General features: G+C 39.6%; 2 protein-coding genes across 2 annotated transcripts; one reads left to right on the forward strand and one right to left on the reverse strand.

Moving 5' to 3' along the window:
• Window positions 1-6,139: 6,139 nt before the first annotated feature.
• On the forward strand, window positions 6,140-6,911 carry LOC118838623 (small ubiquitin-related modifier 2-like; the record flags this gene model as incomplete). The annotated part of the gene is made up of 1 exon (XM_036745969.1): window positions 6,140-6,911. A coding segment is annotated over one exon (462 nt), but the record flags the coding sequence as incomplete, so codon positions are not given.
• A 21,422-nt stretch (window positions 6,912-28,333) lies between these two features.
• Window positions 28,334-50,506, reverse strand: FUNDC1 (FUN14 domain containing 1). Its single transcript, XM_036747481.1, has 5 exons — window positions 50,287-50,506; window positions 48,772-48,928; window positions 40,113-40,188; window positions 29,878-30,006; window positions 28,334-28,968 (listed from the first exon to the last, which is right to left on the reverse strand). Exons 1-5 carry the CDS (start codon window positions 50,312-50,314, stop codon window positions 28,891-28,893), a joined length of 468 nt encoding a protein of 155 aa, XP_036603376.1. The 5' UTR covers window positions 50,315-50,506; the 3' UTR covers window positions 28,334-28,890.
• Window positions 50,507-72,089: the final 21,583 nt, after the last annotated feature.

Raw genomic sequence — 72,089 nt, forward strand, 5'->3', positions numbered from 1 at the left:
AAGCAAACAAAAAAAAACTCATTAAAGTAAGAAGCTTAATCCATAGAGTTCATTTGCAATGTTGGGCTTTCTTATTTTGAAATCTCTTTAAAATTGATCCTTCTCAGCCTCCTTTGCTGGATCTTCATCTTGGTTGCCCCTCTGCTAATTCTGGGTGTCCATAAGTTTCTGTTCTGAGCCTCTTCTTTTCCTCCTTTATATTATTTTGCTTGGTGATCTCATCAGCTACTGTGGATTCAACTGTCATCTCTATGCTAATGATTCACAGATCTACTTATCCATCCCTAACTTCTCTGTTGCCCTCCTATCTTGAATCTCCCACCTGCCTATTGGATAACTCAAACTGAATGTCCCTTGGACATCTTAAACTCAACATGTCCCAAACTGAACTCATTGTCTTTCCTCCAAAATCCTCCCCTTTTCCTAACTTTTGTATTATTGTTGATGTTACCACATTCTCCTATTCACTAAGGCTCAAAATCCAGGGATCATCCTCAGCCCTCATGCCCAATCTGTTGCTAAGACCTGTTGATCTCACCTCTGTAACACCTCTCACATATATACACCCTTCCCCACTTTTTTCCCCTGACACTATCACCTCATGCCTGGACTATGGCAATCTCCTGTTTGCTGGTCTCCCTTCCACAAATCTCTCATCACTCCAGTTCATCCTCCCACTCAGCTGTCATAGTGACTTTGCTAATAAGCGAGTCTCACCATGTCACTCCTTTCCAACCTCATTCAATAAACTCCAATGGTTCCGCATTTCCTTTAGGTTCAAATATAAAATCCTCTGTTTGACTTTAAAAGCCCTTCATGACCTGGTCCCTTTCTAGTCTTCTTACACTTTACTCTCCTCTACAGTGTTCTTTGATCCAATGGCACTGCCCTCCTTCCCACATGACACTCCGTCTCCAACTCTGGGTGTGTTTACCGGCTGTCACTCAAGCCTACCGTTCTCTCCATCTTCACTTCTGTCTCTGATCTTCCTTGGCTTCCTTCAAGACTCATTTAGTTCCACTTTCTGCAAGAAGTCTTTTCCAGTCCCTCTTTGCCTTAGTGGCTTCCCTCTGAGACTACCCCCAATTTATTCTGCTCATGTCTTGCTTATACAATTAAAACATTCTACGGTTTGGGGGAGAATCTATTAGTAAAATATATCTATTAGTAAAAGTTTTGGCTATTGCAACACTCATGGAACCATAAAAGGGGGCAGGACCCTGAGGTAGATAAGAACCAGGAACAAGATGAAGGGACTTTACAAAATGGAGTCATTTTGGTTGCTGCCCAGACCTGGAATGTAATGGGTGCTTAATGAATGGTAGTGAATTGATTGACTAATGTCTTGATAAAGTTTAAGCGGAAAAGATATCTAATGAATGAAGGAGGAGGGAGGAGACAGACATGAACTTTTTTTTTTTTTGAAGTATCACAGCTGAAGAATATTTAAACAAAGAAGAAGGGCCTGAATAGGGAGGATACAGTATAAGTAAGACAAGTATAAAAACAACATAGTAGAATAAAAAGAGAAGAATGCACATGAAACTGCAAATCTATTATGTACAACCTGCTATTCTTCTAAAGTATATAATAATCACGTAAATTTCTTTTTATTTTCCTTTTTTTTCTCCCCCTTGCCCCCACCAATTTTTACAGGTTCATACTGAAAAAGAATATTTGTAGTTACTGCACTTATTTGAACAGCCAAACTTTTCATGACAAATACTCCAAAAGAACTAATAAATAGAATGAAGAAAAGTTTTATATATGTGTATGTATATGTATGCATAGAGAGAGATTTATATCTATATCTATTATATGTGTATGTATGTATGAGATCTATATCTATCTATATGTATATGTGCATACACACACATGTAGAATGGAGTGATCTGGGTCTCAGGTAGGCAAAGGGAGAGAAAGGAATCGTTGGTAAGGACAGAAACCTTGACCAAATTGCTTTAAGAAAAATAAACTGTAGTTACTTATAAGTGATTTTTTTTTACAGGGTCAGATGGACAGGGAAATAAACCTGACAATATGATCTTGGAGAAAGTTGCAAAATGGATGAAAAAACAAAATCCACCTAATCTGTGTATTCAAGAAACATACTTATAACCCAAAGGCACACACAGAGTTAAAGTGAGGGCTGGGAATAAAATGTATTAAGCTTTAACTGGAAAAAAAGAGGAATTACAATCATAATTTCAAGTAAGGAAAGATTAAAAATTGATTATGTCAACAAAGATAAACTAGGAAAATACATTATCCTTAAAGGTATCATGGATAATTTTTTTTATTTAAATCAGTTTTGAGGTTATATGTGCTGAAGGGCAAGACCAGATAAATAATGTTTTAACAGTTCTAAAATGTCTGGGATGTAGCTGCCATATGCCTGAAATACTCATAAAGATATGTCCATTATTTAAAGTTTCATAACTTGGTGTCGTCTTTATTTTGCCAGTGTAAATAAGTTGCTATTGTATGCTAGAGAATGTATACTCATTTATACATGCTCTATTAATATACTGAGGTCATTTTATCCCTAGTACTAGAACCCTAATGAAATTTTTCTCTCCTAGAATCTAGGCTACCATTCATATGTAAAATTCTTAAGGGAAAAGTGTAATTATTGTTGTGTCGGACCCTTCATAATCCCATTTGGGATTTTCTTGGCAAAGATGTAGGAGTGATTTGCCATTCCCTTCTCTACCTCATTTTACAAATGAGGAATTGAGGCAAAGAGGGTTAAGTGACTTGCCTAAGGTCACACAGCTAGTACACAGCTACGGGCAGATTAGAGCTCAAGAAAATGTTTTCCTGACTCCAGGACCACCTACCTGCCTGAAAAATATAATATCTTAAAGGAGAAGCTTTATTCTATTATCAAATAACTTACATTAAAATCATTGCCCTGGGGGGCGGAGCCAAGATGGCAGCTGGTTAGCACGGACTAGAGTGAGCTCCGTACCCGAGTCCCTCCAAAAACCTATAAAAATGGCTCTGAACCAATTCTAGAACGGCAGAACCCACAGAACAGCAGAGGAAAGCAGGGCTCCAGCCCAGGACAGCCTGGATGGTCTCTGGGTGAGGTCTATTCCACACGGAGCTGGGAGCTGGGAATGGAGTGGAGCAGAGCCCAGCCTCAGCGGCGTGGACGATCCAGACCAGAAGCCGGGCGGAGGGGGCCCTAGTGCCCTGAATATGTGAGCTGCGGCAGTTACCAGACCCCTCGACCCACAAACACCAAAGACTGCGGAGAAGGTTAGTGGGAAAAGCTGCGGGAGTGGAAGGAGTTCGCGGTTCGGCTTCCAGCCCCGGGGGCAGCGGAGGTGGGGCAGCTACAGCTGTTGTTACTTCCAGCTCCAGGCCCACCTGGTGGGAGGAATTAAGTGGCAGATCAGAGCAGGAGTGCAACAGCCTGCTGAAGATCTAAGTCCAGTCTGGACTGGGGGTCCTTGGGGAAGGAGGAGTGCGGCTCTGACAGAGCTGGCACCTCCCCCCCAAACGTAGAACATAGAACTCGTTAGTCTACAAGCAGTCATACCCCACTGAAAAATTCAAGGATCAAGTTAGTTGGCTGGGAATATGGCCAGGCAGCAAAAACGCGCCCAGATTCAGTCTCAGACTTTGGATTCTTTCTTTGGTGACAAAGAAGACCAAAACATACAGCCTAAAGAAGACAACAAAGTCATAGAGCCTACAACCAAAGCCTCCAAGAAAAACATGAACTGGCCCCAGGCCATAGAAGAACTCAAAAAGGATTTGGAAAAGCAAGTTAGAGAAGTAGAGGAAAAATTGGGAAGAGAAATGAGAAGGATGCGAGAAAACCATGAAAAACAAGTCAATGACTTGCTAAAGGAGACCCAAAAAATACTGAAAAATACACTGAAGAAAACAATACCTTAAAAAACAGACTAACTCAAATGGCAAAAGAGCTCCAAAAAGCCAATGAGGAGAAGAATGCCTTGAAAGGCAGAATCAGCCAAATGGAAAAGGAGGTCCAAAAGACCACTGAAGAAAATACTACTTTAAAAATTAGATTGGAGCAAGTGGAAGCTAGTGACTTTATGAGAAATCAGGATATTATAAAACAGAACCAAAGGAAGGAAAAAATGGAAGACAATGTGAAATATCTCATTGGAAAAACCACTGACCTGGAAAATAGATCCAGGAGAGATCATTTAAAAATTATTGGACTACCTGAAAACCATGATCAAAAAAAGAGCCTAGATGCCATCTTTCAGGAAATTATCAAGGAGAACTGCCCTGATATTCTAGAGCCACAGGGCAAAATAGAAATTGAAAGAATCCATCGATCGCCTCCTCAAATAGATCCCAAAAAGAAATCTCCTAGGAATATTGTTGCCAAATTCCAGAGCTCCCAGATCAAGGAGAAAATACTGCAAGCAGCCAGAAAGAAACAATTTGAGTATTGTGGAAACCCAATCAGAATACCCAAGATCTGGCAGCTTCTACATTAAGAGATCGAAGGGCTTGGAATGCGATATTCCGGAGGTCAATGGAGCTAGGATTAAAACCTAGAATCACCTACCCAGCAAAACTGAGTATCATGTTCCAAGGCAAAATATGGAGTTTCAATAAAATAGAGGACTTTCAAGCTTTCTCAGTGAAAAGACCAGAACTGAATAGAAAATTTGACTTTCAAACACAAGAATCAAGAGAAGCATGAAAAGGTAATCAAGAAACGGAAATTGCAAGAGACTAACTAAAGTTGAACTGTTTTGTTTACATTCCTACATGGAAAGATGATGAGTATGATTCATGAGACCTCAGTATTAGGGTAGTTGAAGGGAATATGCATATATAAATATATATATATATATGTATATATATATATATATATGTTTATGTATATATATAAGTGAATGTGTATGTATGTATGTATCTATGTGTATATGTATGTGTATATATATATATGTGTTTATATATGTGTATATATATATATATATATATATGTAAAAGAGAGAGAGCAGACACAGGGTGAGTTGAAGATGAAGGGAAGATATCTAAAAGAAATAAAATGAAATTAAGGGATGAGAGAGTAACATACTGAGAGAGGGAGATAGGGAGACATAGAATGGGGTGGATTATCTCCCATAAAGGTGGCAAGAGGAAGCAGTTCTATGGGAGGAGGGGAGAGGGTAGGTGAGGGGGGAATGAGTGAACCTTGCTCTCATCAGATTTGGCCCGAGGGGGAATACCATACATACTCAGTTGGGTATCTTACCCCACAGGAAAGAAGAGGGAGGAAGATAAAAAAAAAATAAATAAATAAAAGGCGGGGGGATGATGGAGGGGAGGGCAGATGGGGGTGGAGGTAATCAAAACAAACACTTTGGAAAGGGGACAGGGTCAAGGGAGAAAATTCAATATAGCGGGATGGGTTGGGAAGGAGCAAAATGTAGTTAGCCTTTCACAACATGAGTATTGTGGAAGGATTATACAGAATAATACATGTGTGGCCTAGGTTGAATTGCTCAACTTCTTAGGGAGGGTGGGTGGGAAGGGAAGAGGGAAGAGAATTTGGAACTCAAAGTTTTAAAATCAGATGTTCAAAACCAAAAAAGTTTTTGTATGCAACTAAAAAATAAGATACACAGGCAATGGGGCGTAGAAATTTATCTTGCCCTACAAGAAAGGAAGGGAAAAGGGGATGAGAGGGGAGGGGGGTGATAGAGGGGAGGGCTGACTGGGGAACAGGGCAACCAGAATATAAGCCATCTTGGAGTGGGGGAGAGGGTAGAAATGGGGAGAAAATTTGTAATTCAAAATGTTGTGAAAATCAATGCTGAAAACCAAATATGTTAAATAAATAAATTGCTTTAAAAAAAAAAAATCATTGCCCTGGGCAGTGGCCAAAGCTATTTGAAATAAAGAAGGCTCATTGGAACATTCTAGAAGGAACCGATGCCTGTTTACCTTTACAGTTTGTTGCTTGTTGCTATTTTGCCTAATTATAATACTAATCTCAGCCTAAATGAAGTTTTTTTTTTGGTAGCACCCTAGGTTCCATTTAAAAACACATAGAGAGCTCCTCCTCTTCCTCCTCCTCCTCGTCCTCCTCCTCCTCCTCCTCCTCGTCCTCCTCCTCCTCCTTCTCCTCCTCCACCTCCTCCTCCTCCTTTTTCTTCTCCTCCTCTTCCTCACCATCATCACCATCATCTTCCTCCTCCTCCTCCTCCTCCTGCTCCTGCTCCTGCCGCTGCTGCTTCTCCCCCCGTTCCCTTGGAGCGGACCATCCTGGTGCCTCTTTTGTGAAGCGGAGGCTGAGGAGACCGCGGGACTCGCCATGGCCGACGAAAAGCCGAAGGAAGGAGTCAAGACTGAAAACAACGACCACATTAATTTGAAGGTGGCAGGGCAAGATGGTTCAGTGGTGCAATTTAAGATTAAGAGGCACACACCACTTAGTAAACTAATGAAAGCCTATTGTGAACGACAGGGTTTGTCAATGAGGCAGATCAGATTCCGATTTGATGGGCAACCAATCAATGAAACAGACACACCTGCACAGTTGGAAATGGAGGATAAAGATACAATTGATGTATTCCAGCAGCAGACAGGAGGCGCTTACTAAAAAGAATCTACAACTCTTCTCCAGAACTGTGCTCCCAAGAAAAACAATACATTCACAATTAGAAACCAAGATTTGGTTCATCCACATCCTGACTACTGCAGTATAGTTTTCTCTCTTCTTTGATTCCCTTCCCCCGTTCCTTTATTGTACATAAAGTAACTGATGTATGTGCACAGGCATAATGCGTATTTTTTTTTTAACTAAATGGCCGATGGTATGTTTTGATCAACATCAAATGGAGATGGGGAGGGGAAAAAACAAACTGGTTCTGTGAAAATACCCCTTTTCTCCATTAGTGGCATGCTCATTCAACTTTTATCTTTATATTCCAGTAAGTTATTTTGCTCTCACTGTTTAACAACAAAAAAAAAAACCCACAAAAAAATCCTTGCATACCTTGTTTGATTGGATAATTTCAATGTTTTTCTTTTATCATTGTAAAACCAAGGACGATTTTATAACTTTTTTGTACGTAGCTGTTACATGTAGGGCAATCTCTGTCTCTCAGTAGGGATAAATTACTATAAAGAAATTGATCCTAGATAGTTTTCCCTTCAAGTCAAACATCTTGTTGTTTAAATAAACTTCTTGTTTAAAATTAAAAAAAAAAAAACAACACATAGAGAGAGAGAGAGAGAAGGGAGAGGAGAGAAGGAAGACAGAGAGAGACAGAAGGGGGAGAGGGAGAGAGAGAGAGAGAGAGAGAGAGAGAGAGAGAGAGAGAGAGAGAGAGAGAGTTACATATGCATTATCCCTATAATCTTCCTACTAATTCACATCTAGCCAAGTCATACTTGTAGTGAAGGCAATTCACTAAAAAATCCTATTTCTCTGTGCTACAGTCTTCAAACCCTGCACCTCAAAGTCCCCTAAGTATTAGGAGCAAAACTCCATATTCTGCAGTATAAGCTCTATCCCAGATCTGATGGTCAATAGTTTTATTTAAAAGTACCTCTGCTTTGTAAGCAACAGGTCAGCTGGGATCAAAGAAATCCTACTCAGTCAGCAACAGAAACCAACTCTTCAGTTCACCAAGCCTTTAACATTGTCCATTATACTTGCAAGGCCCTAGGAATATACTAACACACACACAAAATCAGACCCTGCCCTCAGGGAGCTATCATTAGTCAAACAACAAATAAGAACCTACTATGTACTAGGCACTATGCTAGGTACTTTTACGTGCTATGAACCCATTTCACGACCCACTGAAGCTCCGTTTAATTATTGTTCTGCCTGGAACTGGACTTGAGGGCATATATTGTTATATCCCCACTTGAAACAAGATGTTTCAACATAACCACCTCATATCATCCTACGCAGAACTTAGAACTCATTCTTCCAAAAAAATTCAAATATTAAATATTATTTTAGGGCATTTGGGGTTTCCCAAATGTAACCTAAGGCTCAAAGTCCATTTGCATAAGACTGCTCAGGTTTAAAGATTAATTACTCATTTTCTTGCTTCTGTTTAAGGGGTAGAGCTAGGAAAGGCCTGGGAGAGGAGAGATCTCAGTATTCAAGATTCTAGTTTCAAGAGCAAATATTCAGGTTTCTAAATTCAAAGCCCCTAACAGCCCTCTCATAGATAAGAAGCATTGAATAATAAATCTTCACCAAAAAGGAGAATCTTGTGGAAATGAATTTTGAGCCAGGGTTCTGTTATGTCTATCAAGATCCTTTCTTAGGCAGCTGTGTGGTGCAGTGAGTAGAGCACTGGCCCTGGAGTCGGGAGGACCTGATTTCAAATCCGACCTCAGACACTTGACATGTGTACTAGCTGTGTGACCTTGGGCAAGTCACTTAACCCCAATTGCTCTGCTGGAAAAAAAAAAGAACCTTTCTGTTCCCTTCTCCCATCTGTGTAACACTGCAGCTAATTATCTCTTTTTTCTACCCCAATATCTCATTCTTCTTCTTTTTCTCCTTTTTCTTATGTGGCTGGAGTTTGTTTATGCAATAAAAACACATTCAAAAGGGAAAGGCCTGAAATTCCCCCATAAGCCTAAGACCTCAAAGATAGATCTGACTAAAGTTCTCAAGACTTGAATTTCTGTGAGACTGTGGGCATTCTGCACAGAGGAGGTATCATATATGTGGCCAGATTAAAATGTAATTAGAAAATATTTAACAAAATAAATAAAAATACAATAAAACTTTTTTTTTTAATTCGTGGTTTTCTAAGTCTGGAATTGAAGGCTGCAGGATCCTTATGTACTTTAATGGCTCCTTCTTGCCCCCTCCCCTCCCAGCCTCATATTTTACTGAAAATATTGAGGCCATTTGCCAAGAGCTCCCTCTTTTCCCTTCCCTCTCATCTCACGTCTCCTGACACCATTGCTTTACAGGATGATTGCATCATTTATGGCGAAGAACCTAGTGGGAAATGCATTCCTTCCCACCTAAAATATGCCTCACTCTAATTGATACACACACACACACACACACACACACACACACACACACACACGCATAAATGTTGAAGTCAGATTTTGGGAGAGCCGTTCGGGTGTGAAAGAATTCACTTAGATCTTTTCTGTAGCCAGTAGCACACGGGCCTCCTTAGCCAGAAAGCTAAGTGAGACCCCAATATTTGGGGGAGTTATGCTTATATAGAGGCTTCAGAATGCAATTCTTTATGGTCCAGGATGGTGGGTTAAAGATTTAAAGACAGGGGGAAGACAGGATAAGGGAGACAAAAGCAACTTTTGGTATGGATTAAAGAGAAGTTTTATGGCATTTCAAGATAAGGGGGAAAGGACTTTAGGATGCCCTCAAGTTATAGAATAAGCTACGGGCCTTCACAAGGTACTGGAAAAGCAATCATTAATATTCTGCTTAACTCTTAGGGCACTGTTTATATCCATATCATATCCGTATATACACACACATATATGTGCATATGCATAGATATATGTATATGTGTGTATATACACGTATGTATACACATGCAGTGCACATTACACACATTATCTCATTTGAGCCTTATAACAATCCTATGAGGTAAATAGTATATGTATTATTATCTCCACTTTATGGATGAGGAAACTGAGGCATGGAGAGTTTAAATACCTATGACCACTTTATTTGTGTGCATGTTCTAGCAAATAGAGATAAGTAATTCTTATTAGGGCAGCTAGGTGGCACAGTGGATAGAGTGCCAGGCCTGGTCTTAGGAAAACTCATGTTCCTGAGTTCAAATCTGGCCTCAGACACCAGCTATGTGATCCTGGACAAGTCACTAAACCCTGTTTGCCTCAGTTTCCTCATCTATAAAACAAGCTGGAGAAGGAAATGGCAAACCACTCCCGTGTCCCTGCCAAGAAAACTCCAAATGGCATCACAAAGAGTCAGACATGACTGAAACAACCGAACAAGAAGACTTATTAGCTAACCTACCAATGATATATCACTTGTGAATTCAGAGCCAACTCATTTCGATCATCTAGCCCAGAAATAAGAATCAAAAAACCAATGATGCATTTGAGGTTAAAACCTGAAAGCCCCAAACAAACAAAAACCCATACTAATTAATCACCATGTGTCTGCTTCCTTAAGACTAGCGGCTAGTTATTTGTTTAAATAGAATCATCTGAAACGTGATTGAGTATCTTTCTAGTTTCTTCTGTTGGATGAAAAGGACATAATAGAAGTGGCTTTCCATTCCAATAAGCTTGCAACCAATGTAGTATGGATTGTTTAAAGCCTGAGGGAGTTCTTTGCAAGTAGTAGTTGACAACCTAATAATGACAAATAAAAAAGTTCCGTTCTTTTGCACCTTCTATCTGCAGAACTCAAGAACTTAGGAAATGAACGCATAGCTTTTTGTGAGTCAGTATGCTGTGACAGGAAGAATGTTAGATCTGAAGACAAGGATCTAAATCCCTATTCAGTTACTATACTGACTGTGGATAAATCCTTTCAAGTCTCAAGTTTCCTCACCCACAGAAAAGGAAATAATAATAATTTCTTCACAGGGTCACTGTTGTGTTAGCAGCAAAGCACTAGATTGGAGGTTCTTAACCTTTTCTGTGTCTTAGACACCTTATTCTTCCTGGTGAAGCCTATAGATCAGAGGCTTTCTGGTCCCTTTAACAGAAGGGGCCCTCCTCAGAATAATGTTTTTAAATTCATAAAATAAAATACAAATGATTACAAAGGAAACTAATTATATTGAAATAGTTATCAAAAAAATTTTTTTACTAAGTTCGCAGATTAAGAATCTCCACACAAGATAAACGTAAGCTCTGATTTAACTGTAGCACACCTATTCCTCTATGTCTAAATGAACAATTGTTCATTTAGAGGCAGAAATTGTTTCATTTAGAGGTACAAAGGACTTCAATTACTAATTCAAGGGGCAGGAAGACCAAAAAAAAAGTCTTTCTTCTCACTGGGCCTTTGTTTCCATATAGTTTCATTCAATATTCCTACAACATGTCACAGGTACTTTTTATACTCAACCTTACCTATAAAGTCCTTCACAATCTGGCTTCCATCTTTATTTTTACTTTTATTTCACATTTCTTCCCTTCACATATTCTGTTCTAGCCAAACTGATCTGCTAGCCGTCTGCTTATATAACATTCCCTCTCCCATCTCCCACCACTCTGACATAAGTGTTTTCTCTATGTCTAGAAGGTTGTTTTTAGGCTGAAAGTGTTGTGGCCACTCATGGCCTAATGCTGATCAGCACAGAAGCTTGGACTTGCTCTGTTTCTGATCTGGGCCAGTTCATGCTTCCTTAGGTAGCCTGGTAACCCATCCCCCTCACCCCCACTTTCAGGAGCTCACCCCGTGTGGCCCAGACTTGGTACAGAGACCCAATTAGCTTTAGACCTAATACAGTTCAGAATTCCTGAACTCAAGCCATCCACCAGCCTCAACCACCATTGCTGCCCCACTCCAGTAGCAGTGATTACAGTTGTGTGCCATTACATGTGGCCATGTCTGGACTCTACTAATTGATTCCCTCTTAACCTGTGCCTCAAAGAATCCCTAGATTCCTTCCAGCAAAACTCAGGTGCCACTTATGTACACAAGGCTTTTACTTCTCTCCACAGTTATTAATGCTCTCTCCCATTTGAAATTATTTTGTATTTGTATAACCTACATCAAATTGCTTACCATCTCAGGAAGGGAGGGAGAGAATTTAGAACCCAAATTATTTTTTAAAATGTTAAAATTGTTTTCATGTGCAATTGGGGAAAAAATAAAATATCTTTAAAAAATAAATTATTTTGCATTTATTCCTTCGTATATTTTGTGTTACCTTGTTGTAAGAATGAGCCCCACATACAGTGAGCATATTATAGGTTCTTCCACTCTCATTTTCTCATTTACACTTAACCAATCTCTGAACTTGCCAGTTGACTTATTCTCTCTTTGTTTTATTTTATTAAGTATTTTTTTTCCAATCAGCAAAAATCAGTTTCTCTCCTCTAACTTCAATTGAGAATGAAACTCCTTTTGCAAACCTATAGTCAAGCAAAACAGATTTCCACATTGCCCAAGTTCAAAAGAATATATATTATAACATATAATTATGTATTATATAGTTATATACAGTATAATGAGGGAGAAAGAGGGAGAAGAAGAAAGAGAGAGAGAGAGAGACAGAGACAGAGAGAGAGAGAGAGATTGAATCTCATTATGCCCTCTGAATATTTCACTTTTTTTTAACCAGAAAGTAGATAGCATGTTTCATCATTAATTCTCTGGAATCATGGTTGGCTCCTAAATCTTTCAAAGATAAGAGTTCCTAAATCTTTCAAATTTGTTTTTACAACAATGTTAATGTATAAATTTTTCTCCTGGCTCTGTTTGCTTCACTCTACATCAGTTCATACAAGTCTTCCCAGGTTTCTCCAAAACCATGCCTTTCATCATTTCTTACAGCACAATTTCTTACAGCACTATCACCTTTCTGTATCATGACTTGTTCAGTTATTGTCAAAATGATGGTTACCTCTTCAGATTCCTACTTTTTCTCACCTCAAAAAGAACTATAAATATTTTTGCATATCCTAAGGTAAAATTTGTGTTCCTTAGGACTATTCTCTCAATCTTTTTTCGCAGTTCAGTCATTTTCAGTGGTGTCTTACTCTTTGTGAACTTATTTGGGGTATTCTTGGCAAAGATACTGAAATGGTTTGCCGTTTTCTTCTCCAGGCCATTTTACAGATGAGGAAACTGAGGCAACCAGGGCTAAGCGATTTGCCCAGGGTCATGCTGTGTCTGAGGCCAGATTTGAACTCAGGAAAATGAGTCTTCCTGACTCCGAGCCTGACACTCTGTGCACTGTGCCACCTAGATGTCCCCGTCTTAATCTCCTCTCCCTTTAATTCTACTTCCTCTCTTCTCCCTTTTCCATCCTAATTCCTCATTGAGTGAAATATATTTCTGTACCCAGCTGTGCATATTTTTATTCTTCCCTCCTTTGAATAGTTCAGATGAGAATGAGATTCAAGTGTTAACTGCTCTTGCCTTTCTCCTTGCTTGTATTGACTTCTACTTGTGTACCATGATTATTTGAGATGATTTCCCCGAACTTCCCTTCCCTTCCCCCTTCTAGTGTATTCTTTTTCTATACTCTTTCCATCGTTCTTTTAAGATCATTTCGATACAACGAACCACTCTTAGGACTTTTCTCTAATTAGACTCACTCTATGACCCCTAATGATTATAGAGTTCAGAAAGAACACATATACTACATGTATATTATTCTCTATATTAGAAAGTACTTTATCCTGGTTTTGTCCCTTATGATTCTTTATTCATGTTTACTTTTATATATTTCACTTTACTGGTATGTTTGAATTTCTAACTTTCTATGTAGCTTATGGTCTCTACACAAGGAATACAGAAATCTATCTCACTAAAAATCCATTTTCCTCCCCATATACTTATAATTAGCTTTTCTGAGTTACACCTATATCATTTTCCTTCCACAATGTCATATTCCAAGCTCATTGATTCCTTTTTTCTTTTCTTTAAATCATTATTTATTTATTTAATATTTTTAGTTTTCAGCATTGATTTTCACAAGAGTTTGAATTAGGAATTTCTCCCCATTTCTACCCTCTGGCCCACTCCCAGATGGCATATATTCTGGTTGCCCTGTTCCCCAGTCAGCCCTCCCTTCTGTCAACCCACTCCCCCCCATCCCCTTTTCCCTTACTTTCTTGTAGGGCAAGATAGATTTTTATGCCCCATTGCCTGTATATCTTATTTCCTACTTGCATGAAAAAACTTTTTTTTTGAACATCTGCTTTTAAAACTTTGAGTTCCAAATTCTCTCCCCTCTTCCCTCCCCACTCACACTCCCTAAAAAGGCAAGCAATTCAACATAGGCCACATGCGTATCATTATATAAAAGCCTTCCACAATACTCATGTTCTGAAAGACTAACTATATTTTGCTCCTTCCTATCCTATCCCCCTTTATCCAGTTTTCTCCCTTTACCCTGTCCCTTTATGAAAGTGTTTGCTTTTGATTACCTCCTCCCCCTATCTGGCCTCCCTTCTATCATTTCCCCTTTTTTATCTTCTTCCTCCTTCTTTCCTGTGGGGTAAGATACCCAGTCGAGTGTGTATAGTGTTCCCTCCTCAGGTCAAATCCGATGAGAGCAAGATTCACTCATTCCCCCTCACTTGCCCCCTCTTCCCTCCCAACAGAACTGCTTTTTCTTCCCATTCTAGCTCTCCCTTTCTCTCTCTCTCAGTATATTCCTCTCTCACCCCTGAATTTGATTTTATTTTTTTAGATATCATCCCTTCATATTCAACTCACCCTGTGACCTCTGTCTATATATACGTGTGTATATATATGTGTGTGTGTGTGTGTGTGTGTGTGTGTGTGTATACACATATATATATATATATTCCCTTCAGCGACCCTTTCCATGTAGAATGTAAACAAAACAGCTCAACTTTAGTAAGTCCCTTATGATTTCCCTTTCTGGATTACCTTTTCATGCTTCTCTTGATTCTTATGTTTGAAAGTCAAATTTTCTATTCAGCTCTGGTCTTTTTACTGAGAAAGCTTGAAGGTGCTCTATTTTATTGAAAATCCATATTTTACCTTGAAGCATGATACTCAGTTTTGCTGGATAGGTGATTCTGGGTTTTAATCCTAGCTCTATCGACCTCCAGAATATCATATTCCAAGCCCTTCCATCCCTTAATGAAGAAGCTGCTAGATCCTGTGTTATTGTGATTATGTTTCCACAATACTCAAATTGTTTCTTTCTGGCTGCTTGCAGTATTTTCTCCTTGATCTGGGAGCTCTGGGATTTGGCAACAATATTCCTAGGAATTTTCTTTTTGGCATCTTTTTCAGGAGGCAATCTGTGGATTCTTTCAATTTCTATTTTACCCTCTGTCTATAGAATATCAGGGCAGTTTTCCTTGATAATTTCTTGAAAGACGATATCTAGACTCTTTTTTTGATCATGGCTTTCAGGTTGTCCAATAATTTTTAAATTCTCTCTCCTGGATCTATTTTCCAGGTCAGTGGTTTTTCCAATGAGATATTTCACATTGTCTTCCATTTTTCCATTCCTTTGGTTCTGTTTTATCATATCTTGATTTCTCATCAAGTCACTAGCTTCCACTTGCTCCAATCTCATTTTTAAGGTAGTATTTTCTTCAGTGGTCTTTTGAACCTCCTTTTCCATTTGGCTAATTCTGCCTTTCAAGGCATTCTTCTCCTCATTGACTTTTTGGAGCTCTTTTGACGTTTCAGTTAGTCTATTTTTAAGGTGTTATTTTCTTCAGTATTTTTTTGGGTCTCCTTTAGCAAGTTATTGACTTGTTTTTCATGGTTTTCTTGCATCACTCTCATTTCTCTTCCCAATTTTTCCTCTACTTCTCTAACTTGCTTTTCCAAATCCTTTTTGAGCTCTTCCATGGCCTGAGACCAGTTCATGTTTTTCTTGGAGGCTTTTGTTGTAGGCTATTTGACTTTGTTGACTTCTTCTGGCTATATGTTTTGGTCTTCTTTGTCACTGAAGAAAGATTCCAAAGTCTGAGTCTGAATCTGAGTCTGTTTTCACTGGCTGGCCACGTTCCCAGCCTTGACCCTTGAGTTTTTTGTTGGGGTATGACTGCTTGTAGAGAGTACTTTGTCCCGAGCCTTAGGGGTTGTGCTGTTGTTTCAGAGCTATTTCTACTCAGCAAGGTCTGCCACACCAGCACTCCTCCTCCCCCAAGAACCACCAACCTGGACCTGACTCAGATCTTAAGCAGGCTGTGCACTCCTGCTCTGATCCACCACTTAATTCCTCCCACCATGTGGGCCTGGGGCCAGAAGCAACTGCAGCTGTAGTTCTGTCCTCAGAGTTGCACCACCTCCACTGCTCCCTGGGTGGTGGCCAAACTGCGAACTCCTTTCACTCTGTCCCCGCAGCTTTTCCCACTAACCTTCTCTGTTGTCTTTGGTGTTTGTGGGTTGAGAAGTCTGGTAACTGCCACAGCTCACTGATTCAGGGTGCTAGGGCCTGTTCCTCCCAGCTCCTGGTCTGGTTGGTCCCGGCGCAGCTCATGCTGGGCTCTGCTCCGCTCCGCTCCCAGCTCTGTGCAATAGACCTTACCCAGCGACCATCCAGGCTGTCCTGGTCTGGAGCCTTGCTTCCCTCTGCTATTCCATGGGTTCTGCAGCTCTAGAATTTGTTCGGAGGCATTTTTTGTATATTTTTGGACAGACCTGGGGAGGAGCTCATGCAAGTCCCTGTTTTCCAGCCGCAACCTTGGCTCTGCCCCCCAAGCTCACTGTTTCTTTATGGTGGTGGATGCTAAGTCACATGTGATACTGACTGTGGCTCCTTGGTACTTGGATTCTTTCTGGCTGTCTACAGTATTTTTTCTTTGACTTCAAACTTCTGGATATTGGCTAAAATGTTTCTGGGAGTTTTCATTTTGAGGTTTCTTTCAGGAGATTAACTGATGGGTTCTTTTTATTTCAACTTTGCCTCTGGTACTAAGAGACCCGGGAAGTTTTCTTTTAAGATTTCTTAAAATATAATATCTGGGCTCTTATTTTCAGTCATGTTTTCAGTGATTCTTAAATCTTTTTCTCCTCAATTTGTTTACTCTTTCAGTTGTTTTTACTATTAGGTACCTTACATTTCCTTCTTTTTTGTCTTTTGACTGTTTTAATATTCCTCGTCTCATGGAATAATTTGCTTTTGTTTGTTCTGTTCCGATTTTATTTGCTTGAGCAAGATTTTGTATTTCTTGTGCCTTTCCAATTCTTTACTTTATAACTCTCATTTCTTTTCAATTTTTTTTTCTAGCACTCTCATTGTATTTAAAAAACATTTAACTCTTTTTTAAACACTTGCTTCACCTCTTCTAGGAGTTCTAGTTTAATTCATGCCCAAGCTGTACTTTTTTTTCACGTTTTGCTTATGGACGATTTGGGGTCATTCTCTTTTTCCAAGTTTGTGGTGAGCATTCTTGTCACCTTAATGACTTTTTATTGTGGGATTCTTTTTAGTTTCATCATTCTTCCAGCCTACTTTATGACTTCAGATTTTATGTTAGAACAGGACTCTGTACTTCTGGACAGAAGGTCGGGGCTGGTCTTATTGCTGCTTTCTTGGGGTATTATTAAGTGTTGAGTTATTCCAGGTTCGCAGGGATAGCTCAGGCTGGGGACTTGCAAGATTTCCATGATCCTGAAATGATCTCATCTAGGATAAAGTCTGATCACCACCCTGCCCTGGCCTGAATTCTGCCAGTTCCCAACCTTATTCTGGGTCTCAGCAATAGTAAATTGTTGAGGGACTCAATCACTATTAGCCAACTAGGAAGCCCTGCTGGTTCAGAGTGATGGGTAGGATTTCTGCCCTGGTTATCCCTCTACAGGCTTCAGACTGGCCTAGAAGTTGGCACTGAGGCTCCCTTCCTCCACCCCACCCCCATCTCTGTGCTGGGGTCCAAGCTACAATGGCTGCTATTTGTTTCTGAACTTCTCTCTGGGTACACAACCTAGAGCCTGTGACTGCTCGTTACTCTGGCATGTCATGTCAGTGCATGTATGACCTAGAACTGGGTAGAGAGCAACAAAGCTGGCAGTTGGCACCTGTTCCCACACCCAGCATGAGATCACAGTATCCTGACATGGGGTGTTGGACCTCTTCTTTCCCTAGTACATAGCCTCGCTCTGCACCCCAATGCAATTCTTGCCAGATGCTGTCCTCAGTATCCACACATCTTTCTTTTTATGCTGGCCTGGGCTACAAAAAAAAAAAAAATAATTCATTGTGATTTTTTTCTTGGATTTCCCCAATGGGATTTAGTCTGGTACATTTTCTAGACCTGTCTGGAAGAGATTTAGGGAGCTTTTTACTTGGGGGTGGGGCAGAGCTCAGCTTATTCCTTCCTTTTTGTTACTCTGCCATCCTGGCTCTACTCTTGTTGTCTTTTTATAAGATTGTGTTATGTTGAATTATAGAGTAATCAAGAGACATGTTTGGATTCTTTCTCAGAAACGCAGTTGCAACATCTTTTCATTTTTTAGCTTGAACTCTACCCTACTTCTACTCTAATATTACTTATTTAATGAATTAGAGAAACCTTCTTTTTCAAGAGTATTACTTATTTCTCTAATCTGAATTTCTTATCATTAAATATATTTAAAATTATTTTATAAACAATTAGCAAGTGAAATAAATAATAAACAGACATAGATAATATTTATATCTTAACTTGCAAAACATCATAGCCAGAATCACCCCAAAGCCTCTCTGTAACAACAGCTGATTTCAATTTACCTATGAAAACTCAGTTCTACAATATTCAATTTCTCTCAAGATACGAAGCAAGGTAGCTTTTAAAAAATCCTCTTCACAAGATAAAGGTGAAAATAAGTAGCTTCCCCAGAAAAGAAGATTCTTTCATCTCTTTTCTCTTTTCTTCAGCTCATTTCTAACCATGTCAGGAAATAGTCTCTTCAGCTTCCTTCAAACTATCATATTAAATAGTCTTTTCCCACATTTTTTTCTCTTAGATTTTAATAAATTAAAAGTCAAAAAATACTCACTCTCTTCCTGATTCCATTGGGAGAAGCACCTCATAGAAAGACATTATTTCAACTAACAATTCAAACTAGTAGTACATCCTTCCCTCTCTGCATCTTCAGCTCAATTCAGTAAATTGAATAAACATTTATTAACCATCAACTATGTACCAGGCACTGCACTAGGGATACAAATAAGAAAAAAAAGGATAGTTCCTATCCTCAAGGGGCTTCCAATTTAATTAGGGAGAAGACAACATACAAAAAAAAAAAGCCAGAAAGGTGTGAGGCCACCAGGAAAACCCAGAGCTGGAGCATCATGTTCCATGGAGTCCAAACCAACCATAGTTGCAGAAGGAAAGTGGAGAGTTAGCTTAAATATGTAGTAATGTTGTGGGAGAACCAAATAAAATAGGCATAACACTTCTCCTCACGGCCAAAAATTTTTAGTCCCATGAAAATTATTTAGCGGCACCTCAAATTCACCTTAAATTATACCAAATGATATCAACAGGGAGTAAAGCTGACTGAATGCTTGCTGTTACTCCTTTTCCAAATAGGAAAAAGGGAGAAGGATCTGAACCCACACAGAATACACTTTTTTCCTCCCACCAGGTAGACTTTCCCTTTGATCTGTGCTTCTTTTTTAGCTCCCTCCTCTTTACATGCCTAAGGCAGGGGTGGGAAACATGTGGCCTCAAGGCGACATGTGGCCCTCTAGGTCCTCAAGTCTGGCCCTTTGACTGAATCCATGACCACACTCGAGGACCTAGAGGGCCCACATGTGGCTTCAAGGCCCAACGTTCCCCAACCCTGGCCTAAGGCCATTGAATTTTGAGTAGCCACACCCAGCTCCAGCAATTGAGTTATCTTAGTCTATGGGCAAAATGGCCCCCATATGAATGTGGTCCATATGGATCACTTTCTTCGCTGTGTTGGGTAATTCATATGAAACAAAAAAAAAAAACAATATTTAAAAAACTCATAACATCTTGGAGCCCCAAGTTAGGAAAAATTCCAGATGCTCAAAGGTTTAGACCTCTGCTTTATTTAAGTTCTGTGAATTTCCACCCAACCCTTGGTTTCCTCCTTCTTCTTTGACCCAGCACAAATGGAGTATACAGACATGAAGTATAAGCTTTCACGATCAATGATGAATTTTTCTATAAAGTTAAAATTAGCATAAAGAAAAAGATTAAACTAAAAAGATTTTTTTTAATTACATAACAGTGTCCGTTATCAAATAAGCAAAGGGAAGGGGAATCTGCAGAGAACAAACCATTTGGAGCTTTCCTAGGACCTTGAAGTGGTGATTACAATCAGCAGCCTTGACTTGGATTCTTTGTTTAAGGATGGGAAGTAGAGACCCAAGGGTTTATCCTAATTACCCCTTTAGCTGCTGTCTGCTCCCCTCACTCCACTCTCCTTCGCTCTCCCACGAGTGGATAGTTTGCCAGTGTGCTTTGTCATCTCTGTTCCATCTCATTTCTCTGGCACAGCTTGTGTACCCCTTTCTAAAACTTTAGGGTGTTACTCCAGTCTGCCTCCCAGTTGAAAGATCGTGACTGTCCAACTCTCTCAGGGATATGAATGAACACTTGTCCCTCTGAACCATGAATCCCAGAGAGTCAATCAGTTCTTAATTACCTATTAGAGATAGTATATAAAATATACACATCGCAATGCAAGGCACCCTTTGACAATTTGTTTCACATGTGGAGGAAAATGATATAACGTTGGTAATAGTAATAATGAAAATAGTTAAAAAGGATAAAAACAATATGGCATTAGTAATTGCCATAAAAATAGTTAAAAGAATAGCTGCATAAGACACCAAAATGTGAAACATTACATGTAATTCAACAATAAATTATGTCCATCTGGAGGAACTCCTCCTGAGATATCCCAATTTTACCTATGGGTGTTGGAAAGATCTAAATCCATTTTGACCTATATGTATTTCTATATCTGTATGTAAATTGATATTATAAGCTTACTACCATTTTTAGCTTTTGTGGCATGCTTCTTTATCCAAAGGAATTCCACAACTGAGGGTCTAGGCAAAAAAGTTACTGTCTCTGGGCTCAACTGTCCCCCCCACCCCATATATGAACTAGGGTTGTCCTCAGTCCTAAGCAAAGTTAACGGATTTCTACATGTAGTGTCTGTAATGTAAAACACAAAGTACTACTTTTCTCAGGAGTACTCTGTACTGACTGGAAAAAAAAATGCTGAGCTTCAACATTCTTGAGACACTGTTTGAATGTATCAGGGTTTTTTAAATTTTTAAATAGATTTTTATTGATTTTTTTTTAAATGTTGGAGACTGGTTCATCCCTGCAGGAAGCACAGTAGTCATTCCCAGGTCCAAACTCAATTCTGATCAGCATGGAAACTTAGATCTGCCTAGTTTTTCCAACCTGGGCCAGTTTGCCCCTCCTTGGGAAGCCTGGTGGTCCTCCACTCCCAAAATTTTGCCATACATTGATGCCATACTCTTTTATCTTTCCTGAAGCTCAGAACTCCCAAACTCAATAAAGTCACCAGCTTCAACCTCCCCCAGTAGCAGGGATTACAGATGTGACCTGACCCAAAATCTTTTGTTTTCACTTTATCTAGATTTCTGCCTTTATCCTACCTTCTTCCCCCTTCCAGTCATTCCTTATAACAAATAATAATTTTAAAGGAAAAAAGGAAGAGGAGAAAAAATTCAGTGACACAAACAAGCAAAACTTGATTTATACAATGTCCTACAACCTTTCACTTTCTACTAATTACTTTTGATCACTGTGTTTTTTTGTATCAAGTGAATGTCTTACTGCATTTCCTTTAAAAGTATGTTTTTGCTCTGCCACACTTTCCAAGTTCTTCAGGTGAGATATCTATCTCATATTTAAGCTTTTCTATCTGGTTATCAAATTTCTCAGATATTCTCTGAACACCAAGGTTTTGATGATGCTGGGAAAGTCATTTAACTCTGCTGTCCCCATTTCCTCAACAATACACACACACACACACACACACACACACATATCAGCTAGTTGCCACAATGAATAGACTGCAGCACCTGGATTCAGGAAGATCTAAGTTCAAATCAGGCCTCAGATATTTATTAACTGTGTGACCCTGGGCAAGTCACTTAACTCTCTTTGGCTCAGTTTCCTCATCTGTAAAATGAGCCAGAGAAGGAAATGACAGACTACTTCTGTATCTCTGCAAGAAAACCCTAAACAAGGTCCTGAAGTTGGACATGACTGAAACTCAACAGTACGTATGTGTGTATTTTTATACATATATATGAAAATGTGTATTTCATTTGGTGCTTAAGCTCAGGACAAAAATATATTTTAAAAAGAAAAAAAAGTCTGGTACGTGGCCAGTAAGAATTGTAAAACAGAAGGGAAGGGAATACGTATTTATTAAGTGCCTACTATGTTGTAGGGCTGGGCCATCGACAGATTTATGTCTTGCCACTAGACTCAGATGACCCTGGAGGAGAGCGTGAGGCTGATGACTTTGCACAGCTGTGCCTCACTGAAATCCAATTCACCTGCAAGTCAAGACATCACCCTGCTATCATTGGTCTTCCTCAAGAACAAAGGACCACCACCTCCAACAACACTGTGGCAGGCACTATGCTAAGTGCTTTACAAATATTAGCTTATTTGATCCTCAAAACAATCCTGGGAGGGAGGTGCTATCTTCATTTTAAAATTGAGGAAATTAAGGCAGACGGAGATTAAGTGATATGCCCAGGGTCACACACACTGGAGCTAAATTTTAATTCAGATCTTCCTCACTGCAGGCCCAGGTCTCTGTCCACTGAGCCATGGAGCAAAGTAGTTTGTAAAGCGTCAGCAGGGGAGTGTGCAGGGTTTTCAACAGGAAAATTTCAAGAAGGGCCCTCTGTAAAGAAATGGTTCAGTAATGGGCATCGGCATCTGATGAGAGGGCAAGGGGAAAAAAAAGACCAAAGTAAAAGTGGGCAAAATTCCTAATGAGAAAATCAAAAGACGATCCAAGTTTGTTCACAGGGCTTGGTGCAGGCTTTCAGGCTTAGAGATCTCAGAGGACCCAGTGTATGTAGAATGACCCAAAGCCACTTCCTGAAATCCCCAGTGGGTCAACGCCCGAAAGGTTCTGACTTGTCTAAACCGAGGCCAGCCTATGAGAACACTATTGTCTGGAAAGATTTTAGTTTCCCTTCTTTCCTCCAGCCTTCTTTACTGTTTGCTCCTCCATCTCCCCACCCCCAGCACCTTGCTTCATTTTTCTTTTTTCCATTTTCACCAAGTTTTACCAAGAAAATGGCAACTGCACCAATAGTCTTGTGTTTACCGGCAAATCAAAGGCGATACTTCCATCTTCAATTAGTATCAGATCTTCTCCGTCAGACATACCAGCTACTGATTTTTCAGATTCTCTTTGAGCTTCCAGCTCCTGACACCCTGTCTTTTGCTTCTAATTTCTATCCATGACTCCAAGATTTGGAAAATAATAACAGCTAGAATGCATACAGTGCATTAAGGTCTGCAAAGTGATTTAAAGGATACCACACTTGATTCTCACATTCTTGTAAATCAGGTGTTGTTTTTATCCCCATTTTGCAGTTAAAAAAAACTGAGGATCAGAAAAGTTAAGTGACTTGCCCAGGGGACATAAATCTAGTGTCTGAGGAAGGCTTTGAACTACTCTTCTGGCTCCAGGTCCAATACCCTAACCACTGCACCACCTAGGTGCCAGATAAAATTGCACTTAAACAAGTGACAACAAGATTTAACTCAACTCATTTAAAATGTACTTTCAAGGGGCAGCTAGATGGTCCAGTGAGTAGCGCACTGGCCCTTGAGTCAGAAGGACCTGAGTTCAAATCTGGCCTCTGACATTTGACACATTTAACTAGCTGTGTGACCTTGGGCAAGTCACTTAACCCCCATGGCCCTGCAACCCCCTCAAAAAAATAAAATAAAAAGTACTTTCAAGACATGAGTAAAAATTACAAACAAAACATCAGCAACTGTGATTTAACTATGGTAGCCAGAAATGTAAAATTGGGCCATTTCCAGTTAAGTAAAAATCTATTTGCCCATTTTATTCTTATTGCTTCTTTGCTATAAAAATTTCTTCTGCTATTTTCTTAACCTTCAAATGAAAAGAAAGCAGCTTGAGTGTTTTTGTTTTAATAATCACAAGCTGAAAGTTTTCCGCGGTCTTTAACATACAAGAATATTTCTTGGAAAGTATGCTTTATAAATTCCTTGTGTTGATTACCACCCCCTTCCTCTCTCCACCTCCCACTCTCTCCCCAGTGGCTTTAGTATTTAAAATCTCCATTTTTAGTCCGGGTAATGGTAAATTCAGGTCTTCCTCACTGGGGATGCAGCTCTCTATCCACTGGTTCCCAGGTTGAGTTTTGATAGTGGGAAGTCTCTTCCAAATATTCTGAAAAAACCCAAGGTTTTCTTCCTTTACTAGGAAGGTTACAGATCACAAAATATCATTATGACACAATATTCTGTAGATCCTGGTTCGATTTAAAAGTGACTCATAAGCAAACAAGACTTTCCTAACTCCTGTCTCTCCATCTACTGATCAGAAAACAATGGTGTTACATTTGCCTCATCCTCACTGCTTGTGCCATTAGTAAGATTTTAAGAATAAATATCTATAATGTTCTTCTAAGTAGCCAATTATTTCCAAACCTTTACTTTCCCCAAAATCACATTTGTGTAGCACTTGAAGGTTTACAAACTACCTTCCTCATGAGGTTCAAGTATTCCCTTTTAAAGGTGAGAAACTGAGGCAAAAAGGGTAAAATGACTTTTTTGCTTAGGATCATAGTGACAGTGGCTGATCTCCCTGTTCTTTTCCCTCCTGCCATCTTTCTGGAAGCAGTATTTGAGGACCTGAAGCACTAAGTAATTGTTCTTTTCTGAATCAAGAGCAAACCAAAGCTTATGACTTGCTGGGTACACTTTAAAATTCCTTTGTGGTTTAAATATTTTATAAGTCAGTAACAGACAGTTTTGACCATGATGGAACAGACGAACTCAAAGGGCCAAATACCTAAAAGAAGTAAAAAGAAATGGATTCAAGAGAATTGTTTGCACCAAAGAGTTACTATTCTAATATAAGATTTTCTCTAACTTCTTTTCTGATTCACAGTTTTTGAAGAAGAAAATAGCCTTGATGTTTCAAATTCTTTGCAGGAAAAAATTTACAAGAGAATTTCATGGACTGCTAAAAAACTGAGTTGTGCATGATACCTGAGTCACTAGATCTGGCAACGTGAAATGATCTTCTTTCTCTAGGTTAGGTCCAAGTACATGCCAACATCACCATCGTACCCACAGCCTGTAGGGGATTTCTATTGATCAGTTGGAATAATCTCTGTCATACTTCCCAGCACTGCATTTTGTGGTGCTTATAGAAGCATTTTCCCAAAGACTACAGTGATCTTGTTGCCCATATAAGGCCCAACACCATTAATGGATATTGTCTTAGGACCACAAAATATTGCAGCTACATTTAAGGGGGAAAGATTCAAGCAAGCAAGCAGAATGCATTTTTGGAAGTAAATTAGCCTAATGGGACTATCTCATTTTCAGATGGTATCGATGGAGTTTTGTCCAATCACAGGCTTTCCATTTTCTTGCTGAATTTAAGTTAGCTCTCAAGAAACAAATGATGTTTCCTTGGACTTGACCAGTAGACACAGAAAGTATATTCAGCCTCTAAGGTTCTGAAATACTTGATATACATTATAAGTACTTTTAATGCAATGTGAAAAGAATATTGGCTCTAGAGTCTGAGAACCTAATTCAAATCTTCTTCTATGATTACTATGTGACCTTGAGAAAAATCACTCAACTTCTCCATGTCGTCTGTTTCCTCATCTGTAAAAAAGAAGGGGTTGGACTTAAGGTTCGTTCCAACTCTCAATCTATGATCTTAGAACAATCTCATAAAAAATTTTAGGTAAGATTTTTTTCTTGGTCTCTACCCAGTGCTTTTTTCCTCTTAAAAATCAAACTTGTTTTATGTGCAAATATTTTTTATATTACATATAAACACACACTGTCCCAACTATAAATATTTGAGTAAAAGGAATGCCCTGAGCAATGACAGACAAGTCCAACTATTAAAGATTTGAAGTTTTCAAAAAAGATAGGGACTATTGGCTAACTATGCCCAAAGTCTTTCCTTCATTTACTAAACAAGTCTTTTCTATCCTTAGCATTGACTCGTTCTCCACAAAGATCAAGGAGCCTTCCTCTTAAGTATCACTCAACCTAACAGTATATAGTTTACTAAATATTAACATATTGCTTCACCCTTTGTCTTCACTATCACAGTCTGTGACCCAAAACAGATGAAAACTAAACATATTAATTATGGATATTTCCTCCTAGTTAGATGTTTAATAATGTGTAGGCAAAAGCAAAGAAATTATAAACTTCTTGAAAAATTTTAAATTCACATATGTGGATTTCTCTGGCATTTGCCCATTTCACTCATCTGGCACCTGACCATGAGTGATCTGTCTCCCATTCTTGTATTATTATTTTTCAGATCTGTTTTGTCTTACCACTAAGCTTTGTTCAATCTGCCATACTGTCTACACGTAGTAGGAACCATTTATTGTACTTTCTTCGATCTGCCATATTGTCTACACATTATATGTTAGGTGTGCAATAAACAATTATTTAACAAAAAAAGATTTAGATGGCCTTTATGGATTTTGTCCTTTGTTCTAAAAACCCAAATCCGAGTTGTATCACAATACCAAATGAGAATTTTGTACTGATGTTTAAAGAGCTTAACACAATGATGGCAAAAGTTCCCCGTGCAACTCTGATCATATTTTGACATCTTGGATCCATGTCTAATTATCTGCAATTTTCTTATTCCAAAGAAACAAGTTGTTAAGGGAATAGCAACAGAAAAGAGCACCCGAAGAAAAGTGTTTATAAATGTAATCATTTCAGATGTACAGAGTTTATTTAGCCTCATACCTGAGGCTATCACTGATGTAAAGGAAAAAACTTGAGGAACAACATGAAGATAATGGTTATGTTTACAGCTATCAGATTATAACCAATTGTAGAAATCACGTTCCATTTTTTTATGCTACACAAAATGCCAAACGGTAACAACTAGAAAACACACCGTGCGAAGCACCTAAAAATTGAAAGGGAAATGATTCTGAAAATACTTGGTCTATGTCCTCCGAACACATACTATACTGCTTTAAATTCCCTCAATTTTAGACCCTACATAGACATAACAGTTCACACTTTTTTAGAACAGAGTAAGGTCACAAGGAATTTTCCTTTTCAATTAAGTATATGTACTATACTCATTCCCCCTGAGAAAACAGTGGCACGTCTCAAGGTTCAACTTCATGATACTAAAAGTCAGAAATTTTTGCAATTTTATTTGTTTTTATATTTCAAATTAGATCAACCAAGCTATTCAGCTCCATCTACAAACAACTTCACAATTATATAGACTATCAATGCTCTTCAAATAGCACTATCCTTACTAAAGTATAAAGGATTGCTCTTTCTTGCTTGTGAAATAGGGGACTAGAATAGTCTCATTCTTAGAAACTTGAGCATCTGGAGTCAGAGGACTTAGGTTCGAATCTTGCTTTTGTTGCCTACTACCTATGTGACCTTTTTTGTTGTTGTCAAGTTATTTACAGTCATGTCTGACTCTCAGTGACCCCATTTGGGGTTCTCTTGGCAAAGATACTGGAGTGGTTTGTCATTTCCTTCTCCGGTTCATTTGAAAGGTGAGGAAACTGAGGCGAAGAGGGTTAAGTGACTTGCCCAGGGTCACCCAGCTAGCGCATGTCTGAGGCTGGATTTGAACTCAGGTCTTCCTGACTCCAGGCAGAACACTCTACGCACTGTGACACCCAGCCGCCCTGTGTGACCTGAGGCAAGCCGTTTAATCTCCCTGAGCCTCAACTTCATGTGTAAAATGAACGATTTGAGATAGAAGACCTCTACGGTCCCTTGAATCTCTGATCTACGATCCTATTCAAGACTGAAAATAAATCACTGGCACGACAGAGCAATGGACTTGAAGTCGGAGGACCTGAACTTGACTATGGTGCTTTGCTACTGGCCGTCTGTGTAGCTCTGAGCAAGTCCAATCCCCTCTCTTGATTTTCAGTCTTCTCCTCTGTAACATATAAGCTGGGCCCTGGCCCGGGTGATGTCAAAGCCTCCTTCCACGTCCCAATTCCTGTGACCCTCTCCAAAACACAAATTTCCTTCTTCCTACAACATTAAAGCCAACAAATCATGAAAATGTATTCCGAAGATAAAGAACAGATACAGTAAAATGTGTTTTAAGGATATGACTTTTAAAATGCAATGGGGAAGAAAAGGCATTTAAGATACAATGAAAAAATGTGCCAGAATAGAACATCCAAGAATGTTAGCAGAGCGATTATTTAAGCACATAGGCAGCACAGGACAGTATATAGAGAAGTGTCAGCACTCCAGGCAAGTCCCTCAGACAACCGCCTTGGGGCACTGAGAACTTAGGACCATAAGTGGCAGAGCCACAGCCAACCTGTGTGAGTGGAGGTAGCTTCTTCACTGAGGAACTCCCTACACTATGAAATAATCCAATAAACTATGTTTGTAAGAAAATAAAATAATCTTTAAAAAATAGCACTAAACAGCAACAGAAGAATCTGTTTAATTTGTTTTTAATATCTCTAATAAGTATTTCTAATCCTTCCATAAAAGTACATTACAGTTCTACAGTTTATTGCAAACCGATTTCTTATCTGCTGATATTCAAACTATAATACATATTATTTATTGGCACTATTTGCTCTACAGCACAATGGAGAATGCTTTTTAGATAAAGAAAAAATAGCAATTCAGTGGGAAAATGTCAAACAAAAGGTCCTTTTACCAAGACAATTACATATCTATACCAACAGTTACATTAAAAACGCTAATCTCTGAACAGGCACAGGATTAAAAAGTCATGATGAAAGTTAGCCAGGTTTTGTCCAGAAATGTGATATATACTGCACAGTTTATTTATTTATTTATTTTAGCAAATCCTAGTTTGCCGAGCTTCAGAAGGCAAAAGTCTAAAAGTATAAGTTTCAGTGTTGTCCACCTAGTTAGTCTTCTTCCCCAGAAGAATCTGGTGACCGGCACTACTTTGTAAGAGAGCACACCGTCACCAGTGTTTCTGTTGTTAATTAATCCACCAAAACAGCAACATTCATGTCTTTAAGATGCAAGGCCTAGCAAGAAGCCTCCCACAAATCCGCTGGATACCACTATGTTCTGTTTGATAAATTCTGTTGACTAAAAAAGAAAAAATATTTTTATTAACTGCATGCTATTAAAACATAAATATTAGTTGACATTTTCTACCCTTATCCACTTTCAATGGAAAATGAGTTCTCACAGAACTTTGGATATACGAGAAATCAAATTTTAGAAAATGAGAGACATAGGTATTTACAAAAGTACAAAATCTTTATGTTTTCATTTCAGAAGCACAGGACCCTTAGCTTACTGAGAGGCACCATGGTAACTGTGGATAGTACCTTGAGTATTGTAAGACTGTCCTAAGAGGCCATTCATTAACCATCAACTCAAACAATTCTCTTCAAAGATCTGTGGTTTAATCAGCATGGGTATTCTCTTCACTGATACAGATAACAACCCTTCTAATAATTTAGAAAATGGTCTTCAAGATTTATTAGGCCCCTAAAATTCAGCACCAGGCCACAAACCTGGTGATGAAACGCTTCAAATTAGCTCTTTCAACCTGCTAAAGTCCTGCTCCAATATTAACTATTAAATAAATTCCCACACTGTACACACCTTCATTTTATTGGGAATAAAGAAGAAATATTATGGTGAAAAAGCTCTAGACAGGCAACCATTAAGTGCTCAAATGCACTTACGAATATTAGTAAAAATGAATTTAAGAATTTTTAAAAAATGATTTGAAGTCTTTTAGGCTCATTTTGTGTTGACTCCAACTAAGTAAGGTAAGATACTGAGCTCAGGACACAGTGATCAAATTTTTAGTACCACTGTCTAGAACAAATCCCTGTCACTCCCCTTACCAAAACATCTCCCTGATCACTAGTCCCCTACATTTTCTGTCTCCATCTAATAAAATGTAAGCTCCTTGAGGGCAAATCCTATTACTTTCTATATTTCACTTTAAAAAAACTCCCCTATATACAATATTTATCTTACCTCTTCAATGATGGTATTGATTTCAGGTGCAGCTTTATTTGCTCTTTTTTTAATCTGTCTTTTTGCTTTGTTGACATCTTTTTCAACTCTCTTCCAGTCAACTTGCACATAGCCACTATGACTGGCAATCTAGGAAAATTTGACAAAATGATAAAATGGTTTACAGTCAATCTGCTAAGCCATTCATTAAAGTTCCACTGTTGCTGAAATTATTACATTAGGTTATTAAATAGGGCTACTTGGGATGTTTATGTGTAGGGAGGCTTTACTATAATATAAACATTCTAAAGTTACTCCTCTAACACTTCCTTTGGGGAAGAGAGATGGACATTGTGAAAATACAGACACGTAAGTATCCAATTACTTATTCGAAGAAAAAAAAAAAAAGAGTTGATAAGATCTTTCCTCACTGCTATAAAAGCTAACTTAAGTCTGAAGGAAGAATGTAAAAATGTGGCAAAATTATGCTCCACCTAGTTTTTCACTGCATAAATCCTTTAAGTACATTTATAAGTAAATGCTTATCACACAGACAAAAAAGGAAGGTAACAGGGTACAACTGAACTATCATTATATTTGTGAATGAGAAAATACTTGTGTATCAGCAGGAACATTTTAGAATACTCAAATAACAAAATCAAAAATAAGAATCAGACAAGCAGTAATTAAGAACCTCTTCTTAGAATACATTCTATGTAAATCGATTCTTTGGGATTTTCAAATAATGAAAATATCTGAGGTCATACACAAAGGATGATCCTGAATCCTGCATTTTCTTCTATCGATGTCACCCTCTGAAGAACGCATTTATCTATAGTACTTTACATTTTTTCCTACTATGTCACTAAAAGCAATGTAAGAAATATATACTATGCCTATCAAGTAGAAGGGCAAATCTTTTTTTGGCAGAAACTTCTAGATAGCCAGCACTTAGTTGACGATAAGCTCAGTATTTAGGGACTTGTCCAATCTGTGAATTGAAAAGATTTGCTACTTAACTCAAGTCAGATTTTGCAAGATTTATATTTGCATCTGCATCTACTTACTGCTTTCTGATCACGCAGGGCCCACGAGGGGGCATATGTGCATGTATACGGCTATAATTTTTACTTTTTACTTATAGGGAATCATAATGTTTCCTATACCAGTTTTCTTCCTGCCAACTTCACTCAAGTGTAATTGTTAAAAATACCTTAAATTGCAAATTTAGCAGCTCACAAAATATTTACCATTTGCTAGAGATGTATAAGGAGCTATCATTATACCAATATGACATTTATGTATTAGAATTTACAAAATACTTTAAGATACAAATGGAACATGCTAACATTTAAGCCTCACAATAACTCCATCAGGTAGATACCACAGATATTATCTTCATTTTTTAAAAAACAAAACAAGAACCTAAAGCTTAGAGAGACTCAGTGATTTGCCCATGACCACATCACTTGCGTCTGAACAAGAATCTGAACCTAGGCTTTCCTCCTGAATTATCACATTTTCATTATCTCTCGTGTGTGTATATGTGTAAAATAGCAAAGTTATCCATTATATCGTTTCATATACACAAAAAGACACAGTCAACACATAACTATAAAGACTTGGGAAGAGAAATGAGAAGGATGCGAGAAAACCATGAAAAACAATACACCACTTTATAGTCACAAGTTTTATATATTTCATTTGTATGTACATATATTTTACATATAAAATATCTATGTAGCCTTTTATGCAGCTAGTTCTCCCATTTGATAGATACACCAATCCAGATATGGAAGATGATATTCACAAAGGCCTACATTACTGGGAACACGGTAGAGCTACTAACTAAAATATTTATTCTCATTCAGACATGATATCTTAACATAGTAGTCTAATAGCAAAGTGACTGTCATGGGATAAAATTTCACTAAACCTACCCTCAGGGGATGGGTCTGGCCAAATCCTAGGTATGTATGTCCTAACGGAGAGACATGATCTAGTTCTGGAGAGACATGATCTAGTTCCAAAATAGATAACAATATCCAGCTTGCCCTCAAATCAAACCCAATATAGAAAATACAAAGAAGGATGGGCCAATCAGTGGTTCTGGTCTGACCATGATCAAGTTGCACTGAGTATCATATCACGTATGAGCCTCGATTTGTGCTCGTAGCCACAATGTATCTAAAATCTTTCCAAATTAGATCAAGTATCAAGATGGAAAAAAAAAAAAACTGACCCAGCTTCTAGTGGGGTGGAGAAGCTGTGGATTTAGTCATAATAATTAGCAAACATCTACCACGTAATTTTTGACACGAATGGCTACGAGCTTTAGTGTCTAACAGCAACGTAGATCAGCAGATCTTATTCATTAACATAGTCTATGGCTCGAGCGATCTGAAAAATCTTTAGCTTTCAGATCCTTAACCATCCTGAAGCAGCTAGTGTCTCAATGCTCTGAACACTTCCACACCGGGAAGAATGAATGAAAAAGTATTTATTAAGTGCTTACTATGCACTAAGCACCAAGGTCTAATGAATTAACATATACGAATAAATTATCAAGGTCCAGAGATTTCAATGAGAAAGCACAGACCCACATCTACCTTAAGCTAAACAGGATTGAACAATATATAAACCATGTGTGCATATGCATTCAAAAAAGGTACGAAGGATACATGTGACCTCCCCTTCACTACTACATACTGGGCCACCATGCTGACTTGATCTGGAAAAGTGAAACTGTATATGCAAACTGCTGAATCGCAGGATACCAGCTGAGCTTAAGCAATCACCTGACACTAGAAGACCTGTCAAAATGAAGGGGCTAAAGGGTTTTATACTGAGATAGAAAAAGAGACCTGGATACTCCAATTTAGGGTAAGCAAACCTCTGAACACTGTAATTATGAAAAGGTTATGTTTCTCTGCTGCATTTAGCAACACTAGATGGACTAGACGATCTTTAAGGTTTCTTCCAGATCTAAACGTGTATTACACATATATCAGAATATACACAGACATAGATAAAAGCCAAAAAAGCAGGTGATCAAGGCAACCCTGGGTTGGGGTTTTACAAAGGATTCTCAGGACAGGACAAAGAGACAAGGAATTCAAAGGGGCTGAGAGTATGTGGCTAACTGGTCAGACATGGAAAAGTATCATTAAAACTTAAGTTGAAAAAAAAAAAAAAAAACTTAAGTTGAACAAGGCTAAGCCCAGGGGTCAGCATAATTCCTTGGTGTGGGTATGCACTGATCATTCTAGACATCTTTGCCTCTATCCTCTGGGGAAACGCACATGCTCATCAGCCTACAGCACTATATTTTAAAAGAGCTAATGACAGTTTTGAGGAGAAATCTTTGCTATTAGAATATAAGAATCTTAAGACAAGTCATACTCAAATTGTTTATCAAAGTAGATTTAATGAACATATGACAGCAGGCTTAAAAGAAATTTAACATTCTACTACTTCTTTTAGTTTCTCCAACTTTGGTTTTCACGCTCCATGTTTATAGTGAAACTATTTACTGCATGTAGATCTTTGTGTACTTTTTACCTTAGTGACACAGAAGGACAAAGACAGGGAGTGAGGAGCTGGAATAGCAAACATGGATGCAGAATGATGCACATTTCACGAATGGTACAGAATTTCACAGCTTAGATTGTTTAAAAAAAAAAAAAAACGGCCTTCCGGGGGCGGAGCCAAGATGGCAGCCGGAAAGCAGGGACTAGCGTGAGCTCCCCCACTGAGTCCCTCCAGAAATCTATAAAAAAAATGGCGCTGAACCAATTCTAGAACTGCAGAACCCACAAAACAGCAGAGGGAAGCAGGGCTCCAGCTCAGGACAGCCTGGATGGTCTCTGGGTGAGTTCTATCCCACACGGAGTGTGGAGCGAAGCAGAGCAGAGCCCAGCATGAGCGGCGCGGACCAACCAGACCAGGAGCTGAGTGGAGCATGCCCTAGCGCCCTGAATCAGTGAGTTGTGGCAGTTACCAGACTTCTCAACCCACAAACACCAAAGACAGCGGAAAAGGTTAGTGGGAAAAGCTGCGGGAGTGGAAGGAGTTTGAGGTTCAGCTACTGGCCCGGGGGCAGCGGAGGTGGGGCAGCTACAGCTGCAGTTGCTTCTGGCCCCAGGCCCACCTGGTGGGAGGAATTAAGTGGCGCATCAGAGCAGAAGTGCACAGCCTGCTGAAGATCTAAGTCCAGTCCAGGTTGGGGGTTCTTGGGGAAAGAGGAGTGCTGGTGTGGCAGAGCTGGCACCTCCCCCCCAAACGTGGAACATAGAACTCTCTAGTCTATAAGCAGTCATACCCCGCTGAAAAACTCAAGGTCAAGTTAGTTGGTTGGGAATATGGCCAGGCAGTGAAAACGCACCCAGATTCAGTCTCAGACTTTGGATTCTTTCTTTGGTGACAAAGAAGACCAAAACATACAGCCAGAAGTCAACAAAGTGCAAGAGCCTACAACAGAAGCCTCCAAGAAAAACATGAACTGGTCTCAGGCCATGGAAGAGCTCAAAAAGGATTTGGAAAAGCAAGTTAGAGAAATAGAGGAAAAATTGGGAAGAGAAATGAGAAGGATGCGAGAAAACCATGAAAAACAAGTCAATGACTTGCTAAAGGAGACCCAAAAAAAATACTGAAAAATACACTGAAGAAAACAACACCTTAAAAAATAGACTAACTCAAAAGGCAAAAGAGCTCCAAAAAGCCAACGAGGAGAAGAATGCCCTGAAAGGCAGAATTAGCCAAATGGAAAAGGAGGTCCAATGGACCACTGAAGAAAATACTACCTTAAAAATGAGATTGGAGCAAATGGAAGCTAGTGACTTGATGAGAAATCAAGATATGATAAAACAGAACCAGATGAATGAAAAAATGGAAGACAATGTGAAATATCTCATTGGAAAAACCACTGACCTGGAAAATAGATCCAGGAGAGATAATTTAAAAATTATTGGACTACCTGAAAGCCATGATCAAAAAAAGAGCCTAGATATCATCTTTCAAGAAACTATCAAGGAGAACTACCCTGATATTCTAGAGCCATAGAAATTGAAAGAATCCATCGATCACCTCCTCAAATAGATCTCAAAAAGAAATCTCCTAGGAATATTGTCGCCAAATTCCAGAGCTCCCAGATCAAGGAGAAAATACTGCAAGCAGCCAGAAAGAAACAATTTGAGTATTGTGGAAACCCAATCAGAATAACCCAAGATCTGGCAGCCTCTACATTAAGAGATCGAAGGGCTTGGAATACAATATTCCGGAGGTCAATGGAGCTAGGATTAAAACCTAGAATCACCTACCCAGCAAAACTGAGTATCATGCTCCAAGGCAAAATATGGACTTTCAATAAAATAGAGGACTTTCAAGCTTTCTCAGTGAAAAGACCAGAGCTGAATAGAAAATTTGACTTTCAAACACAAGAATCAAGAGAAGCATGAAAAGGTAATCAAGAAAAAGAACAAGAAAAAGAAATTGCAAGGGACTTACTAAAGTTGAACTGTTTTGTTTACATTCCTACATGGAAAGATGATGTGTAAGACTCATGAGACCTCAGTATTAGGGTAGCTGAAGGGAATATGCATATATATGTTTATGTGTGTGTGTATATATATATACATATATATACATACACATATATATATGTGAATGTGCATGTATGTATATATGTATGTGTGTGTGTATGTGTATATATATATATATGTGTGTGTGTGTGTGTGTGTGTGTGTGTGTGTGTGTATATATCTATATATAGAAAGAGAGAGAGAGAGAGAGAGAGGACACAGGGTGAGGTGAGTTGAAGATGAAGGGAAGATATCTAAAAGAAATAAAATCAAATTAAGGGATGACAGAGGAATATATTGAGAGAGGGAGCTAGGGAGAGATAGAATGGGGTTGATTATCTCGCATAAAGGTGGCAAGAGGAAGCAGTTCTGTGGGAGGAGGGGAGAGGGGGGAATGAGTGAATCTTGCTCTCATCAGATTTGACCTGAGGAGGGAATACCATACATACTCAATTGGGTATCTTACCCCACAGGAAAGAGGGAAGAAGATAAAAAAAAGAGGGGGATGATGGAGGGGAGGGCAGATGGGGGTGGAGGTAATCAAAAACAAACACTTTTGAAAGGGGACAGGGTCAAGGGAGAAAATTCAATAAAGGGGGATGGGTTGGGAAGGAGCAAAATATAGTGAGTCTTTCACAACATGAGTATTGTGGAAGGGTTATACATAATGATACACATGTGGCCTGTGTTGAATTGCTTGACTTCTTAGGGAGGGTGGGTGGGAAGGGAGGAAGGGGAAGAATTTGGAACTCAAAGTTTTAAAAACAGATGTTCAAAAACAACAAAAAAAAGTTTTTGCATGCAACTAGAAAATAAGATACACAGGCAATGGGGGTGTAGAAATTTATCTTGCCCTACAAGAAAGGAAGGGAAAAGGGGATGGGAGGGGAGTGGGGTGACAGAAGGGAGGGCTGACTTGGGGAACAGGGCAACCAGAATATACGCCATCTTGGAGTGGGGATGGGGGAGGGTAGAAATGGAGAGAAAATTTGTAATTCAAACTCTTATGAAAACCAATGCTGAAAACTAAATATGTTAAATAAATTAAATTAAAAAAAATAGATACACAAAAAAAATTATCTCTTTTAGCCTTTTTAGAATAAAATTTAGGTAATTTGATTTGGTAAATGATGGAATACCTGGCCTAATCTGATATATACTAATAAAATATCATTAGTACATTCAAAAAAAAACCAAAACTATTTGTATGGTGGGTGGAAAAAAGGGAGGAGCATCTCTCTGTTCTTTGTGGCTTTGTATAAGAAGTGCCAATCCTGTCCAGTGTTTTCAAAATGTAATACTTATGTGCTGGCAGGATATGAAAACCAATTACTGAAAACTACTGCAGATCTGAGTGAAATGGAGAAAGTGCCAAATAGTTAAATCACAACAGGCAATGAAATTTAAAAGATGACAAACAAATTCAAAAGTTTTCATGGAGCTGTTTTGTGATTATCTGAAAAGTACAAAGTGATGTGCATTACTGGCTGCCTCTTCACTCATTCTCCTCTGCTCACTGGTCTAAGGAGGCAGTTGGAATACTCCTCCCCTTCCAGGTTCTCTCTCTACCTCCATCACTCAGTGGCCTCTCTTCCTTTGAGGTTCATGCTATTCATCTCTACCACACAGGCAAAATCCTGGTAGCTGTTGTCTACAGACCTCCAGGTAACCCTTTTTTCTTCTTCAATGGGTTCCAGTAGATGGCTCAAGGTTTTTCTCTCCTTTCCAAGTCCTGCCCTCATACTAAAAGACTAACTTCAAAATACATAGTGATACTCCCTCAAACACCGTAAGCACTCAGTTCCTCAACCTACCCATTTCCCAAGGCCTACTACTCCACCTGATCTCAGCCACACTCAAAGGTTGTTATACCCTTGATCTTGCCATCGCCCACAAATGTACCACCTCCATGTTCAAGAATTCTGAAATCCCCTTATCCAACCATAATCTATTGTCTTTTCACCTCTCCTTCTGCCTTCTCTTACATAATACTACTCTTTCTCCCACTGTGCCCTCTAATCCCTTGACCCCTCAATTCTTTTCTAGGCCATCTCCCCTCCACTATCTAGTATCTCCTCCTCATCTTGACTCCTTGGTAAATCAATTCAACTCTACACTGTTTTCCTCTCCTGAATCCTTAGCCCCTTTGTCACATCACCAATTATTCCCAGCCAAACTTCAGCCTCGGATCACTCCCACCATTTGTCAGCTTCATTCCTATACACATGCTCCTGAACAAAGATAGAGAACATCACTCAACTGTTCTGACTTCAGACTTATGTTACACAATCTCAACTGGACCCTCCCCACTGCCAGCCGATATTACTCTATATCCCTCATCAACTCCCTACCGCACTCTTCACATCAGCTCTTCCAAACCCTTTCATTCCTCCTCAAACCTCCCATGGATCCCTCTCCCCCCATTCTCTCAGCTGAGAACCTTGTCCCATTTAACAGAAAAATCTGAGGCCATTTGCTGTAAACTTCCTCTTCTTCATAGCCTATCACTCAGGTGCCTTCTGCCTCTGTCTCCTCCTTCATCCCTGACTCACATGATGAAGTGACCTTAACTCCTTACCAAAGCCAACTTGCTCTGCTTGTACAGATGATCCCATTCCATCCCAACTCCTCCTGCTCTCGCTGTCATTCCTATTCTCTCACTTTTCAACCTTTCCCTCTCTACTGGCTCATTTCCTACTATCAAATATTCCCATGTCTCCCCATCCCGAAAAAACTCTCACTTGATTGTTCCAACCCTGCTAACTATAATCCTATTTCTCTTCAGTCTTTTGCAGCTCAATTCCTTGAAAAAGCCATCTATAATAGGTGTCTCCACTTTCTCCGCTCTCACTCTTTTCTTAATCCCTTACAATCTGGCCTCTGATCTTATCATTCCACCAAAACTGCTCTCTCAGAAGTTACTAATTATCTTAGTTGCCAAATTCAATGGCCTTTTCCTCAATCTTCATTCTCCTGTGTGACCTCTGTAGCCTCTTACACTGCTGGTCACTCCCTGCTCCTCCATACTCTCTTCTCTCTAGGTTTTCAGGACACCACTCTCTCCTGTTCTCTTCCAACCTGACCACTCCTTCTCCATCTCCTTTGCTGGATCCTCCTCCAGATCATTTGCTCTAACCATAGGTGTCCCTCAAAGTTCCGTCCTGGGGCTTCTTTTCTTCTCCCTCTATACTACTTCCCTTGGTAATTTCATCAGTGTCCATAGATTTAATCACCATTTTCAAAGCTGATGATTCTCAGATCTATCTTTCCTGACCCAATCTTTCTGCTGACCTTCGATCTCACATCTCCAACTGCCTACTGGACATCTCAAACTGGATTGTCCTATAAAAACTTCTTAATACTCAATGTGTCCAAAACTCAAATTTTTTCTCCTAAACCACTCCTTTTTCCTACTTTCCCTATTACTGTAGAAGTAATCATCACCCTCCCAATTCCTCAGACTCACAACCTAGAGTCATCCTGGATTCCTCACTATCTCTCACCCCAACATATCTAAATTTTTGCCAAAGCCGGTTGGTTTTATCTTTGTGACATCTCTCCAATAGTACCCTTCTCTCCTCTAACAATGCCACCACTCTAGTGCAAGCTCTGATCACCTCATGCCCTATTATTGGTCATTCTTTCTGCCTCATATCTCTCTCCACTCCAATCTATCTTCCACTAAAGTGATTTTCTTTAATTGCAGGTCTGATCATATCATCCCTCCTACTTAAATTCCAGTAGCTTCCTATTATCTCCAGGAGCAAATACAAAATTTGGATTTCAAAGCCCTTCATAATCTAGCTCCCTCTTTTCTTTTCAGTCTTCTTATACCGTACTCCCCAACACTTACTCTTCAATGCAGTGATCCTGGCCTTATGGCTGTTCCACAAACAGCATTCCATATCTCTCAGCTCCAGGCATTTCCTCTGGCTGTCCTCCATACCTGGAATGCTCTCCCTCCTCCACTCTACTAATCTCCTTGGCTTCCTTTAGGTCCCAACTAAAATCCTACCTCCTATAGGGAGTCAATTCTATTGTCTTCCCTCTTTTAATTATTCCTATTTATCCTATATATACCTTGCTTAAAAAGGCTAAGGTCTCCCACTGCATCCAGGGCCACTGCCACTTGACTTATGTCTTGCCACTGGACCATGATGACTCTGGAGGAGAGGGTGAGGCTGATGACTTTGCACAGCTCTGCCTCACTTAAATCCAGTTCACCTGCAAGTCAAGAAATCACCCTCCTAATGTCATTGATCCTCTTCTGAGATCAAAGGATGAACAACAGCCTTCACTCTGAGATGATCTCCAGCTTCTCTTCTGTATACCCTGTTCGCACATAGTGGTGTATATGTTATCTCCTCCATTATACCATGATATCCTTAAAACAAGGAATTTTTTTTTTGCCTTTCTTTGTATCCCCATCACTGAGCACAGTGCTTGGGACATAGCTGATACTTGATCTTCATCGAATGGTTTGTATGCATATATGAAACAGATATGGCCATCAGTGTACTGACGGATATCTTCTGAAAAGTGTACATCTTTATAATTGTTTTGAAAAGAAAATGAAGAAACCTTATTTTTCATTCCACTAACTACTTAAATTTACTCACCTGATGGACTTAAGGAATGGCTACATAAAACTAACAACAAAATTTTGTAATCACCTACCTGCAGGAGAAGAAAGCCACCGCCCACTGCAGTTGCTGCAAGTTTTCCAACTTTCTGGAATAAAAATCCTGCACACCTTAAATTAAAAAAAAAAAAAAGTAGAGAGAAGGGAAAGATTAATGAAATTCTAAAACAGTTCTCTAGCTTTCCTGGGAAAAAATGTTAATTTTATTTGACTTCAGAAAGATAGCTTTCCATTCTGTATTACTGGGTCTCTAAACGGATTTTCCCTAAGTACAGGATAAAAATCCTAACTCCTTATCCTGGGAAACAAGATACTGTACATGCCAACCCATCCTATCCATTATCCAATCTTAGATCTCTATTCTGCAAATGGCAGACAGACTGGCCTCTTCTCATTGTTTATGGGACACATCACTCTCACACCTAACTTTGCTCATGCTATTCTGACCCCTTCCTTAGGTTGCTTTCTATCTTTCTTATCTTGCCATCTAAAGATCCTTAAAAAAGGTCCAGGTAAGTCAAGCTCCACTTCCTCCAAGAAAATCTCCAAATTTCCTTAAGCCCACAGAGATATGTCTTTTCTGAAATACTACTGAACTTAATTTCTGTAGTGCATCATAGCACTTACACAAGATAAGGCAGCATGATTAACACCTTTATATACAAGTGCTATGTATCAAAACCTTCTATTATAAAATCTTTCCATTATTTTTCTAAAGTATATATATTCTTGTCCCTCACTGACCTCTAATCTCTCCAACCCTTAAATGCCTTCCCCTGCTCCTACTTCACCTTCAGCCGTCTCAGTCTCAATCCTTTAACTACCCAATTTAACTCTACACTCTTGGATCCCTTGCTTCATCATCATGATTTGTTTGGATTAATCCCACCATCTTCTTTCTCCAATCCTATTCGGCAGATCTGGAGAAAATGATGCAATCATGCTGACTGGGTCAAATTTCTCCAAAGCCAACCAGGCTCTCATTACAGCATGGACCAATCCTTTTACTCCATCCTATTCTTTATCCCACTCTCCACAGAAGATATTGTAAATCTTCTCTTCGCTACTAAAAACTTCTATTATCAACCTTCCTGCAATACCTTGACATTACCTTCCCATTCTCTCTTCTTTCATTCACATCTGCCATGGAGAAGCGAACCTTATTCATGTCAGTAATAGCCCTTCTTTTGCATCTACATAAGACTGCCTCTACTATCACCTCTTCCCTCTAATGTTCAATCTTTCCCTATTTACTGTTTCCTTCCCTGCTATCTATAAACTCACCCAAATCTCACTCACTCTTAGAATCCCTCACTAGACCATACCTACCCCCCTGTAAGCTATTGTCTTATATCCCTTTCTCAACTAAACTTGAAAAAAAGTGTACACGCATTGCCTTCTCCTCTCAATGTCTTCTAAACCTTCTACAACTGGTTAATGATTTCATCATTCAATTGAAACTGTCCATTCCAAATGATCTCCTAATTGACAGGCCTTTCCCAAACCACACATCCTCCTTGACCTCTCTGTACCATTTGACACTAAGATATATTCTTTCATCTCTACATTCTCTCTTGGTCCTCTTTCTACTTGTCTGAATACTTCAGTTTCCTTTGGTGGATTATCATCCACAACATACCCCCTACCTGTGGGTATACATCTGTCCTAGGCTCTCTTTTCTTTTCTCTCTATAATCTATCTAATAATGATGACACATCTATTCACATGAGTTTGTCACCTCTACACTAATGTCTCCCAGATTAATATTTCTAATTCAAGTCTCACATGACCCACTGCCTACTGGACAACTCAATATGTCCAAAACTCACCTCCTCTTTTCCAAGCCCAACTTTCATCTAAACATTGTATTCTACTGAGGTCACCTTCATCCTTCCAGTTTTCGACCTTGGTGTTACCCTCAACTCCTCATTTAATCAGTTGCCAAACTTTGTCATTATAACTTCTACAATATTTCTTGCATCCATTCAGAGAACCACCACCACTGCTTAGGCCACCTTTCATCTGGACTACTATAATGGCTTACTAAGAGGTATTCCTGCTTCGGGTCTCTTTCCTCTGCAAACTATCCTGTACAACCATTAAACTGGTTTTCCTAAAGCACAAATCTGACCATGTCATTTCTCTATTCAATACACTCCAGCAGATCCTTATCATCTTCAGGATTGAATATAAACTCCTTTCTGGTACCTGAAAACTGTCACGACACAACTTTTCAGTATTATTGCATAGTCCTGGCCCTTCACACACGTTGCAGTCCAGCCTCATACTCAGCATTCTACCTCTCACCTCTGTGCTTTTTGTACCTTCCCATTATCCCCACCCTGCCCTCCACTGCCTGACAGATTTTCAGCTTACTTTTGTGTGTCATCATCCCCCATTAGATTGTAAGCTCTTTGAAAGCTGGAACTATCTTTCTTTTTCCTATTTGTATCCCTATTACTATACATATTTACTGTAAAGAAAACAAATTAAGTGAATAAATATTTACTAAGTCAGCCAGTAAATATTCATTCATTCATTTATTGATTTTGCACCAACTATACTTACTTGCTCATCTCCATCACTCAGAATCCCTGATTTTCTTCAGCTCAAGCACCACCTTCTACAGATGGCCATCTCCATTCCCCAGCTACAAGGATCCCCTTGCATCTATTTTGTATATGCCTTCATACAAAGCCATGTTGTTTCCCTCCATCCTCCTATTAGACTACAAGCTCCTTGAGGGAAGGAGCTATCTTCTCTTTTGTCTTTGAATCCCCTGGAGCCTAGCACATGGCTCATGTATTCAGCACTCAATAAATGCTTGTTGATTGCTTGTCTCCCCAATAAGACAGTAAGTTTCTTAATATCAGAAACTCTATCTTGTATTTCTTTAGTATCCTCAGTAGCATCCAATATATAGTTCTAGACACACAAGAGATGTTCAATAAGAATTTTTAATGAAAAAAATTCATACCTCAGTTATTTATAGCAAGGTATCAATTTTTTAGACAGTAGTCTAACAGAAGAAAAAGTGAACAAAGTATTTGGTATTTCTATCAGTTTAGTTCCACATTTAGAACACAGCTTTGTCACCTTTCCAACTAAATGCTAATCTCATGTGCTAGTAATGTTCTGATACACTAAAAAAATTGATTTAATGTACACTGAAACTATAAACATGAAGGCAAATCAGCTTTATGATTTGAAAGGTTTTATATAACAAGTACTTTAATGTTCTAAATTGCATCAAAATGATTATAAAAATAAATGTGGTATGGTGAGAAAAGTATGTGATTTAGAGTCAAGGGTGGATGGTTTCAAATCACATTTGCTGTGGGACTATAGATCTGAGTCATTTATCTCATGTGGTATTCCAGAAAATTTTTTCATTTTGGGGGCCTAATCGTTCTTAGGACAAGGTTTCTTCTACTCTGGACACAGCCCACTTCTCTTTTCTGAGACTGTCTACACGTGCTATATTCCATGCTAGGAACTTTGCCTTCCCATGAAACCTCCCCAATTAGCTGTCTTTAACAGCAGAGAAGAATGAGACTCCATTCCTCCCTATAAAACACTTGGTCCTTTTCAGGATCTCTTAGGCCATCATGCTGCATGGAATAACCAGGAGTCCAACCCATCCAAACCAGGAACTACAGCGACAAGAGCTTGGTGTAATGAATCCTTAAGGGACAGCCTCTTGTATCATGCACTCTCTCCTTTTATACATGCCCTGAAGATTACCTTGTTTCCAAAGGCACTGACATCTCTAGCTAAAACTTCCATCTTTCCACATTCTACCTGCCAACCCAGTTGGGGGAATAGATACAATATCACTTCATTTATTGCCCTTCTACCCCTCCTTACTTCTCAGCTTTTCCTTAAACACCCCAAATAAAAACCTATTGGACTAGCCTAATTCTTCTATAAAGTCCCCTTAAGTCTCAAACAGACTGGGATGAATTCTCTGAATCATCATCATAGAATCTGAGAGTTAGAAGAGACCTTGGTAGTCATTAGTCCAATCCATAAAGGAAATTAATTTCCCCTCTAATATACCTGACAAGTGGCATCTATCTGAAGACTTTCATAAAGGATGAACCCTCCACTTCTTAAGGCAGCCCATCTTAATTTTGGATAGCTCTAATTTTTCCAGACCTCAAGCCTCAATTTGTCTTTTGTAACTTACGTTTATAACTCGTGGCTCTGCCCTCTGGGGCCAAACAGAACAAATCAAGTCCCTCATCCAAATGACAGCTATTCAAATATCTGAAGACAGCTATCACATCCCACCCTTCCCTCCCCACAAAAAACTGTTTTTTCTCCTATGGGTTAACCATGCCCAGCTCCTTCAAATGATCCCTTATATTACATGAATTCAAGACCCTTTACCAAGCTAATGTCCTTCTCTGATACTTTGCAGATAATCAGTGTTCTTAAACCATTGTGTCAACAACCGAACACAAACTGAGGTCTGATGAGGTCAGAATACAGAGGCACTATCACCATCCTATTTAATGCAGCTGAAGATTGCATTAGCTTTTTTGATCGCCACATCATGTTGCTCACTCATATGGAACTTGAAATCTACCCAAAAACCCCAAATCTTTCTTTCAGAACTGCTATCTAACCAGGCCTCCCTCGTTTTATATTTATAAAATGGTTTTTGTAAGCAAGTTTAAGACTTTACACTTATCCCTAGTGAACTTCATCTTTTAGATTCAGCCAGATACTAGTCTGTCAATATTCTGTCACCTAGTGTATTAACCAGCCCAGTGTCACACGCAAATGTGAGAAGCATACCATCTATGCCTTTATCCAAGTCATTGAAAAAATGTCAACCAGCAGAGTTAAGCAAAGATGCTTAGAGTACTCCACTGGAGATGTCCTGCTACAGAGGCACCAAATCATTAATAAATAACTACATTTAGCCAGTTTCCTCACTTGTAGAATGGGGAAAATACTAGTACCACCTCTCTCATAGGGCTTTTGTGAAGAAAATAAAATGTCGTCATTTTTACATACCAAGGGAACCTACATTTTAGTTTAAATATTTTAGGTAAAAAAGAATTAGTTAAATGTTTATGCTGGTTGAACTTATTTTCTCTTTCTTTTCCTTTAAGCAAAAATGCCCTTTTTCATTACTTTCTAGACATTGTTGTTAACCTTTTGTTCCTGGCTTACCATAATGGAGCTGGTTTTAAATCCTTTTTTTGTAAACAGTATTTTATTTTTTCTAATTACATTGTGAAGATATGCTTTCAACATTCATTTTTAAGAGATTTTGTGAACTTGTTATTTTCTAAGAAAATTAATTTGGTTTGTATAAGAATGACCTTCACTAACCTTTCAAAAATCCTCTGCTGTGCCTTAAGCAACTACAAAAGTATAGTTGTGACAACTGGATTTAACTATAAGCTAGTTTAAATCTTTATACCTAAGAATAAGAAAAAAAAGATGCATTATAAACTTAAGATCTAACTGACAACTGGTTAGATGTGTGCTTATTATGTATTTCTTCATACACACTACAGCAAAGTGGCTTAGTGGACTCAAAGTCGACAAGATCTGGGTTTACAACCAGACTCAGATATTTCCAGATCCTGAGTGACTCTAAACAAGTCTCTGTCTGCCTCAATATCCTCATCTCTGAAATGGGAATAACACCTCCCTCAAATAAGATCATATGCGTACAGTACTTGGCAAAACTTAAGACATCATAAAAACGTTTGCTGCTAACATTATTCTCAAATACAATTCTCTATAATTAGTATAACATCATGCCATCAATTTTTAAATTCTTTAACAAAAAAAAAAAACCCCTATACTTCTTTAAAACACCAGTATATGGTCTATTTAAAAAAAAAAACAATAAAACAATCATTCCTCTCACTATGAAACTCTATTTTTTCCTGATACTAATAGAGTTAACTAACGGAACCCCTTGGAGTTTGGCTCTAGAAGAGACAGCTCAACCAAGTTTTTTTTCCCTGTCCATGTGTTTAAATGCCCTAGGGCTATTTCTAAAAGTGCAGAAATAACAATCTTGCTATGAAGTTCACGTGGGCACAAAACCTGCAGCTTATTCCCCAACGATTTTCAAGTTAATTTCTTTTACTGTCATCTCCCAACACGAACGCTTCTGATTTTTTCTTACCCATTCCTACCCACCTACACACTGACTCAGATTCACGTTAACAAAACCATACCAAAATAAAGGAGGATCACACAGAGCCAACAGAAGCATGGCAAACTACACTAAAAACCTAGGCTGAGGCCCTAAGTGAAAAGGTCTCCTACCCAACAGGATGGGGATAGTTGAAAACAGGCTCTTTCTTCTTCCTACCACAAGCCCATGGAATGAACCGTGTTCTTACTCAACGCTCCACTCCCGCATGTAGTCTGCTGTAATCCAATAACAGAATTTGGCACATGAAAAAAGGGATGACAAGGTCCTCCTCTACCAAATGATCCAAGCGTTTGGGTGAGGGTGTCTAGATTTCTTTATGGGTCCATCAAAGTTTGAAATGATGGTAAAGCAAAGCTGCAAACCTTGAACAGAAAGATCTATTCTTGATAAAAGACATGACAGATAAACACAACAGTGGCCAATGTGAATACAAAATTCAAGATGGGTAGCACAGAAGGAAAAACGCCAAGATCATGTGGCGAAGGCTCCTAATTTATACATTTATATTTAAAGCCACTTTATGACTTTACAGTATAACTGTCTAAATCAGCTACGTGTATAATTAAGTGACATACATGGCATTCATCATTTGTTAATAGGTATTCCTATATATTTTAAGATCTCATTGTCAAAAAAGACCCAATCTAATCCAATGAGCACTGGGCCCGGAGTCAGGAAGACCTGAGTTCAAATCAGGCCTCAGACACTTACTAGCTGTGTTACCCTGGGCCAAGCAACTTAACCCTGTTTGCTGTAAAATGAGCTGGAGAAGGAAAGGGCAACCCATTCAATATCTCTGCCAAGAAAACCCCAAATGGGGGTTTTCTAGAGATAAAAAGACAAATTTGTGGGGGAGAAAGAAGTCCCTACCCCAAGGAGCTTAAATTAAAAAAATCTGACCTCAGATATTTAATAGCTAGGTAAGTCATTTAATGTCTGCCTTAGTCTTCTCATTTGTAATATGGGTTTATTATTATCTCTGCTTTTCTCCCCTCTCAGTCTGCCCCCAATTCCTAAAGATTGACATATGCATAATACTGAGCTCAGTGTTGGGAAGGGCATGGTCACAGAACAGAGTTTACATTCTACTGAAGGATTTAACACATAAACAGATAAGCAGATACATAGTAAGAGGAGAGAACACCAAAAGCTAAGAGGAACAAGGAAAACTTTGACAGAAACTAAGGATTATAAGAGACAGGGTGGGGAATGGCCCGTCAAAAGTATAGACAGAGGCCCTCTTCAGGGAACAAGTAGATGCGATTGGCTTTAATGTAGTGTGTGAAAGGAAGTAATGTGAAAATGCCTGGAAAGGAGAGCCGGAGCCATAGTGGGAAGAGCTTTAAATGCCAGGTGGAAGCATTTGTTTTTTATCTAAGAGGCAAGAGGAGAGAAGGTTCTTGAGCAGGACAGTTTCATGGTCAGGCATGGAACTTAGGAAATGATTTTGGGATCTGTGTGGAAGACAGATTAGAGAGGGAACAGCATGGGAGCCAGGTGAGAGAGGATAAAGCCCTGAAGTGGAGTTATGGCCATGTAAAGAGATCAACAAATATGAGAGATGTGGAAGCAGAACTGGATATGAAGGGTCATGGAGGTTACAAACAAGGCGATTAGCGGGAAGGTTTTGAATAAGTCAAAATGGAGAAATCTGGAGGACAGATGAGTTTGGAGGGAATAACATCATTTCGGACCTAAGTCCCAAATGCCTATGGGCTATCTCCCAACGGAGATCCAAAAGGTAGTTGGTAATGAGGGCCTGAAGCTCAAGAGAAAAAGGTTGGATCTAGATCTGGGCATCATCAGTGTAGAGATGAAAGAGAAAAAAAGAGGGCCCAGTAGAGTCACCACAGGAATATCCAGTTAGGCAGCCAGACATCGATCACTTAACAAAGGAGACTAAGAAAGAATGGTTAGGCAAGTAGAAAAGAATTAGCAAAGAGCAGAGTCACAAAAACCCTGGGACAGAGGGGTTATGAAGGAGATGGTCAGCACTGTCGAATGCTGTAGAAAGTCAAGGAGGAGGAGGAATGAGAATAGGCCATCACATTTAACAATTAAAAGACCATGGGAATAAAAATAAAAGCCCAAACTAAACTACTGTAAATCAAAAGACTTATAACATTGGTTGTAGATTAAAATATTACAATTATGAGTATAGCTAATGTGTCTGTTTATTCCCATTTGCATATACCTTACTTTATTGAAGAGGCAGCGCTTTGTTAATTAACTATTTTTTGGTCCTGACTTGTGATTTCATCTGTGAGCAATCTCCTAAAAATCAACATCAGAAACTATTCTGCAGTTAAAGCCCCAAACCATTTGCCTGGAGGCATTGAGAGGTTAAGAGTGTTATCCCTCCTCACACAGCCATTATGTTTTAGAAATAGGTCTTAAAATCCAAGTCTTTAAGGGTACTCGGCCAAGCTATCTCTTAGTAAAGTATAAACAAGTCCTGATGAGTCAATGATATCCTACGAGATTAAAAAATGTTATATTCTCACCATCCAGTAACTCCACCCATCACAATCTGAGTAGCTACAGAATATTTCTCTACAATAGGTCCGGAACTGTGGCCAAATACGCGGTTCCACCAGTGGTGTCTTCTTGCATACTCTGTTAAATCCAGTACTTCATAAGAGTCATCATCACTGTCGTGTTCTTTCAGAGAGAAAAAGGAAAGCACAGGCATTAAATTCAGTCAAAAGCCAGGAAATGTTCCTTATGTAGTTTTTTCCTAAAATTGTCACTATTTCTAGTAGAATAGTCTCTCTGAGAAGTCTTAAATTTGGGGTTTTTTAGATCTAAATCCAGATGCCAGAGATACATCTCTCTCTCTATGTCTCTATAAGATCTACATCTGTGTGTGTGTGTAAAACTTTGAGTTGCTACTGTCAAAGGGACAGCTGTATTTCATTTCCCTCTCACAAAGACTTACTGAAATACCAGGTGAAACCTGGGGGAGTTAGATGTCAGAAGAGATCCTCATCCTCATTCAGCGTGTCTGTGGAAGCTGTGCCCATACAAGCTGGCATGTTGGTTGAGGGCAGGCCTTACAGTAAAAGGGTGACACAGGAGAAATGGTAAAGGGAAAGCAGATTCCCCTTTTTTGGCAAAATGAAGTTTTCTTTTTCAAACAATTAAAGGAGTCCAGATTGCCCAGATCCAGAGAAACAGAAGATAAATGCTGGTGTGAGGGGCTGAAATCCGTACGAACAAGTCCCCAGGGATATCAGGGACAGTAGAGAAGAGGCGCTTGCTTTGCTGGAGGGGAGGGAGAAGGGGTTGGTAACACTGCGGTTAAAACTGCATTAAGACTTCTGGGACACCCAGTACAGAGGCGGAGAGGCCTATGTGTCTGAAGGAGGGAATACTGGGCTGCGACCTAGGGGAGGGAAGGGGGTACAAGTAAGAGGGGGAGGGGCCGGAGGGAAAGACAGACGGGGTGTGGGAGAGGGGAGCACCCCAAAAGCAATAAAGGAGACAGAATATACAGGTTGGGGGTTTGACGGGGGATGCCGGGGCTACGTCTGCGGGGAAAGATGGCAGGGGGGATGGAAGGAGGATTTGCACCAATACGGAAGAGGGTAAATAAAGGCTGGGGGCAGGGGCCGGAGGGAGGCTCTGGGGAGAGAGGGGGGGATTCCAGGGCAGATAGAGGGGATGCTTAGGTAGTTTGGGTTTTTTTTGTGGGAGAGCAGGAAGGTTGTAAAACTGAGTGTCTGGGGCAGGGGCAGGGGGTCCGTAGACTCGGGGTCCAGGCAGAACGCAATGGGGGGAGGGGGAGTGGTGTGTGGTGGGGAGGGGAGGTAGAGGGATGTGGGTAGTGGGGAAGGGGTCGTGAAGGGAGGTAGCTGGGCATGTTGGGCCATGGGGGGGCCGGGGGGAGGGGAAGGAGGTGACAAGCCCCGTCCTGGGTCCGAAGAAAGGGATAGGAGGGGGAGGGGGTGAGTATGGAAGGGGCATAACCGCAGTTTTTGTTTCGATGGCCGTCTTGGGGGCCCCTCGGGGCCGCTCACCTGTGGGACGGGGGTTCCTGGTCGCCATGATCCAGCCAGCGGCCTGTTGTCAAAAAGACCCCCACCCCCCGCCCCTAAGAGACCCCCTCTGAAAGCCTCTAGCCCCGCAACTCTAGGGGCCGCTCTACCCTGGGAAGGAGAGAAGTCCGAACTCTATGGTTGTCTTCCTCCTTATCCAGCCCTTTTCTCTTCTCCCTGACCCCTGCCCCGCCCCCCCCCCCCCCCCCCCCCCCGCATAAGACTTCCTGCGCAAGCGTAAACTGTGGGGGCCTGAGAGAGCCTAGCTAGGTGCCGCATCCGTCTTCGGCCACGGAGGCTTGTGGGAATTGTAGTCTTGGTGACCCAAGCATAAGAGGATGCAGGGCTGACGCTTCCCCAGCTGTGCCTGTATACCCTCCCCCCTTCCTGGGATCGTTCTGTTGGCTCCGGAGCCACTTCTGAAAGGAAGTGGCCAGATGTTCGGGACATTACATTACGCTGGGGATACAAAAAGAGGCAAAATACTGCCCCTGCCCTCAAGGAGTTCAGAATCTGAGGAGGCAATACGCCAATGTATGCAAAGCAAGGATGAATTAGAGATAGTTAACCTAATAATCTATCCACCCCCACCCCCTTCCATTTTACTTTCTCACACTAGTCAAAATGGGGAAAGTGCCTCAAGAAAACAATTTAAAAAAAAAACATATAAAGCACATTATGGGTAGGTATGAGGCTTTAAAAACTATGCTAAAGTATCACTTGGAGGCAGGTTAATTCTATCACCTTTTCTTCTTTGTTCCTCTCCCGACCACCCCAATCTCTTCAGATATTGACTATTTCCCTACAAAAGGAGCCCGGTGAAACCACAACCAAATCCCTTAATTTGATCATTAGAAACATCTTAGTATTCCCTCCACCTTCATAGACTTCAATCCTCTCACCGCCACCACCCCTCCCCCCACCATTCTCAAAGCTTCCCGATCCTTATAGGACATTTATTTATGCCTTCTCTAAAAACCTACATAGATCTTCCTAACAAAACAGATATCACTTCTAGTTCTTTTGATTTAAAAGACAGAACACGGGAAAAGTGTAAGTGGAGTGGGAGTGGTAATAAAGCAGGTAGAAAGAAACTGACAGATTAATCAGTGAAATTAACTGCAGCAGAGAACCTTGAAAAGATGGGAAGAATGAGGATTAACTCAGCTGCCCCACGGGATTATGTATATTAAAAGGGGGGAATGGGAGTGGGATTTGTTTCCCCCTCGTTTCTCACTCACTATTTCTATTAATGTAGTCACAGAAAATAAGGGAATAATATCAAGCTGTTAAACTAACTGTAAAAAAAATGAGGCCCCACCTGGAGATCCCTTTATGAGGTGCAAACAAGTTCCTTGTCTGAATTTGAAAGGAAACCTGTCCATTGGCTGAGAAATAATTGGCCACACCCCTAGAGGCCTTTAAAACAGCCAGGCCTGGAATTTCTAGAGCACTATGGGGGACATAGTTTTAGCAGTTTATTCCTGCATTCAGTAGAGGGTTAGCAGACACAATTTTAAGAGTTGATTCTTGGATTCAAGAGAGATCTAGTGGACAACCTTTTAGAGTTGACCCCTGGATTCAAGGATAGCCCAATAAAGACCTAGGATTCCACACTAAAAGAAAGGATATTCAGGGCCTGTAATATTTGGAGACATACAGTTATCTTGGCCATACATGTACTTCGCTATTATTGTGTTCCTCCTAAGTTTGTGCCCACAGTACCTGCAAAATACCATGTTTAAGGAAAAGTAAGTCCAAGGTTTACACAAGGCATATCATAGCTAGCTATTATGTCATTTGGTGAAGCTATTTCTTTGAGCCAGTTGATTGTTTATGGGAAGCAAACTAGGGGGTGGGGAATGAGCCATATTGTTCTTAAGAGTGTTCTTAAGAGCACCCTATGTCCTCAACCTGCAAACTAGTGAGTGAGAAATGAGGAATGGTGTTGATCTGATCACCAAGCCAACCAAACAAGTTCAAGTAAAGACTCACCCTGAAAAATGTTTTGAAGTTCTATTATAATAGCAGCTCAACTGTACATTTAAGCAAAACAGTATTCACTAAAGGAAAAAGCTAGCTACATCTTGGTTTGCTGTTCCAGATTAATTTTACCTCAAATCAATATTCTGCCTCTGCTTTGCTGAACTTTGCTTTTCAAATTCTGAGCTATCAGTGCCAAGACATTTTTGCTACTGAAATCTTACCCACCTTCCTGAAGAAAGCAAATCTAAGATTGTTTGGAGATGGCATAAATTTTAAACTGAAAAGCAGAGTACTGTGTCAGTCTGGGGAGAGAAAAGTGAGTTCAAGGTTGTACGTCTGGGAAGAGGGAGGCTGTGTGGGGTGAAGTTATATGTGGAATGGACAGAGAATTCAGACCTATTGTGTTCTTAAAATTCTCAGAAATAGATGAAACTATTTTTTTTCTCATTTTGTTCAGTGTTTTTAGTTTTTGAGGAATTTGCATGAATTTATAGTAAAAATGATGGCCACGTGTGGCTATAAAATTGGCTAGCCCGAGCTAGTACATAAAGCTTTGTAAAAATGAAAATGGTTGCCCCATAAAGGAGAGCTTACTATCCTTAGAAATTTTCAAGAAGAGATTGAATACATTAACTCCTTACCCAGATGCCCCATGGGATTATATGGAATGAAGAAGAATATAGATTACAAAGCCAGGTTCCAGGAGAAAAGATCCCCATACAAAATGATTTGGAACTATCTTGTCAATTTTCCCTATCTGGACTTTAACAAGCTACCTACCCTTCCTATACATTTGGTAGTAATACAATAATAGTTGACATTTTTATTGTAGATTTAAGTATACAAAGCATTTCTAAATACTTTTTTCATTTGATCCTCACAGCAACCCTATAAAAATAAAAATATCTATTTTTAAAATGATGAAACCAACCTAGAAGGGCTATGGCTTCCCTACATAGCTTAGTAACGGAGTGAAATCCATGTCTTTGTGACTCTAAGACCAGTTCCCTACACTATGCCATGCTATGAACTAGATTATCCCTTTTTAGCTCAAAAATTTTACAATTTCACATTAATTAACTAGTCATTTTACTATGTCTCAGCTTTCTGTAAGGGACATGTCCCTTTTAGACCAGCAAATTTGAATTTACATTATGAAAGGCAAGGCCTTTTCATCTATGAGCGAATTATTCCACTCCTTGTAGGCAAGGATTTTCTCCAGCCACTCATTTTCACAGAGCAATAGAAGAACATTAGAATTTTAAGAGTGCCCTGAACCCTAGAGCTATTTGGTAATTATTGCAAAGGCCATTTGTGACCTACCTTGCCGAGATTAAGATATGGGAAATGTACTACTGATGGTCGCTCTAAATTGGGGTGAGGTGTCTTGGCACTGAGGGGGCCCAACCCTAACAAGATGAATTGTCAAGGGAGTAGAAAAGAAGAAACTTCTTCCAATTTAGGCTACCCATTTCTGAAAGAGCACAAGTAAGTATCCTCCGTTGAGTGTTGTAACTGACTTAAGCTGGAAGTGGTAGAGGTTACAGTTACCCATCAAGAAACAAGTTCAGGGAATCCAATAGATCAGAATCCAAGAGATTCTGTGCTGTGAGGAGCAAGCTGACCAACCTAGCAGTCCAATAACCCAACCAAGAGAGGCCAAGGTCTATAATGAACTTGTTGAGAGATTTCTTGCTATCCTAGAGAGAGGACATCAAGACCCTACAATCCCAGAGTTGTGAGTTCTTTTAACAATATGTGTTCTCGTTATATGTGTCCTTACTAACAATTATTTTGTTTACGACCACTCTCCCTCATGGACTCTGTGTTTGTGAAAACATATGCCCTAGATTGAGGAGGAGGGAAGGGTAGATGTTTTGGTAGAAGTTTCCTAGGGAGCCCAATCTTTGAGTGCAAGTTTGGAGAAGGGAGGAATTTGAAGAGTCTATGGAGGTGATAAATCTCAATGAACCTACATGTTTCTAGAGGGGAACAGGAGGAAATCACAGCTAACTGGAATCCAGCCCTTCCCCTCAAAGACATGTAATCAGAAAAGTGTTAACTTCCCCCACCCCCCCCCAAAACCCCACATGTACAGTAAACTTGTAAGATCTGTGTATCTTCAGATCAGACTAAACATCTACCCCCCAAAAAATTTTGAGAATTTTTCATTTCCAGTGAGCCTAGAAGTCATATTCCCATTGGGAAATAAATATTTACATTTGCCAAATTGAGAGGAAGGAGCTTCCCCAAATGAAGATGGACTATGGCAATAAAACCTTGTATTATACCACACATCACATGAAAGGTTAAGTAACTTATCCAAGAGAAAGAAATAAACAAGCTTCAAAAACCTGGGAGCTCACCTGATTTAAATGCCATTGAAAACCTATATGCTATATCATCAGTAAAAATGAAATGAAAAAATGAAAAATGTAATGTTCATGTTTGTCATAGGTATGTGCTTAATATCCAACATGATAAAAAGATATTTCAATGTGAAGAATAATGTGTCAGAAATTTCAGAAATTCAGTGTCAAATCATGTAAAAGAGACTGCAGCAAAATAAGAACACATTGCCATGTTAAAGTATGTTTGAAGTTATAAGGTTTATTATTTATCAACAAATGTAATTATTTTGCTTATTATTCTTAATTTGAATACCACCTGTATCTGCATTTGTGTGTATCTGTAAAAGAAGACTTTGACATCTGGCCCAGACATGGAGGGCTGAGAGCAGTAGGAGTTGGGGGGGGCGGGGGAGGGGGGGGGAGGAAAGAATATTTAGTCTTAACTTAGTTCTGCCTGGCCTTTGTTTTAGTTGGGTATGGTGGCTCTAACCAAAGAGAAATTGTCATAATCATAAAAATATTTCATGATGAAGAATTAGAATTATATGTAACTTGGTGCATATCTTTATCAAGGAGAGATTTGGGGGTGTGGTTGTGAAGGGCTTTGAAGGCCAAAGGATTTTAATTTTGATCCCATAGGTGATAGAATTTATTGAGTGGAGTGAGGGGAGGTAACATTGTCAGACTTGTACTTTAGGAAGATCACTTTGACAACTCATTGGAGGGTAGATTATATTGAGGGGAGATTCATGGTAGCCAAACCAACCAAGAGACAATGAAGTGAACTTACACCAAAGTGGTGGCAGTGTCATAGATATTACAAAGGCAAAAAGCAGCAGGTTTTGTTAACAGGTTAGATATAGGGAAGGATGTTAGATATTGGATATGGTGGGCAAGGATGATGACACCTCAGTTGTAAGCTTGGATGACTGGGAGGACAGTGGTGCCCTCAGCAGTATAGGTAAAGTTCAGATAGTATATGGTGAGAGAAATGATTATTAAATAACCAATTATTTTGAAGATCCAGGATTTTTTCCCCTTCCTATTTCCTTATTCTCTTGGCTAGGTCAAGCTGCCATCTGAAGGACATTGCTGATAATGAGATTGGATTAACTTTCTCCTCAATCTTATTCAGACCCCACCCAAGTAGGGAAACCCCAGATGTTCTACTCAGGCTTGGGGAGGGGTGGGGCAGAGTGGAGAGGGGTAGATCCTTTGTCTAGATTGCCCGAGGCTGGGGGTGGTCTGAGAGTAGTCCCCCAGCCCTTCTCATTATAATATCCCTTCTTTTCATTAATTGTTAATCAATCAGAATTGATGACCACCCTCAAGAATACCCACTCTTCCCAGGGCACATAAGCTTTGCATGGGTTCCAGAAGGAGTCTTTACCATTTCAGAGTGTCATAGGTCCCTTTTATTAATTATCTCCTAGCATAATTAATCTTTTCAACTTTTCATATCTCACAATGGTGTAATTGAAAGCGCTCTAGATGTATAATTGGAAGATTTGGGTTCTACATGTAGCCTTAAACAAGTCAATTCTCTAACTCAAGTGTTTTACTAATCTGTAAAATATGGGTGACTACCACTTCCATATTGTGAAAAGCCAATGAAATAAGGGTTTGTTGACCTGGAGTCAGGAAGGCATTCTTTCAAATCCATTCTCTGATACTTGCCAAATGTGTGATCCTGGGCAAGTCATTTAACCCATTTGCCTCAGTTTCTTCAATTGTAAAATGGGGATAACAATAGCACTTACCTCTCAGGGTTTTTTTGTGAAGATCAAATTTGGTAACATCTGATACATGGTCACTCAATAAATGCTTGTTTCCATTCCTTTCCTTTTTACTTAATCAAGGAGAGGATCAAATCCGGCTTAGTGAAGCATTGTGAATCTATTTAAGCAAGCAATCAACACAGAGTTGCTTTAATGTGAAAGGCTATAATACTTAAAACAGCAGTATAAGTATAAGGAAGGAAGAATATGCTTCCTCTCCTTCTCCCCCATAATGTAGTCACAAGGTTTATTCAGTATGGCAATAAGTGGTAAATTAACTACAAAATTGCAACTGGAACTGCACTTTATGAGGTATGAACAAACCCCTAAGGGCTTTAAAGAGCTAAAGCCTGGACTCTGAGGCATACAGGCTCAGAGGTGTACATGGAAGAGACCCCTTTAAGGGTGTAGATGGAGGGGATTTCCCTCTTTTGTCCTCCACCATTGGTCATGGGATCTAGCAGAAGGACTTTAAGAGATCATCACTTTTAGCTATAATGGAGAGAATGATACAGTCCGGACAGGAATGGATACAGAGAGAAGGAAGAAGCAGCTGCAAAGAACAGGACCATTGAGAATAAAGATAAGAGCTGGCTGTGAAAAAAAGTAGAACTCAGCTGAGGAACCCACCCAGCAGAGAATGGTACACCTAAGGGGAAGAACTGTGTGAGAACTCTACAAAGAGAGGACTTTTTTAGGCCCTGTAGTACCAACAGTTGAGTTGCCTTTGCCACATGTGTGTCCTAGAAATGTACATCACTACCATCTTACTCTTAAGTTTGAATTCACCCTGTTCCCATAAATATTGTGTGTATTTGTGTGACAGCATGCCCTAGATTTATTTGGGGGAAGCTTTTGTAACTACTATACCATCATAATAAATGTCTTCTGCTAAGAGCTAATTGTGTCTTTTTGCTAATTGTTAGTGAGAAACACACTGGTGGGGGCTTGTGTTATTAAGCGTAGCCAACAGGATTGCTCTGTGTAAATTGAGGGAGTATCTCAGAGGCAGTGTTACATAGTATCTAGGGAGTACAGTGTTCCTGTTCCCCTGCCAAAAAACATACTTAGTAACCCTGGAGGATGGAGGCAGCCTTTCCACCACTCTGTCAAGTGTAAGAAGGCAACAAAGAACAAGGAGGTTAGACTTGATTGCTCAAGATTCCTCCTGATTGTTTTACCCAAAAGTCCAGACTTGTTCTGTAGGTCCTCTCCTTGGGGCTTGAACTAGCTGCTCAGTTTGTTGTCTATTGTCTGACCTTTAGATTAAATTCCCAGCTTATCATAGACAAAAGTGATTTTTAAATTGTAAAATGCCATCCAAAAGGCTTGCTATTATTATTTATTTCTAATAGCCCAAGTTTAGAGACTGGGTACATAAGGGGAAAAGGAAAATAATTTCTTCCTCCTTCCCCAGGCAAAACTTGCAAAGATAAAATTTCCCTTTTGGAACTCTCCCATTTTCTTTGTCTCTTTTTCCCAGACCCCTAGAAAGATCAAAGATTTTGAGCTGAACCATAGAGGTTGCTATTGTCTAAACCATTTACAAATAAGGAAACAATTTCAGAGAGAGTAAGTGATTTACCCATTAGGGTCACACAAGTAATAAATGGCAAAGGTGGGGTATGAACCTGGGTCTTCTGACTACAAATCCTTTCACTCCAAGTGGAGATGTCCTGTCAACAGTTGGAGATGCAAATCTGGAGCTCAGAAAAGAGGCTGGGAAATGAAATAAGAATAGTAAAATCTGGCATATATATTGCACTTTAAGATTTGTAATTGTTGTTTAGTCATGTCCAACTCTTCATGACCCCATGAATCATAGCGTGCCAGGCCCTTCTCTCCTCCACTGTCTCTCAAAGTCTGGCCGAGTTCATATTCGTTGACATTATCTATCTATCTCATCCTCTGCCATCCCTTTTTCCTTTTGTCTTCAAACTTTCCCAACATTAGGGTCTTTTCCAGTAAGTCCTGTCTTCTCATCATGTGGCTAGAGTATTTAAGCTTCAGCTTCAGTATTTGACCTTCCAGTTGAGTGGAATGCTGAAATAGTGAAGCCCCCTCAGTATGGTATTGAATAGAATACTGAAATAGTGAAGCCCCCCCCCCACCTCAACATGGGAAAAGACCTTATATCTCCTACCATCCACGCCCCCAACCCTGCACCCCTCCTATATTTTTAGAAACTGCTTTGCTGAGAAAGTAGAGATAAGAAATTACATCAGTAGACAGACACCTGCAAGGTCCTGTTTATCTAGCTTTTACTCCCTTTTTCCTGATCTCACACCTGTCTTTTTGTTCTTTGTTCTCTGTTGCTGGGAAAAGATTCTGTGTTTAGAATGTGAGCTCCAAATCCAATCAATGGGAAGAGGAGCCAGTAGAGGGTGGGGGAACTCTGTGTTAGTGTCTGTATAACTTGCTTTGAGCTGTATGCAACACACACACACACACACACACACACATGCTGGCATCATCTTGGGCCATGCTGAGGTGTGTCCTTTCTCATGAGAAAGTAATAAACTCCTTTTTGCCTTTTCTCAAGAATGGTCTCTGTATATTTTTAATGTGAGTAGTGGTCTCTGACCCGCATGCAGTGAATAACCTGAATTAATTTCTTCAAGTACTGTATTGACTGATTTGATTTCCTTGCCATCCAAGGGATTCCCAAGAGTCTTCTCCAGCACCACAGTTTAAAAGCATTGATTCAGCAGCACTCAACTTTCCTTGTAGTCCAAATCTCACAGCCATGCATTGCTACTGGAGAAACCATAGCTTTGACTATGTGGACCTTCGTTAGCAAGATGGTGTCTCTGCTTTTTAGTATGCTTGTCCTAATTGGTCATACCTTTGCTTTCAGGGAGCAAACATTTTTTAATTTCATGGCCACGATCAATGTCTGCATTGATTTTGGAACCCAAAATTGTAAAATCTGACACTGCTTCCATTTCTACTCCCTCTATTTGCCAGGAAGTTATGGGACCAGTTGCCATGATCTTAGGTTTTTGTTTTTGTTTTTGCTATTAAGTTTCAAGCCAGCTTTTACACTCTCAAGAAGAAGCTTCTTAATTCTTCCCTTTCAGCCATCAGTAAATATCTGAGTGATGCATATCTGAGATTGGTGATATTTCTCCCAGCAACCTTAATTCTGGCTTTTGCTTCATGCAGCCTGGCATCTCACATTATATACTCTGCAAGTAAGTTTTAAAAAATAAGACAGTATACTAGCCTTTTCATATTCTTTTTCCAATCTTAAACCAATCAGTTGTTCCATGTTCAGTACTAACTTGCTTCTTGGGATGCATATAGGTTCCTCAGCAGACAAGTAAGATGATCTGGTACTCCCATCTCTTTGTGGACTTGCCACATTTTGTTGTGATCACACAGTCAAAGGCTTTAGTGTAGTCAATGAAACAGAAGTAGATGTTTTTCTGAAACTCCCTTGCTTTCTTCATAAGGTTGGAAATCTAGTTCCTCTGCCTTTTCAAAAAAAACAGCCTGCTCTTCTGGTAATTCTCAGTTCACATATTACTGAAGATTGCAGAATCTTAAGCATAACCTTGTTGGTGTGTGAAATGAGTACAGTTGTTTGGTAATTTGAACATTCTTTGGCATTGGCCCTCTTTAGGAGTGGGGAATAAACTAATCTTTTCCAATCCAGTGGCCATTGTTGAGTTATCCAAATTTGCTGGCATATTGAGTATAACACTTTAATCGAGTATAACATCTTTTACGATTTTAAATAGCTGAGCTGGAATTCCATTACCTCCACCAGCCTTCTTGTTACCAGTGCTTCCTAAGGCCCACTTGACTTCATTCTCCAGGACATCTGGCTCTCAATCAGTATCCACATCATCCTGGTTGTCAATGATGTTAAGATCTTTCTTGTATAGTTCTGTATATTCTTGTTACCTCTTCTTAATCTCTTCTACTTCTGTTAAGTCCCTACCATTTCTGCATGAAACTTTCCCTTGATATCTCTGATTTTCTTGAAAAGAGCACTTCTCTTTCCTATTCTATAGTTTTCTTCTATTTCTTTGCATTGCTCCTTTAAGAAAACCTTATATCTCCTCACTAGTCTCTGAAAATCTGCATTCAAGTGGGTATATCTTTTTCCTTTCTCCATTCCCTTTCATTTTCCCTCCTTTTTTTGGAGGAGGGAAGGCAGGGCAATTGGGGTTAAGTGACTTGCCTAAGGTCACACAGCTAGTAAGTGTGTCGTGTCTGAGGTCAGATTTGAACTCAGGTCCTCCTGTCTCCAGGGCTGGTGATCTACTCAATGCATCACCTAGCTGCCCCTCATTTTCCTTCTTTCCTTAACTATTTGTAAAGCCTCTTCAGAGAGCTATTTTGCTTTCTTGCTCTTCTTTGGAATTTTTTTTGTTGCTTCCTCCAGCACAATGTTGCAAACTTCCGTCCATACTTTTTTAGGCACTCTACCAGATCTAATGCCTTAAATCTATTCAGCATTTTTACTTCATATTCATAAAGGATGCTATTTAAGTCATACATATATGGTCTGATAGTTTTCCTTACTTTCTTCAATTTAAGTTTGAATTTTGCAATAAGAAGCTCATGATCTGAGCCACAGTCAGCTCCAGGCTTTGTTTTAGTCAACTGTATAGAGCTTCTCCACCTTTGGTTGCAAAGTATGTAATCAATCTGATTTTTATACTGACCACCTGGTTATATCCATGCATAGAGTCACCTTTTGGGTTATTGAAAAAGAGCGTTTGCTATGACCAGCAAGTTATCTTGACAAAATCCTGTTAGTGTCTTCTCTGCTTCATTTTGTATTCCAAGGCCAAACTTATCTGTTGTGCTAATTATCTTTTTATCTCCAACCTTAGCATTCCAATCTCCTACAATGAATGTAACATTTTTTTTTTGGTGTTATTTCTAGAAGATGTTGTAGGTCTTCACAAAATTGATCAACTTTGGCCTCTTTTGCATCGGCATAGATTTGTATCACTGTGATATTAAACAGTTGGATTCAAACCTTGGATTCAAACAGATATCATTGTCATTTTTGAGATTATACCCCAGTACTACTTTTTTTTCATCCTTTTATTCTGAGGGCTATTTCTTCTAAGGGATTCTTGCCCACAGTAGTATATGTGATGATCCCCTAAATTAAATTCACCCATTCCCATCCATTTAAATTCACCAACACCCAAGATGTTGATATTTAATCTTTCCCTCTTCTATTTGACCACATCCAGCTTGCCTTTGTTCATAGATCTTACGTTTCAGCTTCCTATGCAATATTACTCTTTATTGCATCAGACTTTTTTTCATCACCAGACACATCTGCAGCTGAGCTTTCCTTCAGCTTTGGCCCAGCCACTTCATTGGTACTGGAGCTACTTGTAGCTGTCCTCTACTTTTCCCCAGTAATGTGTTGGGCATCCTCTAACCTGAGGGGCTCATCTTCCAGTATAATACCGTTTTAATAGGGTTTTCTTGGCAAAAAATGCTGCAATGTTCACCATTTACTTCTCCAGTGGATCACTTTTTGTTAGAACTCTCAACTGTGGGCTGTCCATCTTGGGTATCCAGCATAATTCATAGTTTCATTGAGTTTCATAGTTTCATTCATCATGACAAGACAGTGATCCAGCAAAGCACTTTACAAATATCTCATTTTATTCCCACAACAACTCTGGGAGATAAGTGTTATTATTATACCTTTTTGCCAATGAGAAAATAGAGGCAGAGTGGCTTGCCCAGTGTGACACAGCTGGCATGTAAGTGTTCAAATTCACATTTGAATTCAGGTCTTCCATACTCCATCTAGCACTTTGTCCTCTCTGCCACCTAGCTGCCAAAATATGCATAAATAGGTAAAGCTATAGCTGTGCATGGGATTTGCAAGGAAGAAAGTAAAGAAGAAAGGGCAAGAAGGCCAAAGACACCCACAGTAAGGGTTTGGGACGAGGATAGGGAGCCAGACTGGAGAATGATGTTGTCTGAAGTAAAGCGAGAAGATGTTCGTAGTGGTGGGGTGGCACGGGAAGAGGAAGTGCTAAAAGCTTCAGGGAGGTCAAAGAGGATGATTGGATTAACAATTAGGATCTGGTCTTTAAAAGAGAAGTTTCTGAGTGGTAGAGGCAGGGGATTGGTGGAGAAGAGAGTGGGTAGTGAGGAAGCAGATGTCTTTCTCAAGAAGTTAAGCAGTCAAAGGGAATGAAAAATGAAGGTGATAATTAGTAGGATAGAAGGGTCCAGGGAAGCCCTTCTTTGGGTGAAAAATCTGAACATATTTGTAGGCAATAGAAAATGAATCAGTAAAGAAGAGATGGGAGACAATAATTTTATAGCTCACATTTGTACAGCACTTTAAGATTTGCAAAACCTTTTACACATCTTTTACTGGAAGCCCTCCCTAACACCTAGTGCCTTCCCTCTGTTAATTGTTTACTATTTATTGTGTGTGTATCTATATAGAGATCTCTCTCTCCATCCATCTATCTATCTATCTATCTTTGTATATCTTCATTTTCATGTTGTCTCCCCCATTAGTTTATAATAAGTTCCTTGAGGGTCAGGACTGTCTTTTGCTTATGTTTGTATCTCCAGCACTTAGCACACTGTCTGGCACTGGCACACGGTAAGTACTTAGTAAATATTGATTGATTAGAAAAAGAATCAGTAGTGAAAAAGAGACTGAAGATAATAACTTAATAGCTCACATTTCTATAGCACTTTAAGGTTTGCAAAGCACTTTAAATATATCTTTTCTTGGAAGCCTTCCCTAACCCTTCTTGATTCCAGTACCTTCCCTCTGTTAATTGTTTCCTATATTTCCTGTATAAAGCTTGCTTTGAATATATTTGTTTGCATGTGTTCTCCAGCTCCTTAAGGACAAGGGCTGGGTTTTTTGTTTTTTTTTATTGTGTCTTTTTGTATCCCCAGCAGTTAGCACAGTGCTTGGCAAATAGTAGGTGCTTAATAAATGTTTATTGATTGACATGCAACATCTTTCATTTGGTTCACACAACAACCCTATTAATTATCATTACCCTCATTTTACAAATGCATGAGAAAGAGGGAATGATGCTTGGGCCAAGTCTTGTAGGAGGCAGGACAGAATGAATTCATTGGACCTTAGTGGTGATAGCTCTTCATCTCTGGCCAAGAGTGAAGGAGAAGAGAGTGAATGATAATGCTGAAAAATCATTAGGAAAGGAGGAGAGATGCTGAGGAAGTTCCTGTCAGCTGGTGAACATAGTGAAGAAAGAGGCTAATAGCAATCCTGGATGTATTGGGACAAGATAAAATGTTTGTTATGAGGGATGACTTAGAAAGCTGTGTGGTTTAGTGAAAGGATCATCAAAAGCATTAATAGGAAGCACCAGCCTATCTCTCTAAAGGTAACAATGGTTAAAGGCCAGCACCTCTGGGCTGTAGCTGTTCCTAAGCTGCATGCCCAGGTGCAGAGCTGATTATTGTGTTGGAAGGAGGAAAGTCAAGTCAACAAGCATTTATTGAAAGATGATTAAGAAAGATATGGCATAACAACTTCGAGTTCTAGTGTTCCTAGATGTCTTTGGCTATGCATCTCTGCAATCCCTGTGTTGTGTATGGGTCCCTGGGAAAGTCCTATTGGCTGGGCTGTGTGGCATCTACCCAACACAAGCCCAAAAAACTCTGAAGGATTAGGTAATAATGACTCTGTCACAGGCAAGTGTCAGCTGTGTTCTTGACAACACATACTCTGAGACTTTCTATGTTCTCTTGGCAGTTTTGTGTTAGATGCCTTATCAGACACTTTATGGCACAATTGAAAGCACACTTGATTTAGAGTTAGAAGACCTGGGTTCCACATGTAACCTTAAACAAGTCACTTCTCTAACTCAAGTGACTTACTCATCTGTAAGATGAGAGGTGCCTGCTAGGTTCTACATATACCTTCACATTGAACTTATATCCAGTTGTAAAGAAGAATTATAACCAGTGGAATGAATCATGAGAAAGGAGAAAAGGAACCAAAAAAGAAGGAAAAAAAATAAGAGGTACCTGCTGGACTTCTCCACCAGTATCGGTAAGCAGGTAAGGACTTTTTTGTTGTCTTCTCTTTTGGAATGCTCAAGTAATCAAGTACCTTTAATGAGTCTGACATTTGTTTAAATGGAGCAGGTAAAGTGGGATCTCTTTGTCTTGGAATGTTTCTCTGCACTAAGACAATCAGAAGTCATTGATTGCAAACTATATATATATATATATATATATATATATATATATATATATATGATGTCGTATTAGTAATTGAAGAACTAACTTTCCCACACCCTCAAGCCCTCAGGGCCCTGAATACGTTATATGTGTTTGAAGGTTGGTACACTCATTGAAAGGGGGACAAGACTCTGGGCAAGCCGTTGAAATAGCCCCCCAACTTTAATAATCCAGACAGATGATTGGTGCTTCTCTGGTAACTATGTATTGCTGTGGATAGACTGGTTTGTGTTATTTGCTCTGTTTATAATGTATGCTTGTAATTTCTGTTTGTATTTGCCCTAAAGTTCAGGGGGCTGATCTTTTCCCCCTGAACTAAGTGAATAATGTATGTATGTTTAATTAAACTGAGATTGTTAACCCCTTAAAGTTGCTTTCCTTAGAAAAGCAGATCAAACAACTTGTGTTGGCAAGCCTTTCTGTGTGCTTTGGCCTTACACAGCCACAGTAGCTGCTAGCTACATTGTTGTTACACCATCTATCTCATAGGTATCTCAAACTCAACAAGTCCAAAATAGAACTATTATCTTTGCCTATAAACCCCGCTTCCTCCAAACTTCCCTATTTCAGTTGAAGGTACAATCCTTCACCCTGGTTCACAACCTACTTTCAGAATCCTCTTTACTCCCACTCATCCCTATATTGAATCCATTACCAAGTCTTGTTGAACCTCATTTTATTACATTTGGCCCAATACTCTGACCTGTCAAGATCTGTATTCCCTCCCAACTTTGTGTCTCAGAAAATTTTATAAGCATGCTGCCTGTGCTTTTATCCAAGTCACTCATAAAAGTGTCAAACATCGCAAAATCAAGGACAGATTCCTAGCCAAGTAATTGGAGACCTCTTTACGAGATGAAATTGAACTACTAATTATTGTACATTGGGTGTAGCCATTCAACCCATGAAATTATGCAAACACCAGCCATTATCTATCCATCTATTCCGGAAGAATAGTATCAAAGACTTTATTAAGTGTTTTGCTAAATTTTAGGTATATCTATAGCAGTTTACTCTGATTGACCAAGCTAATCACACTATCAACATGAATTTTCAAATTTTAATTTTAAAAGCTTAAAAAATTTTTAAAAGGTAAAGTTTGGCACAAGCTATTAGTCATGAAACTAACCTGGCTTTTTGATCATTGCTTCCTCTTTTAGATGTTCCCTAACCATCCCTTTAACACTACCTTCTAGAATTCACTGGGGATCAAAGGCAAGGCTATTGACCTATAATTCATAGATGCCATTCTTTTTTCTTTTTCTGCCAATTAGGACATCCACCCTTCTTTAATTCTGGAGTACCTTTCTCCTTCTCGATTATCCTTTTTTATTAAAGCTTTTAAAATATATCTCTGTCACTTTGTAATAACTCCCTCTCCTGTGTATCTTCCCTTGCAATAGAGAAGTGTAATTAAGCAAAACAAACACATATGTTAGCTGCATTGAACAACCTAGTCCCCGTTCAGCACCTGTAGTTTATCATCTCTCTAATGAGAGCAATGAGGCATAGGACTGGGATCCTACATAGTTAAGTTCTCACTAATCTTTCTGAGATCACATCTGATCTGAACAATCACATCTCCCAGGTTGCAATCCTGCTGCTCCTAGATTTTCTCTACAACACCCCCAGAAACCTCTCCAACCTGGGAGGTCACTGCAGCCCTGGACTTTATACATTGGAAGTACTCTCTGGAGTGCTTTCCAAGCATGGTAATTACAGTCACAGAAGAATATTTGGGGAACAAGAGATGGATGAGTTTAGCTGGAGTACAGAGTGTGTGAAAGGTGTCTCAGGCAGACTAAGGACAATTCTCTGGTACTTTAGGTTGGATATAAGAACAAATTGAGGCATCCCTAGGTCATTCAACACTTAACAGAAGCAGATTTACCCATCAAATAAGGATATTCAACAAGGACAGGTGTTGGGGAGACCTCAAGTTAATTCAACTGAGGGAAGCTAAATCTAATCTAAGGAGCTGGTCATGTGAATGGAGAACAGCTCTCATTTATATAGCACTTTAAGGTTTGCAGTGTTTTATAAATATCTCATTTTATCCATACAAGAACCCTGGGAAAAATCTGAGGCAGATAGGGACTAAGTGACTTGCCCAGGGTCACATAGCTATTAAGTGTCTAAGACCAGATTTGAGCTCAGGTATATCCTGGTTCCAAGCCCAGAGTTCAATGCACTGTGCCATCTAGCTGTCTCTAAGAAGGGAGAATGGATATGAGAAATGTTATACAGATAGAATCAACAAGATTTGGCAACGGATTTCATATCGGGATGAGAGAGAATGAAGACTTAAGGATGACACTGCCACCTTCCATAAAAATAGGGAAGTCTAGAGGAACTGTAGATTTAAGGAGGAAGATAATGAGCTCAATTTAAGAAACACTGAGCTTGAAATGCTAAGGTGAATATCTCCAGCAGGCAAATGGCAAACAGGATTGGACCTTGGGAGCCATCTCCTTAGAGATGATAATTCCCTAATGAAATCACCAAGAGAGAGTGCAGAGAGAAAAAAGAAAGAAGAGCCCAGGACAGAACCTTTAGAAACCCACACTTTAGGGGCAAGATATGGATGATCCTTCTCTTTGGCAAGGAAAACAAACAAAAGAACAATTGATCAACCTTCTTTCTTTTTTTTTTTTACCTTTTTGCTTTATTCCTCCTAAACATTTTACTTATCTGTATTTTCTTTTTGTCCCATATTTTGTTATTTAATATTTTAGTTTTCAACATTGATTTCCACAAGATTTTGAGTTATAAATTTTCTCCCCATTTCTACCCTCTCCCCCCACTCCAAGATGGCATATATTCTGATTGCCCCATTCCCCAGTCAGCCCTCCCTTCTGTCACCCCACTCCTCCTATCCCCCATCCCTTTTCCCCTTACTTTCTTTTAGGGAAGGATAGATTTCTATGCCCCATTCCCTATATATCTTATTTCCCAGTTGCATGCAAAAACAACTTTTTTTTGAGCATCTGCTTTTAAAACTTTGAGTTCCAAATTCTCTCCCCTCCCACCCTCCCTAAGAAGGCAAGCAATTCAACATAGGCCACACCTATATCATTATGCAAAACACTTCCACAATAATCATGTTGTGAAAGACTAACTATATTTCCCTCCAACCTATCCTTTCCCCCTTTATTCATTTTTCTCCCTTGACCCTGTCCCTTTTCAAAAGTGTTTGCTTTTGATTACCTTCTCCCCCTATCTTCCCTCCCTTCTATCATCCCCTCTTCTTTATCCCCTTCCCCCTACTTTCCTGCGGGGTAAGATATCCAACTGAGTGTGTATATTATTCTCTCCTCAAGTCAAATCCAATGAAAGCAAGATTCACTCATTCCCCCTCCCCTGCCCACTCTTCCCTTCCAACAGAACTGCTTTTTCTTGCCACTTTTATGCAAGATAATTTACCCCATTCTATCTCTTCCTTTCTCCCTCTCTCAATATATTCCTCTGTCACCCCTTTATTTTATTTTATTAGGTATCATCCCTTCATATTCAACTCACCCTATTTTATTGAAAATCCATATTTTGCTTGGAGTATCATACTCAGTTTTGCTGGGCAGGTGATTCTTGGTTTTAATCCTAGCTCCTTTGACCTCCAGAATATCATATTCCAAGCCCTTCAATCCCTGAGTATAGAAGCTGCTAGATCTTGTATTATTCTGATTGTGTTTCCACAATACTCAAATTGTTTCTTTCTGGCTGCTTGCAGTATTTTCTCCTTGATCTGGGAGCTCTGGAATTTGGCAACAATATTCCTAGGAGTTTTCTTTTGGGATCTTTTTCAAGAGGCAATCTGTGGATTCTTTCAATTTCTATTTTACCCTCTGGTTCTAGAATATCAAGGCAGTTTTCATTAATAATTTCTTGAAAGATGATGTCTAGGCTCTTTTTTTGATCATGGCTTTCAGGTAGTCCAATAATTTTTAAATGATCTCTCCTGGATCTATTTTCCAGGTCAGTGGTTTTTCCAATCAGATACTTCACATTGTCTTCCATTTTTCATTCCTTTGGTTCTGTTTTATATCTTGATTTCTCATCAAGTCACTAGCTTCCACTGCTCCAATCTATTTTTTAAGCTGTTATGTCCTTCAGTATTTTTTTCGGTCTCCTTTAGCAAGTCGTTGACTTGTTTTTCATGGTTTTCTTGCATCACTCTCATTTCTCTTCCCAATTTTTCCTCTACTTCTCTAACTTGCTTTTCCAAATCCTTTTTGAGCTCTTCCTTGGTTTGAGACCAATTCATATTATTCTTGGAGGTTTTGATGTAGGTTCTTTGACTTTGTTGATTTCTTCTGGCTGTATGTTTTGCTCTTCTTTGTCACCAAAAAAAGATTCTAGAGTCTGAGTCCATTTTGGCTGCCTGTTTATGTTTCCAGCCAACTACTTGACCCTTGAGCCTTTTGTCAGGGTATGACTGCTTGTAGAGGAAAGAGTACTTTGTCCCAAGCTTTAGGGCCTGCGTTGCTGTTTTCAGATCTACATCTACTCCACTGTCACCACAAGCTGTGCCACACCAGCTCTCCTCCTCCCCCAAGAACTGCCAACTAGGACCATGACCCAGATCCATGCAGGGCAAAGCAAGAGAACCTGCCTCTGTGCCAGCAAAACGCTCCTTGCACTCCTGTTCTGATCTACCACTTGATTCCTCCCACCGTATGAGTCAGGGACTTGGGAAGCAGCTGACACTAGAGCTCTGGAAGCAGCCACAGTAGCTTCCTGCTGTTGCCACTGCCACCACCACACCACCTCTGCCACCCCCAGGGCTGGGGCAGGATCGCTGTCACACCTATCCAGCAGTTTTACCACTAACCTGCTCCATGGTCTTTGGCATTTGCAGGTTGAGAAGTCTGGTAACTGCCACATCTCAATGATTCATGGCCCTCAGACCTGCCCTGCCCGACTCCCGGTCTGAGTTGTCCTGGTGCGGCCCATTCTGGGTTGAGCTCCATTCCCAGCGCCCTGCTATAGATCCTTCCCAGTGACCCTGTAGGCTGTCCTGGGCTGGAGACCTGCTTCCCTCTGCTATTTCATGGGTTCCACAGCTCTAGAATTTGTTCAGAGCCATTTTTTACTGGTGTTTGGAGGGATTTGGGGGACAGCTTAAGCCAGTCCCTGCTTTCCAGCTGCCATCTTGGCTCCGCCAAAAACCTTCTTTCTGTCTTCCATTTATCATCATCCCATCCACTTGAATACTGGTCCTCCTTTTTAATTGTCCTTTTCCCCCAATATAGCTAAAAAGCAAAAACAAGATTTTTTTTCTTTTCTTTCCAGCCTCAATTCATGAATACCTCCCTTTCTTCTTACACCTTCCTGTCCCTCCACTTACTCTGCGATTCAGTGACATTGGCCTCTTCACTGTTCCTCACACAAGACACTCTCATATCCCAACACTGGGCATCTTTACTGGCAGTCTCTCATATCTCAGCCTCCAGGCTTCCCTGGATTTCTTCAAGTCTCATCTGCAAGTCTTTACCAGTCCTGAATCTTAATGCTTTCTTTTTCCTATTATTTTCAACTTATCCTGTTTGTACATCATTGTTTGTGTGCGGTCTTCCTCATTAGACTGTGAGCTCCTCGATTTTTTTTTTCATTTTGTGTCTCCAGAACTTAGCACAATGCCTGGCACATACTAGACACTTGATAAATGCTTCTTTTAAAAAAAATTATTTTATTCTGAACTTAAGAAATAAAAAAAGCATTTCCATAATGTAGTAGAATAGAGGGGGAAAAAAGATAATTATACATGAAACTGCAAATCTATTATGTACAACTTGCTATTCCTTTTAAATATATAATAAAGTTATGTAACTTTTTTCCTCCTCCCCAAGATGGCTGCCATTAAATACAAATGTGTGTACATAAAACCATTCTATACACACTTTTATTTATCAGTTCTTTCTCTAGATGCACATAGCATCTTCCTTCATATGTCCTTTATAGTTAATAAAGACTTCTTGACTTAACTTTAACACTCTTGATAATGTGCCATATTTTTCATTTATCTTACATTTCTTTCTTTTTTTTTTTTTGGAGGGGGGAAGGTACGGCAATTGGGGTTAAGTGACTTGTCCAAGGTCACACAGCTAGTAAATGTGTCAAGTGTCTGAGGCCGGATTTGAACTCAGGTCCTCCTGACTCCAGGGCTGGTGCTCTACTCACTCCGCCACCTAGCTGCCCCTATCATACATTTCTTGATCTTGTTTCCATCTTTCATACAAGTCTCTTAAAATCTAAGGTGGCTGATGAATGCCCTTGAATTCACATCAGTCTTTTTATATTGTCTCCCTCCCTTCCTTTATGTTCCTCATAGCAATGGTTTCTCTTTGTATCTTCAGAATTTTGTGACCCTCATGGGGTATAGGTTCTGGAAACCCCCTTGAACTCTCCTTGACTGTTCCCACTTGAACGGGGGTTCACCTGAGTCTATAATCCCCTCAATTGGCCTTTCATTATTGCTATGCCCAATTCTCAGTAATAGTTAACCTAGCCCAGGCCTTCATATCTGTTATCTCCTGCTACTTCCGGATCACCTCCAGCTACTTCCTACCCTTGATCCAATCTAAACCCCATTCTCTTGGTTCCAGGCCTCAGACCTCTAGTTGCCCAGCCTACTGGCCACTCCCATCAAGATCCTCTAGAACCCTCCTCCAATCACCCCAGAGTACTTGGCCAACCCTAGGTCCCTCCCACAGTCTTTCTGTATATAAGATCCATTTTGTTTCCATGAAAGTACTCAGGTTCAATCTGACCTGCTTACGTTAGTGATACAACTATTCAGATCCTGGCCAATGTGGTGGATCTTTAACAAACCTTGTTTTTCTTTGACTGAAAGAAGGCTTGGGTCAAATTCATTCAGGCAGGACCTATGCATCACTATTTTGGGGGTCCTAGCACCCCTAAATCTCAACCAACCCATTTATTACTCAAGGTATCGTGATTAAATCTCCATTTAGGAATTTTTAGTTTGTGTTCCCTGTATTGATTACTATTTTATTACATTATTTTCTGCAAAGGGTCTGTTTAGTACTTATACATTTTTATATTTATATTTCCCACCACTACCACCACTTTGCCCCCTAAGAACTCGTATTTCACTTCTGTGGTAGAAAGCTTGTCCAGCAATTACAGCAATGTCTCAAAAAAGACAACTTTCCATTGTACTAACTTTTCTTAAATTTTTTCACTAGGTCTCTGTCTGCCTGCTTCCCCATAAGAGTGATCTTCACTGGCTGGCACAATATTTGCTTACATTGGGTCCAACTACAGCCCCCTCCCAGTCCAGCAGTATCCTATTGTGTAGTCATCCCCCTTGCAAATACACAATAGAAGTCACATCCTTTCACGATTCAACCTTGGACTTTGTAGGGGCATATTAGTCATTCCACCCCACCCTCTTCTACCTCCCCTCCAAGCATTTCTG

This window comes from Trichosurus vulpecula, chromosome 2 (assembly GCF_011100635.1).
Source record: "Trichosurus vulpecula isolate mTriVul1 chromosome 2, mTriVul1.pri, whole genome shotgun sequence".
Taxonomy (NCBI): domain Eukaryota; kingdom Metazoa; phylum Chordata; class Mammalia; order Diprotodontia; family Phalangeridae; genus Trichosurus; species Trichosurus vulpecula.

Coding starts and splice junctions, on each gene's coding strand:
- FUNDC1 (XM_036747481.1), bottom strand. CDS start 50,314: ATGGCGACCAGGAACCCCCGTCCCACAG. Junction 30,007..40,112: donor GTGGCTTTCTTCTCCTGCAG/GTAGGTGATTAC, acceptor AAATTTTCCTAG/ATTGCCAGTCATAGTGGCTA. Junction 28,969..29,877: donor TCAATACCATCATTGAAGAG/GTAAGATAAATA, acceptor TTTCTTTTTTAG/TCAACAGAATTTATCAAACA.